The following is a 72,089-nucleotide window of genomic DNA, read 5'->3' as shown; positions in this document are numbered from 1 at the left end:
TTAATTAATTTAATGATAGTATAGTGTTAGGTTTAATTGTAACTTAGGTTAGGATTTATTTTACAGGTAATTTTGTTATTATTTTAACTAGGTAACTATTAAATAGTTCTTAACTATTTAATAGCTATTGTACCTGGTTAAAATAATTACAAAGTTGCCTGTAAAATAAATATTAATCCTAAAATAGCTACAATGTAATTATAATTTATATTGTAGCTATATTAGGATTTATTTTACAGGTAAGTATTTAGCTTTAAATAGGAATAATTTATTTAATAAGAGTTAATTAATTTTGTTAGATAAAAATTATATTTAATTTAGGGGGGTGTTAGTGTTAGGGTTAGACTTAGCTTTAGGGGTTAATACATTTATTATAGTAGCGGTGAGCTCCGGTCAGCAGATTAGGGGTTAATGTTTGAAGTTAGGTGTCGGCGATGTTAGGGAGGGCAGATTAGGGGTTAATAAAATATATTATAGGGTTAGTGAGGCGGATTAGGGGTTAATAACTTTATTATAGTAGCGCTCAGGTCCGCTCGGCAGATTAGGGGTTAATAAGTGTAGTTAGGTGGAGGCGACGTTGTGGGGGGCAGATTAGGGGTTAATAAATATAATATAGGGGTCGGCGGTGTTAGGGGCAGCAGATTAGGGGTACATAAGGATAATGTAAGTAGCGGCGGTTTACGGAGCGGCAGATTAGGGGTTAAAAATAATATGCAGGGGTCAGCGATAGCGGGGGCGGCAGATTAGGGGTTAATAAGTGTAAGGTTAGGGGTGTTTAGACTCGGGGTACATGTTAGGGTGTTAGGTGCAGACATAGGAAGTGTTTCCCCATAGCAAACAATGCGGCTGCGTTAAGAGCTGAACGCGGCTTTTTGCAGGTGTTAGGTTTTTTTCAGCTCAAACAGCCCCATTGTTTCCTATGGGGGAATCGTGCACGAGCACGTTTTTGAGGCTGGCCGCTTGCGTAAGCAACTCTGGTATCGAGAGTTGAAGCTGCGTTAAAAATGCTCTACGCTCCTTTTTTGGAGCCTAACGCAGCCTTTTTGTGGACTCTCAATACCAGAGTTATTTTTATGGTGCGGCCAGAAAAAAGCCAGCATTTGCTACGCGGGTCATTACCGACAAAACTCCAAATATAGGCCTTAATTCTCTCTGGCTTTGCACAAGCTGTTTATTTAACTCTTGTCTCTTTGCTAGTAAATCTAAGTTATGCTTATCTAAAGTGGCTATGTCTTGGGCAAACTCACCAATTTTATTTTCGGCTATTTTTAAATTCTCTTCGCATCTGCGTGAGGAGCGAACACTACTTTCTAGCCCCTGCATTTGCAATTCTTTCAATATGAGATAAAGCGACATTTCATCAACAATGCATATTACAAGGGGCCAAGATTTTAGTATTAGTTTGTCTCGCTTTTGGAAATTTTTGCATTGATTAATTTTCAATAATTCTTGAAATAATTCACTTTTTTCATTCCACCTTTCATCATCAATAGCAACATTTTTAGCCTTATTTTCAAGCACATCCATGTGATCCTTTAATTCACCCATAATATTAAACCTCTCTTTAAAGTGGCCTATAATGTTCATCTTAAGGGTTATTGTCGGGGAATACATTTCAACACTTTGTACAGATTCACTTTGGTTACAGACATTATTATATTGGCTTAGTATTTAGTTAAATTAAAATGCTAATACAATTTTGGCCAATAAGAATTAAAAAAAACAAAAAAATATTATATTTTCAAAAATATTAATATTAATCTTGAAATATGAAAATCAATATTTAAATTTTACAAAAAAAAATATCGCCTAGATTTAGAGTTCTGTGTTAGCCGTCAAAACCAGCGTTAGGGGGTCCTAACGCTGGTTTTGGCCGCCCGCTGGTATTTAGAGTCAGTCAGGAAAGGCTCTAATGCTCACTTTCCAGCCGTGACTTTTCCATACCGCAGATCCCCCTACGCCAATTGCGTATCCTATCTTTTCAATGGGATCTTTCTAACGCCGGTATTTAGAGTCTTGGCTGAAGTGAGCGTTAGAAATCTAACGACAAAACTCCGGACGCAGAGAAAAGCCAGGAGTTAAGAGTTTTCTGGGCTAACGCCGGTTCATGAAGCTCTTAACTACTGTGCTCTAAAGTACACTAACACCCATAAACTACCTATGTACCCCTAAACCGAGGCCCCCCCACATCGCCGCCACTCTATTTAATTTTTTTAACCCCTAATCTGCCGACCGCACACCGCCGCCACCTACATTATCCCTATGTACCCCTAATCTGCTGCCCCTAACACCGCCAACACCTACATAATATTTATTAACCCCTAATCTGCCCCCCCAATGTCGCCGCTACCTACCTACAATTATTAACCCCTAATTTGCCGACTGGACCTCACCGCTACTATAATAAATGTATTAACCCCTAATCCGCCTCACTCCCGCCTCAAAAACCCTATAATAAATAGTATTAACCCCTAATCTGCCCTCCCTAACATCGCCGACACCTAACTTCAAGTATTAACCCCTAATCTGCCGACCGGACCTTGCCGCTACTCTAATAAATGTATTAACCCCTAAAGCTAAGTCTAACCCTAACACTAACACCCCCTAAATTAAATATAATTTAAATCTAACAAAATAAAATAAATCTTATTAAATAAATTATTCCTATTTAAAGCTAAATTCTTACCTGTAAAATAAACCCTAATATAGCTACAATATAAATAATAATTATATTGTAGCTATTTTAGGATTAATATTTATATTTATATACAGGCAACTTTGTATTTATTATAACCAGGTACAATAGCTATTAAATAGGTAATAACTATTTAATAGCTACCTAGATAAAATAATTACAAAATTACCTGTAAAATAAATCTTAACCTAAGTTACAATTAAACCTAACACTACACTATCAATAAATAAATTAAATAAACTATCTACAATTATCTACAATTATATCAACTAAACTAAATTACAAAAACAAACAAACACTAAATTACAAAAAAAACAATCACTAAATTACAAAAAATAAAAAATATTACAAGAATTTTAAACTAATTACACCTACTCTAAGCCCCCTAAAAAAATAACAAAGTCCCCCAAAATAAAAAAAATGCCCTACCCTATTCTAAAATAAAAATTGTAAAGCTCTTTTACTTTACCAGTCCTTAAAAGGGCCTTTTGCGGGGCATACCCCAAAGAATTCTGCTCTTTTGCTTGTAAAAAAAACATACAATACCCCCCAACATTACAACCCACCACCCACATACCCTTAATCTAACCCAAACCCCTTTAAATAAACCTAACACTAAGCCCCTGAAGATCTTCCTACCTTGTCTTCACCATGCCGGGTATCACCGATCCGTCCAGAAGAGGGTCCGAAGTCTTCCTCCTATCCGGCAAGAAGAGCTCCTCCAAAGGGTCCAAAGTCTTCATCCTATCCGGGCAGAAGAGGACATCCGGACCGGCAGACATCTTCATCCAAGCGGCATCTTCTATCTTCTTCCATCCGGCGCGGAACGGGACCATCTTCAAGCAGCCGACTCAGAGCCATCCTTCTTCACCGACGGACTAACCATGAATGAAGGTTCCTTTAAATGACATCATCCAAGATGGCGTCCCTCGAATTCCGATTGGCTGATAGGATTCTATCAGCCAATCGGAATTAAGGTAGGAAAAATCTGATTGGCTGATTGAATCAGCCAATCAGATTCAAGTTCAATCGGATTGGCTGATCCAATCAGCCAATCAGATTGAGCTTGCATTCTATTGGCTGTTCCGATCAGGGGATCATTTAACAGGTAGTTGTTAAAAGCTACAATTCCTTGAAGATGTTTGTATTTTCAAACATTCTCACAGCCGGACCGGCTACTCACCTTGGGCAGGAAGGCCATATATGGGCATGTACTTTTGAGGCTCCATCATGCTCATATTACTTTGAAATGGTTCACTAATTTTATTTATACAACAGTCTAACCCTTTGTTCTTTCTGAAATAATTATGCAGGTAATTCCTTTGATGAAGGAGAGAAGGGGATTTTGCCCACACAGTGATCTATGAAACAATTTAAGGATTATAATATCTTCATCCTGGATTCAATTTCTTTCTTCAGCCATCCACTCAACATCACATACATGCTTTGAGATCAGCAAATATATGTGGTTTTCACACAATTATATCTACATTGGATTATTATCCCATACAGATTAATATTTCATATCTGTATGTTTCTTTTTTTTAAGTGTATAAAACACATAGGATATTATTTGTAATGCCAATTATTTGTGTACTTACTAGATGCCTGAAATGAAAGAAATAATTGTTAGAAATGTTAAACATTCATATATCTATTTGCAATATTTATCAATCTCAGCAAATATTTATCTAATCTGAATGTTATTTGTCTCTGCCTGGCCACTTTCATTGTCTAGAATTTGTGGATTCAAACACAGCATGGACACATGGCTGTGTAAGATGTGTACACAGCTCACAGGGGATCATTTAACAGGTAGTTGTTAAAAGCTACAATTCCTTGAAGATTCTCACAGACGGGCCGGCTACTCACCTTGGGCAGGAAGCCCATATATGGGCATGTACTTTTGAGGCTCAATCATGCTCATATTACTTTGAAATGGTTCACTAATTTTATTTATACAACAGTCTAACCCTTTGTTCTTTCTTTCTGAAATAATTATGCAAGTAATTCCTTTGATGAGGGACAGAATGGGGTTTGGCCCACACAGTGATCCTTTTGAGTTTTTGGGACATCCTGTCTGCATTGAGCCTTGAGATGTGTATTTAAATTATTTGGGTTTTAAGTACAATTTCTGACATCAGAATTGTAACCTTATAGTAATGATAAAAACATGGTTTCATATATAAACAAATTATTTTGTCTTAATATATATATATATATATATATATATGTTAGTACATATATATATATATATATATATATATAATATATATATATATATATATATATATATATATGTTATTTACCTGTACCCTGACATTACATTGCATTTTGTATTCTCTCTATTCTAAAATAAAGCATTGCTTTTGAAAGGGGAAGGGACAGGGAAGTTCCCTGGTTTGAACAGGAGAGTTCCAAGGGTATATCTGAAGCTTTCAAAAGGAGTATTGCCCCCTTTAATTAAAACACAATACTTTATTCAATCATTTTAAAAGGCAGGAGTTCACAGCACAAAGTGAAAATAAAGTGTAGCACTAAACCAGGCTTGCATATTTTGGTAGTTTGCTGTACTCATAGCCTATCATGCAAGTATGCTAGAACATTATTTAAAACAGTAAAATGCATTGGTGGGAAATAAAATACTATAGCTTATATACAGACCAAAACAATGGTTTAAGATATGGCAAACAAAAACCAAATTAGTACAATTTCAAATTCACTTGAATTATACAATGAATACAAAAATAACAAACTATGGATACTCCACTTTGTGTGTTGATGACCGCAACCTTCCTCGGTTTCTCCTGAAAAAAATGTCCAAAGTACTTTAAAGGATGTGTGGTGACCCAGATCCTTGGGGCTCCCCAAAACAGAATTTCCTTCTTGTGTAAGGAACCACACAAGGTCCACCCTCTGCTAATGACTGTTAGTTGGAGGGTTCCCAAGCATAGGTATATTTCATATTGGAGAAGTGGCCGATGGCAAGGGAAGGATGTAGTGGAACAGACAAGTTCGGCAAGAGGCAGGCAATGTTGCACAAAAGAGTAATACAAGAGCGTAGTCGAGACAGTCAGGAAGTCGATACACAGTGTGACAACGAGGTGCAGAATCAGCAGTAAAGAGTAGTCAAGTTCAGGCAAAAAATGGTCAGAGAAATAATTCAGCAATGCACACCATAGGAGCAAGTCCAACAAAGAGGCATGGAGGACAGGAAGTGCTAAGTATTTATAGCAGTAGTTGATTGCAGATTTACTGCAGCTGGCAGGCAGGTGGAGCTAAAGAGTAAATAGCAAAACAAAAGAACAGGTTAGAAGAATAGGGCAGAGTCTAGGACAAACCTATGGCTCTGAGGTAACTCACTGCAACACAAACCAATAGTTCTGTGTTCAATTCCCACTTAAGCAGTGACATTTGGAAAAAGGGAGCAACAGGTTAATGTTCTTAATCCTTTATAGGTAGCATAAGATCCAGCTCTCTTTGTAATATGTTTTAATTAAAAAGAGCTTCTATATGCTCTTAATAATATAAAAGCAAATAAAAGATGCTCAACAGATTTCAACGTATCAGAACATCTTTCTCAAGAGCAATCATAATTTTTTTAAAAAATAGCTCTTTTTTGAACATGTTACGAATATTGCTCTTGAGAAAGATGCTTTGATACATTGGAACACGTTGAGCATCTTATTTGCTTTTATATTATTAAGAGCATATTAAAGCTGTTTTTAATTACAAATTGTTACAAAGAGAGCTGGATCTTCTTTTATCTTACCAATAAAGGACTAAGAATGCTACTTCTGCTACCTCATTCCAAGACGAAGTGAATCTTGTGTTGGTTACATCATGCCTACAGAAAAGCATTAGTAATTATCAAGACACAATGGAAGGCGTGTTTCAGATGATACACAAAATCAGTTTGAAATGAGCTACATACAGGATAGATGAATAGAAACAAACATAGTTGCAAAGTTCCATAGAAATACAAAGATATGTAGGCAAAGTCTATTTTTTTACTGCTAAACATATAGCCCACCACATGGAATACTTGTATTTATGCAAATATACAGGAAACAAAAAACACATGACAATATAAAGAATATTTTTTTAACATTAAAGTTTTGTTTTCATGTGTAAATTGTTAATGAATCCAACCATAAATTATCAACAAATGTTTGAAGAAGGGCATAGTTTCATGAACATGAAAATCTTAATTTATTTAAAGGAATAATCCTACTCCCAGTAATTAATTAAATTGTAGCTAGAATATAGACCATGTGGAATTCTAGTCCTAAGTTTGAATATCCAGTGCATTTCCAGTTTGGGCAATAGTTGATCACGATCCCCTCACCATTTGGGCATCAAAACCTTCTCAATGACACACTATTTGAAGGTGTCCAAACTACCTCTATGATCCCTCACAAAGTCCTAGATTACAAGTCATGCTGTATGGTGCGATATGGTCTTTGCATGCGGAATGGTCACCTACTTGATATTAGAAGTCGCACGGTAGACCTGTATTTATGTGTTTTCCAAAACAAAAAAGTTTCACAAAACACATCAAAAATATTTTACAAAGTACATTAACACCCATAAACTACATTATTAACCCCTAAACCGCCATCCCCAAAATCACAACTAATAAATAAAGTTGTTAACCCCTAAACCGCCATCCCCCACATCATAACTAATAAATAAAGCTGGTAGCCCCTAAACCGCCATCCCCCGCATCGCAACTAATAAATAAAACTGTTAAAGAGACAGTCTACACCAGAATATTTATTGTTTTAAAAGATAGATAATCGCTTTATTACCCATTCCCTAGTTTTGCATAACCAACACAGTTATAATAATACACATTTTACCTCTGTGATTACCTTGTATCTAAGCCTCTGCAAACTGCCCCCTTATTTTAGTTCTTTTGACAGACTTTCACTTTAGCCAATCAGTGTTGGCTCCTAGGAACTTCACGTGCATGAGCACAGTGGTATCTATATGAAACACATAAACTAACACCCTCTAGTGGTGAAAAACTGTCAAAATGCCTTGAGCTAAGAGGCGGCCTTCAAGGGCTTAGAAATTAGCATATGAACCTCCTAGATTTAGCTTTTAACAAAGAATACAAAGAGAACAAAGCAAAATTGGTGATAGAAGTAAATTGAAAAATTGTTCAAAATTACATGCTCTATCTGAATAATGAAATTTTGTTTTGGACTAGACTGTCCTTAAACCATCATCCGCCCACATCACAGCTAATAAATAAAGCTTTTAACCCCTTAACCGCCACCCTTGCATCACAACTAATAAATAAACCTATCAACCCCTAAACCGCCATCCCCCCACATTGCAACTAATAAATAAATAAATTAAAAAACTCCTAATCTAAAAATAAACTACCAATAGCCCTCCATGCGGCTGTCTTTGAGGCCTAGGCTGCCGAGTTCACCCGCACCAGTATAGAAGAAAGAGTCATTTGAGACAAAACTAAGCTGGTATACAACATCTAAATCTTCAACATGGAAGACGTTTCCAAGATATTGCATACCATATTTACGAATCTAGAGACATTGCTCCTATGAAAGTTGGACTCTTTACCTCAGAACACTCGTAATGACCATGCCATACCCTTGGGGGTAGCAAGAGGCACGAACTACACTAGCCCTACTCCGCAGTCTCCTGACTATACACTTACCACAGATGATCCAGCAGATATACCATTAGTACTCTATAAAACAGGATAATTCCCTTTCCCCATTTACCTGCTTGGAGAGAGAAGTAGTCAAAGCCCAGAAGCGGGATCTCGCTCCTCTATGTGACCATTGGTGGAACCCGCTGAAGGTAGACGGGGCAGAGACAGAAAAAGGAACGGACACTTGCTGTAGAATACGGGAGAAGGATCAAGATACATCGCCCACTAGATCACTACAGAAGAGGGAGGCATATGTGGGCAAGTTTGGAGAGACGCACCATCGTGATGTTCAGATTGTGTTGGAAGCCGGCTCAGATGTATATTGGTCAGGTCACATATGGCCATTCGGTACCGTGAGTTTAGGAACTCGAGACTTAAAATCTGATACAATCTGGGGACATTCATACACTATTTGATTTACGCTCTGCAATCAATGTATACAACTATATTTAATTTTGGAGGGTTTTATAGTTACTCTATTTGTGTTTTATTTTGATCAGGTCCGACAGACCTCGCTGAATACGGCGAGCAATACGCTCTCCGTATTCAGCATTGCTCTTGAGAGCTGCTGGTGCAACGCCACCCCCTGCAGACTCGCGGCCAAAAGGCCGCCAGCAGGGGGGTGTCAATCAACCCGATCTTACTCGATCGGGTTGATTTCCTGCGATGTCTGTCCGCCTGCTCAGAGCAGGCGGACAGGTTATGAAGCAGCGGCCTTTGTGACAGCTGCTTCATAACTGCTGTTTCTGGCGAGCCTGAAGACTCGCCAGAAACAGGGGCCATCAAGCTCCATACGGAGCTTGTTAAATAGAGCCCATAGTGTTTGCCCTGAAAAGCGGTATTAATGATAGTTGGAACAATACTTGTATAAGTTTACATATTACCCTTATACATGAAGCTCTCCAGAGTTCTTTATACTCCCCATATTCCAGTCTCCCTTTGGAGACATTGCCTTATAGACCTTGTTCCATGGGACCTTAGGCCTAGATACCCATTTCACAAGGTGCATCATTTACATAATGGGACAATAACCCTACCTAGAGATCAAGGGAGAGAGATATAACCTAATTTATATTTAAAATGCAACCATAATTTCTTCCTAGTTTCTAGATTTTATGAGAGTCACATTATCACTCCTAAGTTGCTCTTGTACATAGTATTGAGTGTTTGGATAGTTATCAACAGCTACCATTTTCTATTAAAGCACGTGTTTATTACTATCTTACAGATATGGACAAGGTTGCCTGTCATTAGTATGTCCTTTATTAAGAGCAAACAGAGTAAAGTTTTTGATCTCCTTTCATAACTTTGATATGGATGACAACTGTATCTGCATCTGGTATCATATAATTTGAAAATGCTGGTCTCTATAAGTGACCACCTCCCTCTATATTGTTGCCTCTATCTTATATAGATGTAATATAAAGAATGACGTCAACCCTGCTAAGCATTGAGCATAATTTAGGGGAGAGTTCCATTGCTTTAGCTACTATCATTTAATAATTTGACATAAAACCTTCTAAAAGATAGATGTATATATACAACCCTCGTGGGTTTGCAACTTTTTAGGACTCCACCTTCGCTAAAGTTATACTCTTATCATACCAACTAAAGATTAGGATAATCTTATATAGAATTAATAGACCTAAAGATAGCATATCATTAATAAATTACCTATCCTCTAAATCAGTTGAATCACCTGCCGTCTGGGTATAGGGCCCGTACCTAGGCGATAAGGTCTAATTCTATAGGATTGATGAGAACAAACTTCTTTTTTACTATACTACTGGTATGGATACCTATTAGCTATATAAATACTTTATGATGGACACCAATAACCCTGTATCTATTGCTATTATAGAGTCTCTTCATGATTATGGTGTAACACAATAAGATAAATAATACTGTTTGCAAAGCCCTGCCAAGATATATCATAACCTTTTATTATTATTATTTAGAAGATGGACTCCCATTATTTAGAACCCAGACTATTTTCATCCTAGCAAGACACTCTGGTGTATGCCGTTAACTCTGTGTGTGTCCCCCATTTAATTTAGTTTACTTAGTAAACTTGAGAAAGCATATCTCATGACCTATATCCTTGAATCACTACAATAAATAGATAAGTTACTACAGAGATAACCAAATGCAAATTTACCCCTAACTTCCTTACGAATGATAATAATATTCCTAATGATACATATTACTGATTTCCGTGGTCCAAAATTGACCGTCGAGCATACTGGGATATAAAAAAAAACTACCAATAGCCCTTCAAATGATCTTTTGCAGGGCATTGCCCCAAAGCTAACAGCTCGTTTACTTTAAAAAAAAAAACCCACACCAATTACCCCCTAACATTACAACCCCTAACCCCCCCAAAATAAGAAAACGTAACTTAATAAAAACCCTAATATAATCATTGTCCCGAAAAGGGCATTTGGATGGGTATTGTCGTTAAAAGGGCATTCATTTTTTTTGAGCCCTAATCTTAAAAAAAACACCCCCCAAAAAAAACAACCTAACACTAATCCCCAAATTAGTACTCACCAATGATGAAGAGCGTCACTCCATCATTATCCCGGTGTTGAAACATCTTCATCCATTGGCGGAGCATCTTCTCCAATCTTCATCCAAGACACGGTGATGCGATGACGATTTTGCAATCGCAGGTGTTAGGTTTTTTCCAACATTTTTTCTCCATTGTTCTCTATGGAGAAATACGTGCACGAGCACGCCAAGTTGGAACTTGGTGTACCGCAGCATTATGCATGCAAAAAGAATGCTTTCTTGAAACTTGTAATGGCGGCGCAATAGAAATTGCGTTAAAGCCACATTGTGTGCGGTGTGTTCGCAACAGATTTACCACACAACTTGTAATCTGGGCAAAAATGTTGTACCTTTCCCCTTATCTAGCTTCCAATTAATTATTGCAATGTTCTGCACAAAGCAGAATATGTTCTATGTATTTATAAATAGATGTTCCTATATATATCTCTATATATCTATACCTATATATATATATATATAATTTTATTTACAATGTGTACAAATGAGGGACTGCATTCTTTGGATTTAGAAAAAAATCTTTTTGTTTTATTGAAACATGGTGACGTTTTGGGGTACGCAGACCCCTTCATTAGACCATACAGTGAATTCAAACAACAGTGCAGCGGCTAAACCCCACCCCCAATCAAATCAAGAGCTGAAAATGTTAGTACTGAAATATAGCCAAATGGTAAAGGGACAGTCTAGTCAAAATTAAACTTTCATGATTCAGACAGGGCATGCGATTTTAAACAACTTTCAAAATGACTTTTATCCTTAAATTTGCCTTGTACTCTTGGTGGTATTTTTGAAAAGTTAAACCTAGGTAGGCTCAAACTAATTTCTAAACTGTTAAAAAACGCCTCCTAGCTCAGAGCATTTTGAAAGTTCTTCACAGTTAGACAGTACTAGTTCATGTGTGTCAAATTAGATAACATTGTTCTCACTCCCGTGGAGTTATTTAGGAGTCATCACTGATTGGCTAAACTGTATGTCTGTCAAAAGCACTGAGATAGGGGGGCAGTCTGCAGAGGCTTAGATACAAGCTAATCAAAGAGGTAAAACATATATTAATATAACAGTGCTGGTTATGCAAACCTGGGGGATGGGTAATAAAGGGATTATCTATCTTTTTAAACAATAACAATTCTGGTGTAGACTGTCCCTTTAATGTTGTGTAAAAGATGGAAAAATAGGTTTTTAAGAGGGAAGAGATGTTGAAATAAAAAAGTATTATAATCCAATAACAAAAATGTATGAATTAAGTTTTGGATTGCCCTTTTCAAATTCTGGGCCAGATTACAAGTGGCGCTATTTAGCGCTTTCACTTGAGTGATAACACGGCCAGAAGTAAAGATTTTGCACGCATATGTTGAAAGTTAAACTTTTACATGCAAGTGTATATATATTCACATAGCTATATAGGTATAGATATATATTTTACATTAATACTATCAAATATATATAGAAATATATATTTAAAAATAAAAAGTAAAACACTTTCCTATGTGAAGAAAATTGGAATATAAAATATGTGTAACGTACTTCGGATTTCGTGCTGTAGGTGTAACATGGTGTTGGGTTAGTGCACATAAAGAATTAGTTAACTTAAGGTGTGTTATATAAATATTAAATATAAAATATTGTAAAAATTATTCATAATAATTATAGTTACTGTAAAATATATGTATATATTCTATGGATTTGTTTAGAAATTTTATTCCAAGTTGTTTTTATTGGTATATTTTCAAAAATACAAAATCCGTTCAGAAATACAAAACACAATTGGCATTAACAAAATAAAACAATCAAAATGTCAAGTTAAAGTAACAGTCTCTTAAAACATGTGAATTAGAAATTAAAATAACAAAAGCATAGACAAATAGAAAAACAACTGTCTACCATGTCATATCAAAGTTTCAATCCAATATTACATAATATGTATGAAAGAATGTACCATCAATCAATGAAAATTCTCTATCTGAGCGGGTAAGTATGGGAAGGTAAGGGGAATCTCATTAGTGGATGAGTGACTAAAGAGAGCTTTCTGAAGCTATATATTGTGTCCACATATTTTGTGCATTAATATAATGATCCCTAGTGTCCAATCTAAAAGCTTTATATTCCTCTAGTTCTATAAGGTCGCTAACTTTGTTTCTCCACATTGTGATATTGGGGGGGTTTTTGGATTTCCAGTTCTTTGCAATAAGTGCTTTAGCACTATTTGTGAATATGCGAAGCAAAATGACATGGGACTTGGAGGGGAGTTTGATGTGTTTATTTAGAAGAAATATTAGGGGATCGAAGGGGAGAATGAATTGGAAAATTTTCTCAATCTCACCAAGAAGGGTTCTCCAGAACCAAGTGATGCTGTTGCACCACCACCACATGTGGCCCATGCCACTCTCCGCGTGTCCACAGCACCAGCATCTATTCCCGGTTGTGGGGTATAATTTGTATAATCGTCTAGGTGTAAGATACCAGTTATGAAGGATTTTATAATTCATCTCTAGAAGGGCTGCCGATGAAGAGGATGACATAGTATTTATAAATATAGATGATGCAACTTGGGGAAGAATTATAACTCCTAACTCCCTTTCCCATGATTCAATAGCACCAGGTAAGTACCCCGGGGGAGGTTGGGTTAAAATAGAATAAATTTTAGATAAGGTATGCCTTAAAGGGGTAGGAGATGTTATCAACGTTTCTAATTTAGTCATAGGTCTAAGCATGTTATTACTGGATTTATGAGTTGTAATATAATTATGAAGTCTTCTATAGTTAAACCAGTTGTTGGCCCAAGTGAAGTTCCGCTCCTGAAGTGTGATGTGTGGGAGTATGTGTTCATTCTCTGAGAGGTGGTGTATCGCAATGTCGGAATGTTGGTGAGGGTCGGAGGGATCAGTCCCCAAGTCAGCCAGAGAAAAATCAGTATTATGTGTCAGGGAAGTGAGTGGGGAGGGGTTGGATGAAAGGTAAGGGTTAGTTTTATTCGTTTTCCCCCACTGTAATAAGGTCTCTTTAGTTATTGGATTGTCTATGTTGTGGATTATGTTTTCAAAACGGGGGGACCAGCATACAGAGCGGAGATTCAGGTCTTTATATGGATATTCCTCCAGGTGAACCCACCGTTTTTGAGATCCATGTATCCTCCAGTCGAGGATCCTTTGGATATAGATGGCAGATCTGTATAATTCTAAATTGGGGACCCCTAGACCACCATGTATTCGGGGGGATATCATTATCTTATTATTAATTCTAGAATGTCTGCCTCCCCAAATGAAGGAGTTGAATAGTCTTTGAATATTCGTCAGGTATCGGGGTGGGAGAGGGATCGGGAGAGCTTGCAGTACATAAAGGAGTCTGGGGAAGGCCGTCATTTTTATCGAGTTGATTCTACCCATCCAAGACAGGTGTCTAGAGTGCCATGAGGAAAGTTCACGTTCTAAAGATGTCTTAAGAGGGATATAATTATAGCGATATGTTGAATCTAAGTCTTCAGTAAGATTAATACCTAAATATCTCAATGAAGTTTTGCACCGTCGGAAGGGACAGGTGAGTTCGATTTGTTGGGCAAGAGTGTCTGGTAGCGAAATCCCTAGATACTCAGACTTAGACTGGTTAATGGTAAAGTTGGTTAGTTCGTGAAAAAGTGACAATTCATCTAGGAGTATGGGTATTGACTTATCCGGGGATGTGAGGGAAAACAGCACGTTGTCTGCGAAGAGGGATAATTTATAAGTCTCTCCCCCAACTGATATACCCTTAATGTTTGGGTTTTGTCTGACTCTGGCAGCAAAAGTCTCCAAGAGACATATAAATAGTAAAGGGGACAAAGGGCACCCCTGCCTGGTGCCGTTAGTTATTGGGAAGGGGCGGGACAGGATGCCATTCAGGGAGATTCGGGCGCTGGGGTTATTATATAAAGCAAAAATTCTATGGAGCATAAGCTCGCCGAGGCCCATGGATTTCAGTGCGGCCCTAAGGAAGGACCATCGAACTCGGTCAAAGGCCTTCTCCGCATCGGTTGACAACCAGACTGCGGGAAGGCCCTGTCTTTTGGAGTGGATAAGTAGATGGAGGTTTCGGACTGTGTTGTCCTTAGCCTCCCTAAGTGGGACGAAGCCAACTTGGTCTTGATGGATGAGTTGAGGGAGATATTGGTTTAGTCTAATAGCTAACATTTTAGCGAATATTTTTATATCTGCGTTTAGCAGAGAGATTGGCCTATAGTTAGGGATATGATCTAGGGGCTTGTTTGGTTTCGGTATTATTGAAATATGAGCTTGGAGGGATTGGGGATTTGTTTAGAAATTTTAAGTACATCTATAATAATGATTGACATTAATTATTAATCATTTTCTATATTTTATACTTAATAAATACATAATGCACCTTACTATAACTCATGCAGGGTTAGCGCACATGAAGAATTATTGTACTCCTGTCGGGCTTATGTGCACAAAACCCGTCAGGAGTACACTTATTCTTCATGTGCACTAACCCGACATGAGTTATATTGAGGTGCGTTATGTATTTATTAAATATAAAATATTGAAAATGATTAATAATTAATTTAAATAACTATTATAGAGTTAAACATAATTTTCTATAGATTTTAGGAAGGCTGATACATTTTTGAACATTTCTGAATAATAGGCCTATCTATCTTTTTTATATGTAGACCGGTGTCATTATAAAAAGAGTTTTAATGTTTGTTATATGTCCGTGCTTTATTATTTTTAGAATGATATATTATTAAATAGTATGTATCTATATATATATTTGTTTCACAGTATATCCAGTATATCCTAATCTGCGTAAGTATAGCGCAGAACTGTTCTTTGATCCACTTCACAAGACTTAAGCTGTTTATGTCTGGGTTTGCGGGTGGCAGCAGTATTGGTTAATGCATCAACGCCACTGTAGACAGCATCGGCTGTCAGAGAGAGCCCACTTGGCTGCTAGTCATAATGATAATTATCGCTGTACTGTACATTTGGGAGAAATATTCATATGTGAGTACACTGAAGAATATTTCCCAAAACTGTGATCTAAAAATCTTTCACCTCTATTAACATATAAGTTATATATAATAACTTTGTTATCCATTGGAGTCACGCTTGTAGTGCTTGCACTTTATTATATTTGACACTGGGATTATATTTTAAAACATATACAGTGATCTATATGTCTTCTTTTTGTTAAAGGGACACTAAACCCCGAAAAAAAAATTCATGGTTCAGGTAGAGAATTCAATTTTAAACAACAATCCAATTTACTTCTATTATCTAATTTGTTTAATTCTTTAGATAGCCTTTGTTGAAAAAATACCAATGTACATGGGTGAGCCAACCACATGAGGCATCTATGTGCAGCCACCAATTAGCTGCTTCTGAGCCTATCTAGATATGCTTTTCTGCAAAGAATATCAAGAGAATGAAGAAAAGTAGATAATAGAAGTAAATTAGAAAGTTGTTTAAAATTGCATGCTCGTTCTAAATCATGAAAAAAAAAAAAAAAATAAGTTTCATGTCCCTTTAAGTTTTATTATTGTTGCATTTTTATTAGATACTGTGAGTTGGCCAACTTGCTTTTAAAGTAAGTTTGTATATTTTAATTAACTATTTTGCAAAAAGTGTATCAATTAATTAAATATGGTTTAATTTTGTTACAATATTTCATATTTTATTCATATGTGCTGATACCAATTGATATTATTTTTCCTTTATATCTCCATTAATGGTTTAAGCAACACAAGTGCTTCCTTATACAATTTCCTTTAATTATCAGTTTGCAGATGGGCTGCATTTCATAATGCCAGGCAATTCAGAAATAAATTTTGAATTGGATATATCTTTCATCAGATCCATTGGGGCATATGTATCAAGCTCCGAATGGAGCTTGATGCCCCGTGTTTCTGGTGAGCCTGCAGGCTCGCCAGAAACAGCAGTTATGAAGCAGCGGTCACAAAGAAAACGTGCTTGTGCACGATTCCCCCATAGGAAACAATGGGGCAGTTTGAGCTATTGGCTGATTGGAACAGCCAATAGAATGTGAGCTCAATCTGATTGGCTGGTTGGATCAGCCAATCTGATTGAACTTGAATCTGATTGGCTGATTCAATCAGCCAATCAGATTTTTCCTAGCTTAATTCCGATTGGCTGATAGAATCCTATCAGCCAATCGGAATTCGAGGGACGCCATCTTGGATGACGTCACTTAAAGTAACCTTCATTCGTCTGGAGTCGCCGGAAGAAGAGGATGGATCCGCGTCGGCTGCTTCAAGATGGTCCCGCTCCGCGCCGGATGGATGAAGATAGAAGACGCCACCTGGATGAACATGTCTACCGGTCCGGATTTTTAAGGGGGGTTTGGGTGGGTTAGATTAGGGGTATGTGGGTGGTGGGTTGTAATGTTGGGGGGGGGTATTGTATGTTTATTTAAATTCAAAAGAGCTGTTTTTTTGGGGGGCATGCCCCGCAAAAGGCCCTTTTAAGGGCTGGTAAGGTAAAAGAGCTGTTAAATTTTTATTTTAGAATAGGGTAGGGCATTTTTTTATTTTGGGGAGCTTTGTTATTTTTTTAGGGGGCTTAGAGTAGGTGTAATTAGTTTAAAATTCTTGTAATCTTTTTTTATTTTTTTGTAATTTAGTGTTTGTTTTTTTTTGTAATTTAGTTTAGTTGATTTAATTGTAGATAATTGTAGATAGTTTAGTTAATTAATTTATTGATAGTGTAGTGTTAGGTTTAATTGTAACTTAGGTTAGGATTTATTTTACAGGTAATTTTGTAATTATTTTAACTAGGTAGCTATTAAATAGTTATTAACTATTTAATAGCTATTGTACCTAGTTAAAATAAATACAAAGTTGCCTGTAAAATAAATATAAATCCTAAAATAGCTACAATATAATTATTCGTTATATTGTAGCTATATTAGGGTTTATTTTACAGGTAAGTATTTAGCTTTAAATAGGATTAATTTATTTAATAAGATTTAATTTATTTAGTTAGATGTAAATTATATTTAACTTAGGAGGGTGTTAGTGTTAGGGTTAGACTTAGCTTTAGGGGTTAATACATTTATTAGAGTAGCGGCAAGGTCCGGTCGGCATATTAGGGGTTAATACTTGAAGTTAGGTGTCGGCGATGTTAGGGAGGGCAGATTAGGGGTTAATACTATTTATTATAGGGTTTTTGAGTCGGGAGTGAGGCGGTTTAGGGGTTAATACATTTATTATAGTGGCTGCGAGGTCCGGTCAGCAGATTAGGGGTTAATAAGTGTAGGTAGGTAGCGGCGACGTTGGGGGGGCAGATTAGGGGGTAATAAATATAATATAGGGGTCGGCGATGTTAGGGGCAGCAGATTAGGGGTACATAGGGATAATGTAGGTTGCGGCGGTATGCGGTCGGCAGATTAGGGGTTAATTTTTTTTATTAGACTGGCGGCGATGTGGGGGGACCTCAGTTTAGGGGTACATAGGTAGTTTATGGGTGTTAGTGTACTTTAGAGCACAGTAGTTAAAAGCTTTATCAGCCGGCGTTAGCCCATAAAGTTCTAACTCTCACTTCAGCCAAGACTCTAAATACCAGCGTTCGAAAGATCCAATTGAAAAGATAGGATACGCAATTGATGTAAGGGGGTATGGAAAAGTCGCGGCTGGAAAGTGAGCGTTAGACCCTTACCTACAAGACTCTAAATACCAGCGGGCGGCCAAAACCAGCATTAGGACCCCCTAACGCTGGTTTGGACGGCTAACGCAGAACTCTAAATCTAGGCATTTGCTTTTTTATTTTAATTTAATCTTAGGTTTTTTTTATGTACTGTTATTGTTACTGTACTGTTTTTTTTTTATTTTGAGTAAGGGTAGTTTTTTTTATTTTCAGTAATGTTAGGGTTTTTAAAGTAATTTTTTTTAATTTTTGTAAATGTTTAATATTTTTTAATGTAGTTAGTGTTTTTTTATTTTATGTTAGTGTATTGTAATTGGGGTTAACTTAGGGGGTGTTAGGTTAGGGGGCTTAGTTATTAGTTTAATAATTTGTGTTGTGGGGGGTTGGCAGTTTAGGGGATAATATATTAATTAGGTAGTTTGCGTTGTGGGGGTGGCGGTTTAGGGGTTAATAGGTTAATTGGGTAGTTTGCATTGTGGGGGTTGCGGTTTAGGGGTCAATAGGTTAATTAGGTAGTTTGCATTGTGGTAGTGCAGTTTAGGGGTTAATAGTTCAATTAGGTAGTTTGCATTGTGGGGGTGGCAGATTAGGGGTTAATAGTGTAATTAGGTACTTTGCGTTGTGGGTGGATGGCGGATTAGGGGTTAATAACTTTATTAGGTACTTTGTGATGTGGGAGTTGGTGGATTAGGGGTAAATTTCATTTATTAGTTATTGGGGTGGGGGAATGGCGGATTAGGGGTGGATAGTTCACATGCATGGTGTTTTGTTAAGGCGTCTAGGCAATTACGGCAGTTTCACAGTCAGCGCAAGGTTTGCTGCCCCTGACTATCGCCTAGATTTAGAGTTCTGCATTAGCCGTCCAAACCAGCGTTAGGGGGTCCTAACGCTGGTTTTTACTGCCCGCTGGTATTTACAGTCAGTCATGAAAGGGTCTAACGCTCACTTTCCAGCCGCGACTTTTCCATACCGCTAATCCCCCTACACCAATTGCGTATCCTATCTTTTCAATGGGATCTTTCTAACGCCGGTATTTAGAGTCTTGGCTGAAGTGAGCGTTAGAAATCTAACGACAAGAATCCAGCCGCAGAGAAAAGCCAGGAGTTAAGAGCTTTCTGGGCTAACGCTGGTTCATAAAGCTCTTAACTACTGTGCTCTAAAGTACACTAACACCCATAAACTACCTATGTACCCCTAAACCGAGGCCCCCCCACATCGCCGCCACTCTATTAATTTTTTTAACGCCAAATCTGCCGACCGCACACCGCCGCCACCTACGTTATCCCTATGTACCCCTAATCTGCTGCCCCTAATATCGCCAACCCCTACATAATATTTATTAACCCCTAATCTGCCCCCCCAACGTCGCCGCTACCTACCTACAATTATTAACCCCTAATCTGCCGACCGGACCTCACCGCTACTATAATAAAGTTATTAACCCCTAATCCGCCTCACTCCCGCCTCAAAAACCCTATAATAAATAGTATTAACCCCTAATCTGCCCTCCCTAACATCGCCGACACCTAACTTCAAGTATTAACCCCTAATCTGTTGACCGGACCTCGCCGCTACTCTAATAAATGTATTAACCCCTAAAGCTAAGTCTAACTCTAACCCTAACACCCCCAAAGTTAAATATAATTTAAATCTAACGAAATAAGATAAATCTTATTAAATAAACTATTCCTATTTAAAGCTAAATACTTACCTGTAAAATAAACCCTAATATAGCTACAATATAAATAATAATTATATTGTAGTTATTTTAGGATTAATATTTATTTTGCAGGCAACTTTGTATTTATTTTAACCAGGTACAATAGCTATTAAATAGTTAATAACTATTTAATAGCTACCTAGTTAAAATAATTACAAAATTACCTGTAAAATAAATCCTAACCTAAGTTACAATTAAACCTAAGACTACACTATCAATAAATTAATTAACTAAACTATCTACAATTATCTACAATTAAATCAACTAAACTAAATTACAAAAAAACCCCCACTAAATTACAAAAAATAAAAAAGATTACAAGAATTTTAAACTAATTACACCTACTCTAAGCCCCCTAAAAAAATAACAAAGCCCCCCAAAATAAAAAAATGCCCTACCCTATTCTAAAATAAAAATTTAACAGCTCTTTTATCCATCTTTCATCCAAGATGGCGTCCCTTGAATTCTGATTGGCTGATAGGATTCTATCAGCCAATCGGAATTAAACTAGGAAAAATCTGATTGGCTGATTGAATCAGCCAATCAGATTCAAGTTCAATCAGATTGGCTGATCCAATCAGCCAATTAGATTGAGCTCGCATTCTATTGGCTGTTCCAATCAGCCAATAGCTCAAACTGCCCCATTGTTTCCTATGGGGGAATCGTGCACAAGCACGTTTTTGAAGCTGGCCGCGTCCGTAAGCAACGCTATTATTGAGAGTTGAAGTGGCGGTAAATATGCCTGTACGCTCCCTTTTTGGAGCCTAACGCAGCCCTTCAGAGAACTCTAAATACCAGCGTTGTTTAAAAGGTGCGGTTGAATCAGCCAATCAGATTCAAGTTCAATCCGATTGGCTGATCCAATCAGCCAATCAGATTGAGCTCGCATTCTATTGGCTGTTCTGATCAGCCAATAGAATGCAAGCTCAATCTGATTGGCTGATCCAATCAGCCAATCGGATTGAACTTGAATCTGATTGGCTGATTCAATCAGCCAATCAGATTTTTCCTAGCTTAATTCCGATTGGCTGATAGAATCCTATAAGCCAATCGGAATTTGAGGGACGCCATCTTGGATAACGTCCCTTAAAGGAACCTTCATTCGTCGTTAGTCCATCGGTGAAGAAGGATGGCTCCGCGTCGGCTGCTTGAAGATGGTCGGAACAGCCAATAGAATGCAAGCTCAATCTGATTGGCTGATTGGATCAGCCAATCCGATTGAACTTGAATCTGATTGGCTGATTCAATCAGCCAATCAGATTTTTCCTACCTTAATTCCGATTGGCTGATAGAATCCTATCAGCCAATCGGAATTCGAGGGACGCCATCTTGGATGATGTTATTTAAAGGAACCTTCATTCGTCGTTAGTCCGTCGGTGAAGAAGGATGGCAACGAGTCGGCTGCTTGAAGATGGTCCCGTTCCGCGCCGGATGGAAGAAGATAGAAGATGCCGCTTGGATGAAGATGTCTGCCCTCTTCTGCCCGGATAGGATGAAGACTTTGGACCCTCTGGAGGAGCTCTTCTTGCCGGATAGGAGGAAGACTTCGGACCCTCTTCTGGACGGATCAGTGATACCCGGCGTGGTGAAGACAAGGTAGGAAGATCTTTAGGGGCTTAGTGTTAGGTTTATTTAAGGGGGGTTTGGGTTAGATTAGGGGTATGTGGGTGGTGGGTTGTAATGTTGGGGGGGGGGGGTATTGTATGTTTTTTTTTACAGGCAAAAGAGCAGAATTCTTTGGGGCATGCCCCACAAAAGGCCCTTTTAAGGGCTGGTAAGGTAAAAGAGCTTTACAATTTTTATTTTAGAATAGGGTAGGGCATTTTTTTATTTTGGGGGGCTTTGTTATTTTTTTAGGGGGCTTAGGGTAGGTGTAATTAGTTTAAAATTCTTGTAATCTTTTTTTATTTTTTGTAATTTAGTGTGTTTTTTTTTTTGGTAATTTAGTGTTTGTTTGTTTTTGTAATTTAGTTTAGTTAATATAATTGTAGATAATTGTAGATAGTTTATTTAATGATAGTGTAGTGTTAGGTTTAATTGTAACTTAGGTTAGGATTTATTTTACAGGTAATTTTGTAATTATTTTATCTAGGTAGCTATTAAATAGTTATTAACTATTTAATAGCTATTGTACCTGGTTAAAATAAATACAAAGTTGCCTGTAAAATAAATATTAATCCTAAAATAGCTACAATATAATTATTATTTATATTGTAGCTATATTAGGGTTTATTTTACAGGTAAGTATTTATCTTTAAATAGGATTAATTTATTTAATAAGAATTATTTTATTTCGTTAGAATAAAATTATATTTAACTTAGGGGGTGTTAGTGTTAGGGTTATACTTAGCTTTAGGGGTTAATACATTTATTAGAGTAGTGGTGAGGTTCGGTCGGCAGATTAGGGGTTAATAATTGTAGGTAGGTGGCAGCGACGTTGGGGGCAGCAGATTAGGGGTTAATAAATATAATATAGGGGTCGGCGGGGGTTAGGGGCAGCAGATTAGGTGTACATAGGGATAACGTAGGTTGCGGCGGTATACGGAGCGGCAGATTAGGGGTTAATAATAAAATGCAGGGGTCAGCGATAGCGGGGACGGCAGATTAGGGGTTAATAAGTGCAAGGTTAGGGGTGTTTAGACTCGAGGTAAATGTTAGGGTGTTAGGTGCAGACATAGGAAGTGTTTTCCCATAGGAAACAATGGGGCTGCTTTAGGAGCTGAACGCTGCTTTTTTGCAGGTGTTAGGTTTTTTTTGAGCCCAAACTGCCCCATTGTTTCCTATGGGGGAATCGTGCACGAGCACATTTTTGAAGCTGGTCGCGTCCGTAAGCACCGCTGGTATTGAGAGTTGCAGTGGCGGTAAATTATGCTCTACGCTCCCTTTTTGGAGCCTAATGCAGCCCTTCAGAGAACTCTAAATACCAGCGGTATTTAAAAGGTGCGGGGGAAAAAATACACGCGTAGCTAACGCACCCCTTTGGCCGCAAAACTCTAAATCTAGCCGTATGTGTGGTGAGGTGAATATGAAGTAAAATGTCTCCTTTCTCGCTGCGTAAGTCCTTGCGCTGAATATGTGATACCGACTTGCTATGCTGGTTCTATGTTAGTATATGGGAGTAAAAACAGCAAGCGATGGGTCAAATATATGCGCTGATCTTATATGCAGCGCCGTATATGTGATGGCTCGATCCGACTAAAAATAGGTGACGCATCGCTTTGTGCCCGACACCACATATGTGATTGGGCCCTGGGATTTTAATGTTTTCACTAGGTTTAGAATGCTAACAGCTTTAGGAGAATGATCCGTATATTCAAAAACTGATGGTGGAATATGATTAAATAGTGGCAGGATAAATTGTATTTCTGCTTTTTTTACATTCTTATAATGCAGGGAAATAGGAAATTCAAGTCTCTGTTCAGTATTTGATTAGGTAGAAAGGACTAATATCTGCAAACATGAATAAATGAAATGCAGTAAGATCTTTAGTAATTGAATTGCCATGCAAAATATCTTTTTCTATGGCAGAGGACGTGATAAATTCTGGAGTTCTCACATTCAGATAATACATCTTTCTTAAAGGGACATTAAACACTAAATACATCCTAGATAGAATGATGCATTCAAAGAAAAGATTAGTCCATGACTAACATGTAGATGTATTTTTTAAAGTTTCATTAGTTGTTTAAAAAGTGACAAAATAAGTGTAAAGTTTTAGTGTCTATAAAACACTGGGAGCTGCCATGTTGTAACTTGTGTTACCTTCTCTGCTGTGGCCAATTAGGGTCAGTTATAAATAGGTCACTAGAGTGTGCAGCCAATGGTTGTGCTGGATTTAACAGTGTTCTTCACTTTCATTTCTAACAGGAACTGAAAAGCTCACAATTTCAGAATGGAATTACAGGCAAAGAGGACAAAATAAATAATGAAAGTGTATTGCAGAGTATATATACAATTTATCATTTTATATTACCATCTCAAAGTGTTTAATGTCCCTTTAAGGTTACAATATTTTCATTTAGGGTACAGGTGGGGCATGGTGCTTATTTGTCCAAGTAAGAGTTTAATACAAGAGCTTAGAAACATCTGTCTCTTCATACTTTGACATTGTATAACAGGCACTTTGGGGCAGAATCAGTATATTTAGGGCACTCTGAAAATGGGGTCATTGAGAGACATAAATAAGTGCTCACATTTTTGTATTACGAATAAGCCCGCAATTAATTTTTTGTTGTTGCTTTTTTTAAATAACATTTAAAATGCTTCGTAGTAAAGCAAATGTAAATGAAAAGAGAAATCCAAAGAAAAACAATGAAGGCAGGCGCTAAAGGGTAAGCAGAATCCATCCCATCAAAGGCAACACCATATGAATATTTTTTAAATCTGTATCCAGGGACAAAAAATGCAATAAAACAGCAAAATGAAGGAACGCATACATTACTGAAATAGGAAATAAAAATAATATAAATCCTTAAGTGTCTTGAAGAATGCATCTGCTATATCTAGAATGTCATTAGTATGGCACAGGTCTTAAACAAGAATTGCGCAGGCGTACATTCAATTGCTCAATTTGCCGTCATTTGAATTATTAAATAGAAATTAAACATTCAGTAGATTCCAATAGGATGGTCTCTTTGCCAGTCCACATTATAAACAGATCACCTATATAGGGCTAGAGCTATAGCGAAAACTCTGCTAGGATTTACATTTTTGTGCTAGCCAACTTGAGCTGGTATTAAAAGTTGAAAGAAAACAGTTTTTCTCCAGCGGTAACCCAATTGCGTTTAAAGTCAAAATGAGAAAATTGCATTTTCGCATTCCCCCATAGAAGTCAATGGAGAAAAAAAAGTGGAAAAAAAACCTTACACCCACTCTCGTGCAAACACTATATAGCATTTTCACAATTGCTCTATATACATACAAATACATCTTTAGCAATGAATCTCTATGTATCTATTCGTTAAAGCTGCTTTTTTTTTCTAACACCTGAGATCTCATATCTTTGAAGTGTTTTGTGGCTTTTTTTTGTTTCGGAAAACTGATAAATAGACATGTGCGACTCGTTTCGTACCGAATTCAAATTCGTCCGAATTTTGTAGAATTCGTAGTTTCGGGCCGAATCGAATATCCGAATGAAATGGTTTCCGAAGAAAACTAATCCGAATGAATTTGTTCCGAAATCTTCGAATCGTTCGGACGTATTCGTTGTGATTCGGATGTGTGTGGCGCATTGATTTTTTTATTTACAATTTTACATGTGACGCAGTTTGATTTTTATTTACACGTGACGTATCGTTACGTAACTACTAATCCGAATGCATTTGTTCCGAAAAATTCGATTCATTCCGATATATTCGTTTTCATTCGGACGTGCGCGTGGCGCATTTTTCAAATGATTTCTTCAAATAAATCTTATTATTAAATCCAAAGAACCACAAAATAGTTAGAAGAAAGTGAGATCTGAATGATTATGTAATTATTTATTGAACAAATGAAAATATAAAATATTTATTTTGGTTTTTGGACTATCATTGTATACTACGTAGTAATAACGAGTGACAACGAATCGATTCGAATTGATTAGTTTATTAAAATGAGTGTAGTATCATATATCTTCTTGTCCAATCAGATCATTCATTTTTTGTGGGGGGTTGGATTCTGTCACAGTGATAGTTTTCTGGTCCAATAATTAATATTATTATAATTTTGTGGGTTGGATTACTGTCACACGCAGTGCAATGTGCTAGCTTTTCCTCAAGGGCTGTGCTTATCTGTGCTGTGTGTTAATCAGAAGGCAGACATTATCAGACTTCCATTCTGGTGTCAGCATTGCAGCAGAAGACAATCCCTGAACTTGTTGTGAAGTTGAACAATTACAGAAGAAGAGAAGAAGGCACAGTGTCCTAGAGATTAACTGGTCTGCGTATTTGTGCTTATTATATTATTATTTTTGGCTGAAATTGTGACTCAAGGTAGAGGAGAAAGTTTAACAACAGTCAAATATATTATATTTCCTTATCTTATAGTTCTTTCATTAATATTTGATTGTTATTATTTAAAACTTCTCACTAGAGTACTAGTTAGTTAGTATAGTTAGTTAAAATAAATATTCTAATTGTGTACTATTCTATTGATTGTGTTGTGTGACTTTTTGTAGTTCTTCTATCTGTAATGAGCTGAGCTGAGCTCACTGCAATTATTTTGTTTTTTTTGTTTAAGACAGAGATTTTGTTATTTGCTGTGTGTGTGTGTGTGTGTGTGCTGTCTTAAACTTTAAAGTTAGATAACAGGCACACAGGTTGGTTGCTGAATGATGATAGCATTTTTTTTTTATTTTTGAACACATCAGCAAAAGACACAGACATCACCCTTATTTACTCTTTGTGGATAAATCTATTATTTGTTTTGTGTGTGTGTGTGTGTATGTATACTTTTCATTTGTAGTTTGATATCCCCACACAGAATTTCATAACAATTTTTTGTTTGTTTAACTGTAGTATAATTTATTTTCTGCGCTGTAAACGTATATAACATTACAGGCACATTTTTTATTTTTGCATAGGATTTTTTTTGGTGTGTGTGTATGTATACTAGTCATCATTTTTTATATATATCCACACACAATTTAATTTCATTATTTTTGTCTGTTTAATTTATCAGAGTTCTATCTTTATTTGCTTTGCTGTCTTCTCATATTACATTACAGCAGGCACACTTGTCCTTTAGTTCTTTTTTTTTTTTTGTTTTGGAACACATCAGCATCATCAGAACTAGACACATTATCCAATCTGTATTATTGGCTAAATCTATACTAATAAAATAATTCGTATTATTTATTTTTTCAATTTTTATTTTTTAAATATATATAGACAACTACCTATTTATAATGGATAGTCCTCCCCCACCTCATGTTCCTCAAACAACCAGTAGCAGTGTCACAGTAACCACCAGTGACACTACATGTGTACCGTTACTGTCTGTGTCAAATCCTTCCACAGAATCCACATCCTCATTGCCAGGCACAGACATTTCTCAACCACCCTCCACACGTGAAACCTCATTTAGGTCTCACAATAGACCTGATACTGCAAAGGAGAGGCAAATGAAGCAGCCTCAGGTAAAGCTTACTGGTTCAAGCAGAGCTAGCAGCAGCAGTAGTCAAAGCACTCGTAGACTCACTAGCGGTAGTACTAGTAGTCATCTGAGTCCACCCTCTAAATTTCAAAGGGCTGTAAGTAAAAATTCAAGCTCACAATCCTCTAGCAGGGTTGATAGGTCCTCCTCTGAGACCAGGAAGCAGTCCGCATTTCGTCGGTGTCTTAATTTTCCTGATCTTCCCCCCAAAACAACTAGTACAATCACTAGTGCCAGTTGTGTCACCACCTCTGCTATGTCCAGTTCTAGTACCGTGTTGCCAACTAAAATGTTTTACAGTAGAAGCCAAGCAGTACCAATGCAGGCTTTTTCCAGTGAACATTCATTTAAGCAGCCCAAACGTGAAGTATTTGAGTATGAGGAAGACAAAATTTCTCATGCTGATGCTGCTGCCACCACCACTGCTACTGCCAGTGCCAACATTACTGATAGCCCATCTGCTTTTGATATATGTGAAGAGGGCACCAGTAGTCACCAGGGAAAAGAGGGCTCCCCAACATATGTCGCTAGTGATAAATCCATGTTTACTGACATGGATGAATCAGCATCATCTCATAATTTTGAACCAGATGATCAAATTCACTATTCACCTACCCATCATTCACAGTATTCTATAGATCTGTATTCCTCTCCGTCTCCAACATCGTCACCACGAGTGTCACTGAGCTCTCCAATAGCTTCTGTTGAGTCTCCCAGCCAGATTGTAGTTAGTGCACCCGCCACTACTGGTAGGCCACTAACCTCCTCCATTCCCGCCATCCCTTCAATGTTTAGGCCTCCTCCTGTTACATCACAGAGAGAAGGCCATGAAATAACAAAAAGAAAAGAAGTTGCTACAGCATGTGCGGCCAAAGAAACTGTCACAAAAGATTCTTCACTGCACAGTGGCAAAGGTACCCGTCGTGCACAAGTGTGGCAGCATTTTGAGGCTATTGGTGATGGTCGCCAAGCCAAATGCAAATTGTGTGGTAGGGAAGTCAGCCGGGGTAGAGTGTTGGGGCATCTGACCAATTCAGGAATGAACCAACACCTTCGCACCCATCACAAGCCAGTGGTGTTAAGGGAAGAAAGTGGTGTCTCTGCTCCAGCCAGCACTACTAGGGCAACTACTACTAGCAGTGTCACAGTCACCACCAGTAGGAATCACAAGGGGCATGGTGATCATGCCTCTTCTGGTGCAGCTGCTATCAGTGCCAGCCAACATCCCATGAAATCCACCCAGCCCACAATGGAGCAATTTGGTGTACATTCCAGTCGCATGTCAAGACAGCAGGTGCGAAAAATTACATGCCTCATTGGCCAGCTCATAGCGGTTGGAGGGGTTCCTTTAAATATGGTGGAAGGGGACCCCTTTAAACAACTTATGGAGGCAGTTGTACCCCATTATAAAGTTCCTTCTCGTACCACATTCAGTAGATCTGTAATTCCCTCACTTTACAGATCATGCGTTGTTGTTTTGAAGGAGGAGCTGGTAAAGGCTGCTGGACAGTCAGTGCACTTCACCACTGACCTATGGAGTGCTCCTAGTGGCCAACATGCCTTCCTGTCTTTGACGGCACATTGGTGGCTGCCAAATGTGTCACCACCAGTTATATCAGCCAAAAGTTCAGGCTCAAAAACCGCAGACTCAGTGACTGGTGCAGTAGCCAAGGGGTACCGCTCCTTTCTCCTGCATGCTGAGGTGATGGATCATCAGCACACCTCACAGAACATCCGACATGTACTGAGTAATATGGTGGCTCAGTGGCTAGGAGAGCAGGCAGGGACAAAGGTACAAATAGGTTTTGTTGTCACCGATGCGGCAGCCAATATGCTAAAGGCGCTACGGGATGGCAGGTTTGTGGGTGTATGCTGTTCGGCACATGTACTGCATCTTGTTGTTAAGTTTGCCCTCGATCACGATACTGGAAGGTTGGCAACACTTTTTGAGTGTTGCCGAAAAATAGCTGGCCACTTCCATCATAGTGTCAAAGATAGCCATCTCCTTAGGCAGGAACAGAAAAATTTTGAACTTGCAGAGCACCGGCTCAAACAAGATGTGAGTACTAGATGGAACTCCACATTAGATATGCTGGAGCGTATATTTGAACAGCAAAAGGCAATCCATGCAATGGCATACAAACATTCCATTGGCATTGACAGACCACTGGGCAGGGATGACTGGGCCATGATTGAACAGGTAGTGGCAGTCCTCACACCTTTTTGGGCGGTGACAGAAAATTTAAGTCAAGAGAACGCTAGCCTGGCACAAGTCATTCCCCTCTTCACTCACCTCTCTAACCTATTAGATAATTTCCTTACTAATAGGGAAGTATTGCCTGGTGATAATCTTCATGATGATGTTGCTGCCCTTGTAAGGAGGTTGAAGGAGCAACTGACTCGGCACGTAAAAGAGTGCATCGACAGTAGCCCTCACTATATGCTAGCCACACTTTGTGATCCTAGAGTAAAGGGAAAGATAGCACTCCGTACAAATACCTTGACCTCATGGCGGGACAAATTGATACAGAGGGTGCGTGATAGACAAAAAAAAATGTCACCTGTAGAGGAAGATGAAGAGATGACAGAGTCTGATAGTGAGACTCTGTCACCCAAAAGCTCTAGCACTGCTGCTTGTCCTCGTCCCACCACAGCAGCTACTTTTTGGGCTGATACACTGGGCACATTGGTTGGAGACATTAGAGATCCCCCAATGAAAGAGAGCAATGCTGCCGACACGGTTAAGCTTTACCTATCTCAACCTCCCCTGCCCCCCAGTACTGATCCCTTGACATTTTGGGATGAAAAGAGGTATTTGTGGCCTGTCCTGTCTGTGGTAGCCCAAGAGCTACTTTCCTGTCCCCCAACCAGCGTCCACAGTGAACGTGTATTTTCAATCACAGGAAATACACTTTCACCTCATCGTGCACAGTTGTCCCCCCATCTCCTGGAGCAGATGACATTTTTAAAAATAAATCTTCCAAAGCTGGGTTACCCAGCTCTCAGCTTTGATTCAGATTAAAAAGTGGATCATATAATCTCCTGCTGACCCACTTGTGCAGTGTGCCAGTCAGTACTGTACTGGGAATTAAAATCATCCCTGGAAAATTGGGCGAACAGCCCTATTTTCCGTCCACTCAGTATAATGCACACATGCAATTTTTCACAAAGGTGAGATTACTGTGATACTCCTTCCCCACAATATTTTTTTTCCAAATTATAGTATATAATTTTTTAATTAATTTTTTCAACATATTCTTGCTATATGCACTGTAAAGCCCAATTACATCCATTAATCAGCACTTTAAATTCTAGCTTTTCTAGCCATATCTGCTCCCGCCCAACAATACATTTACTGGTATCCCGTTAGGCTAATCCGGCTTTGCTGGTTGTCATTACATGACAAATCAATCATCATGGCTCCTAAAGCAAAAGATCTCTTATTCGGATGATATTTTTTAGTTAGCTAGAGGTCATCAATAAAGTAACTTCCCAAATTCCAAATTTTACTTCCCAAGGTTTTGATGGTTGATTTTATTACAATTTCAACTTTCTATTGACTTTCTTTATATTTTTCATTATTTTTTTAGATATTGATTTAGCCGCCCTAAACAAGCTTTCTCAAGCATTTGTACTAGTGTATCCTTTTTTTATTTTAAATCGTTTATAATTAATAAGTGCACCTTCATCCTAATTTTACAATTGTTAACACATATTTACACGTTACACGAAAAGTTTCTGTTGTAAGTATTGTCACAAATTAGTTACAGTTCAAGTTAAGCCACAATTTTTTTTATTAGTTAGTGGGAGTTTTGGAGACTGTTATCCAAAATTATTGTCTTAATGTTTAAGAAAAAAAACATTGAATTACAACTAAGAATAATATTTTTGTGCAGTAAGAAAAAATATTAGTGATCCAAAAAAATATAAATTGAACAATCAGCCAGCAGCTACCATACGCAAAAAAATACGGTTAATCTCTAGGACAGTGTTGTCATTCTGGAAGTCCGCTCCTCATAAGAAAAAAAAACAATAATAGTAATGCTTTGCACAGAGGCACAAACAAGTGAGTGACTTTTAAATTTACCACTTAATCCACACATTCCATAATTTATTTACATTTATTAATAAAATATTCTGTGTTTCTTTCTCATGTTTTTCATAGAATTCTAAAGAAAAACTGTAGACTTGACTTTGAGGGAGGAGACAGACCTTAAAAAAGAGGATGCTACAAGGAGTTCACGGGTAAGAATTATCAATACATGTTTACTTCAAAATAATTTTTATTAAACCGGCATGGAGTGCTGCTCATAAAGACGGTTTTTAATGTAACTTTCAATTTTTAAACTTTGTAAAATAATATAAGTATCACAAGTGTGAGTCATAAAATTAAGTTATATAATAAAGTTCTATCTATGTTTCAGGTCAGGAAACATTGTGTAGATTCAGATATATTGCATCCAATATGGATTCGTGCATTTGATCAATTGCTTGCCTCTGATCTCTGTTGACACGGGCTAATGCCCTGTCTATGTGTCTATGGACATCTTTTTTCATATTGTTGACTGCTTTTGTTAATTTTTTTGTTGCCAGTAAATTTTCCAGAAGTAATTCTTCCGTCCGGCTATACCGATGTTGTTCTTCCAGTTGAGGAGCTTGAGTCTGGGCTGTCTGCTCATCCACAATGGGGGCATGGTCTTCTGTTGATGTTTGGTCAACGATGACAGATGACGATGGTGAAAAGCATGTTGCTTGAATATTTTCAACAGGACTTCCCTCTACACAAAGAACAGGTGAATGCAGTTGACTGCTATGGCTTCCACCTGCAGAAATGCCGCATAGTTCTGAAATCGATGAAACAGTAATCAAATATTATTTTGTTGTATGAAAACCAATGTATTTGTAGACATGTTGTACAGACATAGAAAGACTCTCGCTAAAATATTTCTTCCATAATATCTAAGAAAAATACAGCAACAGACTATCCACAAACTTTTATTATACATTATTCGCTCAAATATATTTTAATATCCAGGATGGACCGATTTTATCTCTCTGTCAAATCTAAATAAAAGTTATATTCAATTAAAGGGATACTAACCCCACATCTTTTCTTTCATGATTATGATAGAACATGCAATTTTAAGCCACTTTCTAATTTACTCCTATTATTATCAATTTTCTTTGTTCTCATGTTATCTTGATTAGAAAAAGCATTAATAAAAGGTTAGGACCCGGACCATTTTTAGTTCAGCACCTTGGTAGAGCTTGCTGATTGGTTTGCTACATTTAGCCACAAATCAGAAAGTGCTACCCAGGTGCTGAACAATAAATGGTCCGGCTCTAAAGCTTACAGTACTGCTTTTTCAAATCAAGATAGCATGAGAACAAAGACAAATTGATAGTAGGAGTAAATTAGAAAGGTGCTTAAAATCTCATGCTCTATCTGAATCATGAAAGAATTCTTTTTTATTTAGTATCCCTTTAATAAATTTATTTGTATAAAAATTGCGTTATAAATCATTTGTAGCTGATTATTTTTGATATAGTAAAGGCTTAATTACATAAAATGTCAATATAATTTTTGCCTGTCTTGTTTGTTTACATTTTCAGTTTGTTATAACTTACGTGGAGGAGTAGTGGGCATCTCTCCACTTCCGAAGGCTGCTACTGGTGGGATCCGAATCCGAGTTACTAACGCTGTTAAATCTAGAATAAAATCAGCACAAGCCAAGGTATACTAAATTATAGATAAGTTTGTGTGAAGACATCAATATTTATTTGGAATTTTAAATTTTTATTTAAAAATTGTAAAGCATTAAAAAAAAATTTTTTTAATGAAAAGGTGAATAGTGTGCCATACATTTAGCAGAGAATGGTCAGCTGATAGTCGCAACAAGTGGATGGCCGGCAGAATCCTTATCAGGCTGATGAAAGTCATTATATTAAAATCGCGATACAATGGATAATTAAACAAATATTTGACTTTCAATATTTTGAAAGAGCAGGAAATATAAAGCAGCATTATAAATGTATAGTCCTATCATAACATTTGTTTTGTTGTCTTCTTATTATTGTTATTTTATAAATAAAGAATGTAAGCAAGCACTATGCCACTATGCATGGGTTGGAAAGAAAAAAAAAAAAAAAACGGGGACCAGGCTTACATTATTGCTTTCTAAAACAAAGATAATATTAGAAAACAAAGAAAAATTGATTATCAGATACTGTAATTAAGTAGGTTCATTTGCGGTTCTAGCAGATTCTAGTATGAAATCATGAAAGAAAAATGTTTGGTTCATTATATCTTGAAGCACAACACTTGATCATGGAAAGTAACTTTCCAATAAAAAGGTAACAGGGCTAGTGAACTGGGACAGGATACATTTTGAATGTAATACTCTGTGCGAAAAATCGAATCTTCAATACATCTATTTTTTTCTAAAACCTATGTTTGTATTTCTTATTTAGGTACTTACCAGAACTAGGCTGAGGCGTGCTTGGGGCTGATCGCCCTGCAGATTTTTTTCGGTGATCTGGAAAACATCAAGGATAAGAGACAGGTAAGTGTAACACTTGTATTAGTGAACAATAGTTATTAGTGATGGGCTAGGGAACTGGGACAGGGTACTACTATTTGAATGTAATACTCTGGGAGTAGAAATCTATTCTTCAATCCATTTTTTTTATTCTACAACCTACTTTGTATTACTTATTTAGATACTTACCAGAACTAGGCTGATCAGTGCTTGGGGCTGATGATCGCCCTGCAGATTTTTTTCGGTGATCTGGAAAACATCAAGGATAAGAGACAGGTAAGTGTAACACGTGTATTAGTGAACAATAGTTATTAGTGATGGGCTAGGGAACTGGGACAGGGTACTACTATTTGAATGTAATACTCTGGGAGTAGAAATCTATTCTTCAATCCATTTTTTTTATTCTACAACCTACTTTGTATTACTTATTTAGATACTTACCAGAACTAGGCTGATCAGTGCTTGGGGCTGATGATCGCCCTGCAGATTTTTTTCGGTGATCTGGAAAACATCAAGGATAAGAGACAGGTAAGTGTAACACGTGTATTAGTGAACAATAGTTATTAGTGATGGGCTAGGGAACTGGGACAGGGTACTACTATTTGAATGTAATACTCTGGGAGTAGAAATCTAATCTTCAATCCATTTTTTTTATTCTAAAACCTACTTTGTATTCCTTATTTAGGTACTTACCAGAACTTGGCTGAGACGTGCTTGGGGCTGATGATCGGCCTGCAGAGTATTTTCGTTGATCTGGAAAACATCAAGGATAAGAGACAGGTAAGTCTAACACGTGTATTAGTGGACAAAAGTTGTTAGTGATGAGTGAATCATAATGTAAATATAAACCTATACAGGCCAGGTAGTGAAATATATATAGAAAATATTGTCAACAGACCCTAATAGGCATTTAAGGTCATGGTCGATTTTTTATATTTTAAATTTTTGAAGTCACATTACAGAAAAAAGGATGCAAAGGCCACAGCGTATAAAATTCAGGTATTGGTGAGGTAGGGAAAGAAAAAAAAAAGGGCCTTGGGAGGGAAAGAGAAGAAAGATGACATGAGGAAAAAGGATATAGAGGAACAACAAATGAAGGGGCATAGGGGAGTGAGGGGAACACAAAAGAAGGGCCATGGTGAGGGAGAAGGATGATATATATATATAATTATTATTTATATAGCGCCTTTCTCACAGTGGTACTCAAAGTCTTGAAGGTCATTTTCAGCGCTCGCTCTCAAAATTTAAAAAAATCGGCTGTTGGATAGTTATAGTTGTTACTTATTATTAAGAAATGTAATGGTACTCATTTGAGCGACATCAAAAGGATTAAGGGCTGAGTTGGCCCTGCTGGGATTTGAACATTTGTATCTTTGAACAGGCTTTTGTAGTCATGGCATTTTGACAATCAAGCTACCTCACCAGACTTATAAAAAGTGTGATTTTGATTCTCTCATATACAACTATGCCAGATGCATTCATATTCCATCTTTCACATTCACAATTCACATACACAAGCAATGTATGTGGATGATGGAAATTGAGTTTTGAAATATGTTTATGTAACTATATATGCTGCCTAGAATGCAACTCCTGTCATACATGATTTTTTGGCCTTACAGATATGGGTCTTTCTTTATTTGTTTAAAAAAAAAAAAAAAGGGAAATTGTAATAGCTAAAGGATAAATCGATTGTCTTGTATTCCACTTTATTCCATTTTTTTTTTGTTTTTATTTCCACACCCATGCAAAGTAATCAAAGTAATCGTATATATAATTTTACTCACCATCTCTCTTTTCCCTGACAGATTTGTCTCTCCTACTTGAGCTTCCTTCTCCAGTGACACTTCCTTCTCCAGTGACAACAGCCTCTTCAAGAAGCTTGTCCCGCATCTCCATCTCCCAACTGTTAAAACGCACTCTCTTTGTGGAGTGCATCAATGACATTTTCTTTTTTACAATGGCCCTGCAATCATAATACCTATAAATAAAATAAAAACATATTTTTGGTTATTGATAAACTATACTGACTTTATTTGAAAATAAGGATTTATTACATTTTGCATCAGATACATCCAAAGAATACCAGCGGAGCTATTGGAAAGGAATGACAGTGCCTGACCTTTACCACTGATTTTTTTTGTTGTAAAAAGTTATATTATAGAGATGGATAGATTAATAGAAATATATATATATAAATTCACAGGTTATTGTTGTTTTATATGAATGTAAAATTTAGTTATGTAACAAATAAATTGGGTTTTTTTTGGTAAAGTTAGTACAGTAGTCTTTGCTTATCTGTTATACATTGAAATGGACTATAAAGTGAAAATAAAGTTTTCTGATTCTGAATCAGCTAGATCAGAATCAGATAATTGGAAAGTTAAGGGGACATGAAAAGAAAACAAAATATTTTGCCTGATTCAGATAGAGGATATCATTTTCCAAACATTTAGCATTTACTTTGATTTTCTAATTAATTTCATTCTCTTGGTATCATTTATTGAAGGAGCAGCAATGCACGAATAATTTCTAACAAATCACCTGGTTGAGCCAATCAAAATTGAAATATATGTATATGCACTGTGCAGCCACCAATCAACAGCGAGAAAATAGCTTCTCTGCTGCTCCAAAGCTTCCCTAGAAAAAACATTTCAACAAATGATAAGAGATGGAAGATAATCAAATAATATACGTTATTTTGAAAGTTATTTAATTAAAATTTTATTATCTATATGAATCATGGAAGAAAGTTCAAGAAACATTGATTCATGTCGTTTTAAATATATACATTTAATAATTTAATTCATTTATATACATTTTATTTACAGTCTTTTTATGTAATAACTTCGTGAGCATGTGCAGAAGCTCACAGGGTATACATATAGGGCATATTTATCAAGGTCTGGCGGACCTGATCCAACATAGCGGATCAGGTCCGACAGACCTCGCTGAATACGGCAAGCAATACGCTCGACCTATTCAGCATTGCACCAGCAGCTCACAAGAGCCGCTGGTGCAACGCCGCCCCCTGCATACTCGCGGACTATAGGACGCCAGTAGGGGGGTGTTAATCAACTCGATCGGGTTGTGTTGTTGCGAGTTTTGTCCGCCTGCTCAGAGCAGGCGGACAGGTTATGGAGCAGCGGTCTTTGTGACCGCTGCTCATAACTGCTGTTTCTGGTGAGCCTGCAGGCTCGCCAGAAACACGGGGCATCAAGCTCCATTCGGAGTTTGATACAACATATGCCCCATAGTCTGTGATTGAATGATATCTGTCACATATACAGGTGACCATAAACAAATATAATTGGTATAAAAATAATTGTATAGATTTTAATGAAGTGTTAGAATTGCATTGTATTTTTATTAGCTATAGCTACTTCTTAATTATGTTATTTATTAAACAGCATGAGCGGTCCTTTAACAATAAGATATTTATATTATAAGGACAGGTATGTTTAGCTGATGCTGTCATGCACATACTAGAGAGTGAGACTGCAGCATGAGCGGTCCTCTAACAATAAGATATTTATATTATAAGGACAGGTATGTTTGTCTGATGCAGTCATGCACATAACAAGAGAGTGAGACTGCAGCATGAGAAAAACATACCTGGACTTAAAAAATAATACAACCAACGCTGAATGTGCAGTGGAGAATATAGAAAACTGCACGAGAAAAGCATGAGGACGGCGCTGCTCAAAGTGAATTTGATAATACATTGATAAGTATAATTTTTTTTATAAATGAATATTTAAAGGCACACTGAAGACAAATTTTTAATTTCAAGATTCGGGTAGAGCATAGAATTTTAATAAAATGTAATACTATTATTTTTTTTTATTAATATTTAGTCAGTCTCCTTGGAGCTTGATTTGAAAAAGAAGGAATGTAAATAATTGTAAAGCTTAAAGGGACATGAAAGCCAATTTTTTTATTTCTTAATTTAGAAAGAGCATGTCATTTTAAACAACTTTCTAATTTACTTCTATTATCTAATTTGCTTCATTCTCTTGATATCACTTGCTGAAAAGCAGATCTAGATATGTTCAGTAGCTGCTGATTGGTTGCTGCACCTAAAGGCCTTGTGTGATTGGCTCACACATGTGCATTGCTATTTATTCAACAAAGGATATCTAAAGAATTTAGCAAATTAGATAATAGAAGTAAATTGGAAAGTTATTTAAAATTGCATGCCCTATCTGAATCATGAAAGTTTAATTTTAAATAGACTGTCCCTTTAAGAAATGGAACAATTTTTGGTTCAGCATCTTGGATAGCGATTGCTGATTGGTGGCAACATTTAGCCAACAATCATCAAGCAGTACCCAGGTACTGACCCAAGGATGGGCTGGCTCATAGGCTTACATTCATTCTTTTTCCAATAAAGAGATAGTTACCAAGGGGTTAATTTATCAAGCTCAATACGGGGCTTCATGCCCCTGAGGCTCGCAGGAAAAGTTATGAAGCAGCTGTCATTTATCGATGTGCGGCGGACATGATACGCTACATCGTATCATTTCCCCTCGCACATTAATACATTGACCCCCAAGAGAACACAGAAAATTTGATAATAGGAGTAAATTAGAAACTTGATAGAAATAAATATTGATGCTCTATCGGAATCGAGAAATAAATAATTTTGGTTAAGTGTCCCTTTAAGTTTGAATCTGCCTTTGTGCCCCATAAAGGGGATTAAAGTTTATCCCTTGCCTTTATTTATAAATCATGAGAAGTAAAATATATATAATCCAAAAAAAGAATATATTTGGTATTTTTTGGGCAAAGTTTCCATATTTAATTCTGTATATATTATAAAAAAGGCCTTAAATGGATAATTAATAAAATAGTAAACACAAAAATTTTATTTCAAGATAGAGATGAAAATTTAAACAATTATATAATTTAAGAGTAAGTCATTAATTCTTCATTCACATGGAATCTTTATTTGAAAGCAGGAATGAGCATTTTTTAGGTGCAGAATTGGTTTAATAAATGTTGCCAGTTGCCACCAATCTCAAAAGCTCGCCAGGGGGTACTAAAACAAAAAATGGGACGGCTATGTCCTGTCCTTAAATTATCAAGCTACAATTTCAAATAAAGATAAGAGAAAAAAGACTAATTAATAATAAAATAGGAGTCATTAGAAAGTTGATTAACAAATAAATGCTCTAGCAGAATCATGAAATATATTTTCAGAGTTTACTATCCCTGGCTTTAAGCTTGACTTACATTCCTGCTTTTTCAAATAAAGATGCCATGACAATGAAAAATAATAATAAATTGAATGTATTTCTTTAGTTTACACATTTTGGCCTGTGTAGTATGTACACACAGGCTAACTAGAGTTAGTTTATTTTTACTATAAAAGAAAATTGTTTTTGAAAACTTACCGGTGCTTGACACAGGCGGCTGTACGCTCCACTCCCCCAACTGCGAAGACAGCATCGCAAACAGTGTCCCATGCCGCTTGCTTGGCCGACGAGGAAACACTTGATGAAAATAAAATGTGCCTGACTTTGAGCACAGCTGACACTAGGCACCAATTTTCATCGGCTGTAAAAATTGGCCCTCTGTGCCTTGGTGATGTGGCAGCACGCTCTTCAATAGCATCAGACTCAGAGGAACTTGTTGTAAGTGGCCTCCTCCGCTTACTAATATGTTTTTTGGCACTGGTGTGCTCACCATGCCTCTCCTTGTCCCTACCTAGCCTAGTAGTACTAGTACTACCAACTAGGTCCTTAAACTGCCTAATCCTATCCCTATGATGAATCCGACGCCTAGATTCCTTACCTCTATCACTATCCCTATTACCTTCTCCACGGTCCCTATACCTACCTCTAGTACTACTCTCCCTAGCTACACTGTCGCTATCTCTAATGTCCCCCCTATCACCTCCATGAACAATAGCAATTTCAGACATTCTCTCCAACAACCTGCTCTCTGTCTTCAGTCTTCAACTCACAAAAAAATTTAAGAATAAGATATGTTACATGGGTGTGGCTATAGTGTGCAGACTGCAGGAGTGATGCAAGCATAATTAGGCTGCATGATTGGCTGCACACTGCACACTGCACACACAGTATAAATAATTAATTATAAAGATAGTGTTTAAAAACTTTAAAATAAAATAAATGACATATTACAATTACAAATACATTTATTATTGTTGTTAATATATTACAGTCATTTAAAAGTGGAATACAATATACATTTAATTTAGGAATAATATTTGATATGATTAAATAATATCAAATCGATTAGAAAAACAAATCGAATGTATCAGAAATAATCGAACCGTATCGTATACGAAATTACAAAACGTCAGAAATTAATATTCGGACCGAATTTAAATTCGGAACGAAATTACGTATCGGTCCGAAATTACATATCTGACCGAAATTACGTATCGGTCTGAAATTCGAATTGCGGTTACGAATGCATCCGAAAGAACGAATTAACGAAACTACGAACGGTACCGAAACGAATAAGAAGGCATTACCGAATTGATTTGACCGAACCGAGCCGAAAAAAAAAAAAAAAGAATCGAAACGAAACGAAACGAAACAGATTTTTAGACCGCGCACATGTCTACTGATAAACACAGCTCTGAGATCACAGTAATGATTTACATGTAAATCACGAATGCACTGGCGCAATCACAATTTTGTTCAACTTGTAATATCAGCGCACTTCAAACTGCTCGCGAAAAGACAATATTGCTTGTGCAAACACATTTGCGCCTCACTTGTAATCTAGCCCATAGTAGGAAAATATGATTATATGCTTATGCCATGATGAAATTAATTTCTTAACACTATATGCATAAATTAATAAATGAGTGTAAGATTACTGCCCCCTATATATGACATATACCCTGTATGCAGATTGTCAGTATGTCAAACAGGCACTTATGTAATCTGGCTATTAGAATCAATGGTTAAGAAGTGAAAGAAGATAATCCTTAATTTAAAGTGAACAATAGAAGTATCAGTGAATGCAGCATGCAATGGAAGACACTTCAACAAAAGGCTGGATACTAGCTGTCCAAGACAGAATCCAGCAATTGAATCAGTAATAATACAGTCCAGTGAACAGCAAACTGTATTGAAAGAATGCTAGGGACTGTCAGGTTAGAGCAGTCTGGTTAACCAAGCTAAATAAAATATATGGAAAAAATAGTAACTGGAACAAGAGATACTGCAAGTCTGGAGTAATTTGGTAACACAAGTCAAACATATGGCAAAACAAGGAACCTGAAATAAGACCTACTGCAAGTTATGGGCAAAAAACTGTTGCAGATAACTAAAAGCATGATTTGGCAAGAAAATCAGGATGATGCACATATTTTCCAACAGGAATAGACTTTCTGTAGCAGTTTCCAGTAAACATTGTCTGGAAGACCAAAAGGGTCATACCCCTGAATTTTGGCAATAACAAGTTAAATTGTAGCAGTAGTAATAATCAGGATGAAGCAAGCAGAGCCATACACGTGTATTCAAGAATAGGCAGAGTCATGAGTAAAAGGAAGGGAAATAGGTAGAAGGAGGTCATACACAGGTATTCAGCAAGTAAGTATAAAACAGTTATTGATATCAGGTCAGAGCAGTGTATTCAGGCATAGGCAAAGTTGTAGAAATAAAAATGCAGGTCAAAAGACAGCAAGTGGTCATTCACAGACATCAGCAAACATGATTAACACACTCAAAGCACAGACACAAAGACTCAATACATACAGTAGTTCTGAGCAGTGTGATACAGAAACCTTTGCGATCGACCTCAAGTAAAGATTATGCCCAACACAAATCTAAAACCCAGCAACACCTGAACAGTGCTGTAAATTGAAAAACACAGATTGATATAGATAATCTCTCCAGTACCATTTATGTTTGAAACAAGGACATCAATTACATTTGTATGTCATTTACATCTAATAACTGTTTATTATTGTGATACCTATTTTTAAAACACTGACTATTTAGTCAGATTTATTGATGTGTGTCTAGCTGCCAGTCATCATTTCTGTAAATCAAGCACTGAAATAAAAGCGGATTGGAAACATAAAAGGAATTTCTCTATGGCAAAAATTAATAAAATCAGAATAGGATTTATTGAACAAACATTCTTATTAACTCCAATTATAAACTGCACACACATACATAGTTTATATATAAACACACATTATATATACAGGTGGCCCTTGTTTTACAACGGTTCAATTTACACCGTTTCAGAATAACAACCTTTTTTTTCCAGTCATGTGACTGCTATTGAAAAGCATTGAGAAGCAGTGCATTTATTAAAATAGCCAGTAGGTGGAGTTGTCCGCTTGTGTTGCAGCAAAGCCAAGCAAGCTGAAATTAATCAGACCTGAGCTATCGAGCAGATTTCAAAGGAACAAGATCTTCTTGTCTATAAATCAGTCCAGATTGGAATGCATAAAAAGAACTGTTTGCTGAAAAATGCAACTGAAGTCTGTGTTGTGTGATTATTTTATTAGGTTTATAATGCTGTTTAGCAAATGTTTTTGTCCATTTAACTTAGTTTAATTATATATTCTGTGTTGTGTGATTATTTTATTAGGTTTATAATGCTGTTTAGCATTTAAAGTCTTCATTTCAAAGCTTTAAAAATAATGTATTAGGTGCTACTTATGACAATTTTGAGAGGGGCCTGGAACCTATCTCCCTCACTTCCCATTGACTTACATTATAAACTGGGTTTCAATTTACAACGGTTTCGATTTACAACCATTCCTTCTGGAACCTAACCCCGGCGTAAACTGAGGGCTACCTGTATAATATATATTATGTTTTGCAGTCACTTCGAAATTTTCTTGTTTTCGAAAAGGAAAAAAGGAAAGCAAATTTTTCTCCATTAAAATAACATCAAATTGATCAGAAACACAATTTAGACATGGTTAATGTTGTAAATAACTATTGGCTAGATTACGAGGTTTGCGTTAAGAGGGGTGTGGTGCTAACTTGCACGTTATTGTCACCGCTCACTTACCTACAGCGCTGGTATTACAGGTTTTCCTAAACTCTGCGTTATTAGGCAAGAAGTGAGCGTAGAGCAAAATTGAGCTCCATACCGCACTCCAATACCAGCGCTGCTTAAGTCAGCGGTGAGCTGGTTGTACGTGCTCGTGCATGATTTCCCCATAGACATCAATGGGGAGAGCCAGCTGAAATAAAGCCTAACACCTGCAAAAAAGCAGCGTAAAGCTCCGTAACGCAGCCCCATTGATTCCTATGGGGAAACTAAATTTATGTTTACACCTAGCACTCTAACATAAACCCCGAGTCTAAACACCCCTAATCTTACACTTATTAACCCCTAATCTGCCATCCCAACATCGCCGACACCTACATTATATTTATTAACCCCTAATCTGCCACTCCCGACATCACGACACCTACATTATACTTATGAACCCCTAATCTGCTGCCCCAACATCGCCAACACCTACATTATATTTATTAACCCCTAATCTGCTGCCCCCAACATCGCCGACAAATACATAATGTTATTAACCCCTAATCTGCTGGATGGATGAAGATAGAAGATGCCGTCTGGATGAAGACTTCTGCTCGTCTGGAAGACCACTTCTGCCTGCTTGTATGAAGACTTCTCCCGCCTTCGTTGAGGACTTCTTGCCGCTTCGCTGAGGACTTCTCCCGGCTTTGTTGCGGATGGATGTCAGCTCTTCAGAACTGTAAGTGGATCTTCAGGGGTTAGTGTTAGGTTTTTTTAAGGGTTTATTTGGTGGGTTTTATTTTTAGGTTAGGGTTTGGGCAGCAATAGAGCTAAATGCCCTTTTAAGGGCAATGCCCTTCCAAATGCCCTTTTCAGGGCAATGGGGAACTTAGTTTTTTTTAGTTAGCTTTTTATTTAGGGGGTTGGTTGTGTGGGTGGTGGGTTTTACTGTTGGGTTGGTTGTTTGTATTTTTTTTTACAGGTAAAATAGCTGATTTCTTTGGGGCAATGCCCCGCAAAAGGCCCTTTTAAGAGCTATTGGTAGTTTAGTTTAGGCTAGGGTTTTTCTTATTTTGAGGGGGCTTTTTTTATTTTGATAGGGCTATTAGATTAGGTGTAATTAGTTTAAATATCTGATAATTTGTTTTTTATTTTGTGCAATTTAGTGCTTGTTTTTGTTATTTAGGTAATTGTATTTAATTTAGGTAATTTATTTAATTGTAGTGTAAGGTTAGGTGTTAGTGTAACTCAATTTAGGTTTTATTTTACAGGTAAATTAGTATTTATTTTAGCTAGGTAGTTAGTAAATAGTTAATAACTATTTAGTAACTATTCTACCTAGTTAAAATAAATACAAACTTGCCTGTAAAATAAAAATAAACCCTAAGATAGATACAATGTAACTATTAGTTATAGTGTAGCTAGCTTAGGGTTTATGTTACAGGTAAATATTAATTTTTAAATAGGAATTATTTAGGTAATGATAGGAATTTTTATTTATATTTCTTTTTATTATATTTAAGTTAGGGGGTGTTAGGGTTAGACTTAGGTTTAAGGGTTAATAAATTTAGTATAGTGGTGGCGAAATAATATTTAACTAGTGTTTGTGATGCGGGAGTGTGACGATTTAGGGGTTAACATGTTTATTATAGTGGCGGCGATGTCCGGAGCTGCAGATTAGGGGTTAATAATTTTTTTTAGTATTTGCGATGCGGGAGGGCCTCAATTTAGGGGTTAATAGGTAGTTTATGGGTGTTGGTGTACTTTTTAACACTTTAGTTATGAGTTTTATGCTACAGCTACTGACTTTAGAATGCGTTACGAATCTTGCGAAATAGGCTGTACTGATCACTTTTTGGCCTCCAAAAAAAAGCTTGTAATATTGGCGCTATGGAAGTCCCATTGAACAAAGACTTTACGCAAATTGCGTAAGTTAATTTGCGTTATGGCCAAAAAAGTGTGCGGGACAACTGTACCTACAAGACTCGTAATAGCAGCAGTAGTGAAAAAGCAGCGTTATGAGCCTTAACGCTGCTTTTTTACTCATAGCGCAAAACTCGTAATCTAGCCGTATTGTAGATGGAAATTTTTCATGGAATATCTACATAGGCGTACAAAGGCCCATTATCAGCAACCATATTTCCTGTGTTCCAATGGCACGCTGTGTTTGCTAATCCAAGTTTATCATTAGAAAACCCTTTTGCGATTATGTTAGCACATGGAAAATAAGGAAATATAATTGTGATCCCAACGTTTTGAATGCCAGTGTACATGTACAGTATATACTGTATGTACACACATACACATACACACACAGATGCAAAACATGCATGCATGACATGACATGGGTATAAATACACAAACACATGACTGATAGCTGTAGAGAAACAAGCATGAATATGTTTTAGCAAAAAAAAAATATTATTTTCTCAATTTTTGTAGAGACACAGGCACAGAGTATAATCAGACTACATTGCATCATGTATGTGGGGAAACATAACTTACAGGCCTTTTGAGGTTGGTTGATAATACATCACCCGTTACTGATTTTCTTTCATATTTTAATATATTAAATCTGACATTTTACGGTTAAGTCATTGTGGACTGATACATATTACAGACATATATTAATTTGTTTTTTTTGTACTTTACTTATGGCTAGATTACGAGTCTTGCGTTAGGGTTAAAAAGCAGCGTTGAGAGGTTCCAACGCTCCTTTTTAACGCCCGCTGGTATTACGAGTCTGGCAGGTACAGGTGTACCGCTCACTTTTTTTCTGCGACTCGAGCATACCGTAAATCCCCTTACGTCAATTGCGTATCTTATCTTTTCCATGGGATTTGCCTAACGCCGGTATTACGAGTCTTGGAAAAAGTGAGCGGTAGACCCTCTCCTGTCAAGACTCCTACTGCATTTAAAAGTCAGTAGTTAAGAGTTTTATGGGCTAACGCCGTAACATAAAACTCTTAACTAAAGTGCTAAAAAGTACACTAACACCCATAAACTACCTATTAACCCCTAAACCGAGGCCCCCCCACACATCGCAAACAGTTGAATAAAATTTTTAAACCCTAATCTGCCGACCGGACATCGCCGCCACTGTAATAAATATATTATCCCCAAACACTAGTTTAATTTTATTAACCCCAATCTGCCGTCCCTAACATCGCCGACACCTACCTACATTTAATAACCCCTAATCTGCCGACCACGTCGCTGCAACTATATTAAATGTATTAACCCCTAAACCTAAGTCTAACCCTAACCCCCCCTAACTCAAATATAATTTAAAATAATCGAAAAAACATTACTACAATTAAATAAATTATTCCTATTTAAAACTAAATACTTACCTATAAAATAAACCCTAATCTAGCTACAATATAACTAATAATTACATTGTAGCTATCTCAGGGTTTATTTTTATTTTACAGGCAACTTTGTATTTATTTTAACTAGCTACAATAGTTATTAAATAGTGATTAACTATTTAATAACTTCCTAGTTAAAATAAGTACAAATTTACTTGTAAAATAAACCCTAACCTAAGTTACAATTACACCTAACACTACACTATCATTAAATGAATTACCTAAACTAACTACAATTAATTACAATTAAATTAAATAAACTAAAGTACAAAAAAACTAAATTACAGAAAATAATAAAATAATTACAAGAATTTTAAACTTATTACACCTGATCTAATCCCCCTTATAAAATAAAAAAGCCCCCCAAAATAATAAAAATCCCTACCCTATACTAAATTACAAATAGCCCTTAAAAGGGCTTTTGCTCTTTTACCTGTAAAAAAAAAAAAAATACAATACCCCCCCAACATTAAAACCCACCACACACCCAACCCTACTCTAAAACCCAGACAAACCCCCCTTAATAAAACCTAACACTACCCCCTTGAAGATCACCCTACCTTGAGACGTCTTCACCCATCCAGCAGAAGTGGTCCTCCAGACGGCCAGAAGTCTTCATCCAGACGGCATCTTCTATCTTCATCCATCCGGAGCGGAGTGGGTCCATCCAGGACCGGTGCTAGGATTTTTGGTTACACAGGGAAGATAGATTTTGCCGCCCCCCCCCCCCCCAAAAAAAAATGTTTTTACAAAAGCTAATTATACAACATGATATTGCTAGACAGCATTTCACGGAGCCACACAACTGCACATCATGTCACACGTGTTACACCTATATAGTATGATTTAACTAGGAAGTGGAGTGCAATATGTATAGACAAGCAGCACAACACTGCACTGCACCACATGACGACAGATTGACACACTGTGAACAACTAAACAACATGTGGTCTATACATAGCACATTTGTACAACAAGGTAACAGCTACACAAATAGGAGCAGAATTACATACATGTTTACATAGCTGTACAATATGGCACTGCAAGCAAGGTGAGTTGCACAACTAAACAGCATGCCACAACTACACACCTTGCACAGCTGTATAGCATGACCAGTGGTGGCTGGCTGGGGACATTTTGAGTTAATGGGGCACCTAGACTCCTAAAGGACTTAACCCTGAATGTTATATCCTACCCCATACCTCCAATATGCACTACACCAAAAATAAACACACATACCATTGTACATGTGCACACACGAACACACACATAGGCATAAACATACACAAGAACATGAACAAACATTATCACACGCAGACAGAAAAATAAACACACTCAGATTCTTATTCTCACACAGACATACACATGCACACAACCATACATGTTCACACACAGACATACACATGCACACAACCATACATGTTCACACACAGACATACACATGCACACAACCATACATGTTCACACACAGACATACACATGCACACAACCATACATGTTCACACACAGACATACACATGCACACAGCCTTACATGTTCACACACAGACATACACATGCACACAACCATACATGTTCACACACAGACATACACATGCACACAACCATACATGTTCACACACAGACATACACATGCACACAACCATACATGTTCACACACAGACATACACATGCACACAACCATACATTATCACACACAGACATACACATGCACACAACCATACATGTTCACACATAGACATACACATGCACAAAACCATACATGTTCACACACAGACATACACATGCACAAAACCATACATGTTCACACACAGACATACACATGCACACAACCATACATGTTCACACACAGACATACACATGCAAAAAAACATACATGTTCACACACCGACATACACATGCACACAACCATACATGTTCACACACAGACATACACATGCACACAACCCTACATGTTCACACACAGACGTACACATGCACACAACCCTACATGTTCACACACAGACATACACATGCACACAACCATACATGTTCACACACAGACATACACATGCACACAACCATACATGTTCACACACAGACATACACATGCACACAACCCTACATGTTCACACACAGACATACACATGCACACAACCAAACATGTTCACACACAGACATACACATGCACACAACCCTACATGTTCACACACAGACATACACATGCACACAACCATACATGTTCACACACAGACATACACATGCACACAACCATACATGTTCACACACAGACATACACATGCACACAGCCCTACATGTTCACACACAGACATACACATGCACACAACCATACATGTTCACACACAGACGTACACATGCACACAACCCTACATGTTCACACACAGACATACACATGCACACAACCAAACATGTTCACACACAGACATACACATGCACACAATCCTACATGTTCACACACAGACATACACATGCACACAACCCTACATGTTCACACACAGACATACACATGCACACAACCCTACATGTTCACACACAGACATACACATGCACACAACCCTACATGTTCACACACAGACATACACATGCACACAACCCTACATGTTCACACACAGACATACACATGCACACAACCCTACATGTTCACACACAGACATACACATGCACACAACCCTACATGTTCACACACAGACATAGTCACTCACACACACACACACACACACGTGCAGGTGCAGGTGATTTGGGCATATGTAGTACAATGGCTTTCAGTGTTTTTTAAAGAATTACTGAATGTGTTACAATAAGGAATTTGGATTCTTATTCAAGCTATTATTTTTTATTTATTTATTTTTAGAAAAAGGGGCCTAGCAAAGAAAATATGTCCCTCTTTAAAGCCAGCTTCTAATAAGTTTGTGTCACTGGGAGCCTTACAGGGGCTGTAACTTTGAAAGCATAGTGTTTTGAAGAATTGGGCAATAAGCGGAGGGAGAATTCCTTACACTGCAGTAAACACTATTTACTTTCTCCATGCAACCTATATAAAGCAGTCAGTGACTGCGTAATGCAAACTCATATCCTTTATTTGAAAAATGGACACTGCACCGAAAACGCAACAACTTCAGCAAAGCCATGTGCAGACAATGCAACAACTTCAGCAAAGCAATATATTTCTCAAACAAACTTACAGGACATCTGGTTGATAGTGTTCTGGGAGATCACCGCATTCTCCTAGAAGTGTGGGATCATCTGCACTCCACAGAACGCAAAGTGACAAAAGCGGCCATTTCCTGCCTTCCTTTCCTCGGCCAACTTGCTCAGTGTTGGCCAATTAATTACTGTACTGTCAGTGGGGGAGTTTTTGCAGTACTGACTGTGCAGTCTCTTGAAACCCTTGTGTGGAGCGGGGAACCAACCTGGTTAACACTGCTGGAGCCTGGAGGCCTGCGGCTGCGTGTGGGCATGCGTGGGGGTGAGTGTACTGGAGGGGGCAGTGTGTTGGTTGGTCGCGACGGGACCATGGGGGTGTGCCATATGATGCGCTGCGCTGCATGCACGCCGGGCTGAGCCAAAAGCAAAATAAACAGGATTCAGGAACATAAAGTTAAGGGAACATTACATAAAGTTAAAAAAAAAAATCAGGCTGCTCTAAATTGCGCCCCCTTGCTTGTAGCTTAGGTTAGGATTTATTTTACAGGTATATTTGTATTTATTTTATCTAGGTAGTTATTAAATAGTTAATAACTATTTAATAGCTATTCTACCTAGTTAAAATAAATACAAAGTTGCCTGTAAAATAAAAATAAACCCTGAGATAGCTACAATGTAATTATTAATTATATTGTAGCTAGCTTAGGGTTTATTTTATAGGTAAGTATTTAGTTTTAAATAGGAATAATTTAGTTAATAATAGTAATTTTATTTAGATGTATTTAAATTATATTTAAGTTAGGGGGTGTTAGGGTTAGGGTTAGACTTAGATTTAGGGGTTAATATATTTATTATAGTGGCGGCAACATTGGTGGCGGCAGATTAGGGGTTAATAAGTGTAGTTAGGTGGCGACTACATTGGGGGCAGCAGAGTAGGGGTTAATAAATAAAAAGTAGGTGGCGGCGATGTTGGGGGCAGCAGATTTGGGGTTCATAGGGATAATGTAAGTGGCAGCGGTGTCCGGATCGGCAGATTAGGGGTTAATAATATAATGCAAGTGTCGGCGATGTTTGGGGGTTAATAAGTGTAAGATTAGGGGTGTTTAGACTCGGGGTTCATGTTAGGGTGTAGGTGTAGACATAAAATGTATTTCCCCATAGGAATCAATGGGGCTGCGTTAGAAGCTGAACGCTGCTTTTTTGCAGATGTTAGACTTTTTTTCAGCCGGCTCTCCTCCATTGATTCCTATGGGGAAATCGTGCACGAGCACGTTTAGCCAGCTCACTGCTACCGTAAGCAGCGCTGGTATTGAGGTGAGATGTGGAACTAAATTGTGCTCTACGCTCACTTTTTTGCGGCTAACACCGGGTTTGTAAAAACCCGTAATACGAGCGTTGTCTGTAGGTGAGCAGTGAGGGAAAACTGCTCGTTAGCACCGCACACCATTACCGACAAAAACTCATAATCTAGGCGATAGTATTTTCAATAGTTTTTTAGCATTTCTATAATCTGAAGCAAGTTGCAAAACAAATTCCAGTTGTATTTATATGCACTACTATGCATTTCAAATATAAGATTCTGCTGTCTATCCGTCTGATTGACACTGGAAAGAGCAGGATCAATATCAGTTTAGAATGTGAAGAGTAAGAGCTAAATGTGAAATAGTAACCATCATGATGGGCAGAAAATGATTCAAGAAAATATAAACATGCACAGTAATGCACAGTAATGCACAGTAATGAACTGGGGAGGAGCATAAACAACACATTACTACATTGCCAAGCCACAGCCTTTTTTTTTATTTTTTTAATAATAACAAGTGTATGTAAATGTAACTTTACTTAGTCTCCGCTCTATAAATCAAAACACAAATATAAAGTAATCAGTCATCAGTTCCATATTTAACTCATACTAGAGCAGGGTTTTACTGAGAGCTGCAGAGAGAGACACAATTTAAGTTACTTGTGTAGTGTTGTAGAAATCTATTATTGCTGACTCCCTTCTTCAGTAAATCACAGCATCAACACTGAGCATCAAGCAGCTCCTTCACCTCTGAGACACATAAATCCTATTAACCCAATAGCTGCTAGAAAGGCTAATATGCACTGTAAAGCAATTCATAGCAGTCCTCTTTGGAAGTCAATGGGTTAAAAGTATGTTTTACTTGGAGCGGTCTAGGAGGACAAGTGATTTCTACCCCTACCATAAAAGTGCAGAAGACAGGAGGACATTTTTTTCTGTTGGGGCAAAGCAAGTTCAGCAGTCCGCCCCACAGGTCTCTCCTAACTAGAAGCAATGCCTGACCACTTTTGGGGGTATCAGACCAATGAGACAGTTAAGGTGAACATGGGGGCCAGATGCCATACAGTGGGGCACATGGAACGCCTACCTGAAATCCTAAACAGCTGTGTTCTTGACCCTAGTCAGCATGGACTCACAGTAAGACACAGTAACGGGGGCAGGGGCACAGGGAAGGAGCACATATGGAGAGGGTGCTGCACTGGGTGTCAAATTACAGTGCATAGAGAAGGGCACATTGCATCATAACCGCAGAGTTGTTTTTTTTTTTTAATCTCTAATGATAAATGTAGGCAACTCTTTGACTTTGATTGTAGACATTGAAAATACCTTTACATGCACACCTTTTTAAAAATGCTTTATTGTGTAAATAAAATACTTTTTGTTACCTTATTTTCCAATGCCCATTGATCATTTAGCAGCAGCAGTAACAGATAAAGAACACACAATGGAACATAAACTAAAATAAGTCCCTTCAGGAGAAGAAGAGTGAAAACTACTACACCCCCTATAGCCAGTTAGCAGATGATTTAACTATTAGAGGGGCCAACAGATGCACTGGCGATTATTTTCCCCAAATACTGCTCAGCACTGCTTCATGTGGGAGGAGTGCGGCTCAGTCTCAGTCAATTAGAATATTGCTTCTGACTGGTTTCACATTAAGTATCTCTTTTAAATAAGGGTGGTTTAGAGATTTAAAGGGACATAAAACCCATATGCTAAATTCATTAAACGTGATGCAGAATAACTGTAAAGAGCTAGCAATGTCACCTGAACATCTCTATATAAAAAAGGTAGATATTTTACCTCAAAATGTCTTCAGCTCAAAATAGTAATTGCTCTGTAGATACTTAAAGTTACAGTTTACTTGAAATTGTTTAAAAAGATAGATAATAACTTTATTACCAATTCTCCAGTTTTTCATAACAAACACTGTTATAATAATACACGTTTTACATCTGTGATTACCTTGTATCTAATACTCTGCAGATTGCCCCCTTATGTTAGTTCTTTTGACAGACATGCAGTGAGCACAATGTTATCTATATGGCACACATGAACAAGCAGTGTCTAACTGTGAAAAACTGTCAAAATGCATAAGAGGTGATCTTCAATGACTTAGGTTTATCTTTTAACAAATAATACCAAGAAAACAAAGCAAATTTGATGATAAAAGACAATTGGAAAGTTGTTTAATATTGCATGACCTACTGTATCTGAATCATGAAAGTTACATTTTGACTTGACTGTCACTTTAACCTTAAGCTACTGTCAATTGATTGTTGGGAAAAAACATAGCCAATCAGCTTCAACAGTGCTGATGTCACACTTTGCTTTGCTTTGCTGTGGTCACATTAGATTTCACTGACATCTCGCAAAATTTAATAGTAAACTTCCTTAAATTGAGGAGGGAAATAACATGACTGTGTCTGCACATGCCAGATGCTTACTCCCTTGCAAGTCCTGGGACTAGCATCCTGATTGGCTGCTTAAAGGGACAGTATACTGTAAAAGTTTTTCCCTTAATGTGTTTACAATTGCTTTTTTTACCCACTGCAGAGTAAAAAATGTTTGAAAATTAGCTTTTTAAGGCTTATTTGTGTAAAGCTCTGATTTTGTGTTTTGAAGCCAGAACCTAATAAAATGGGTTGAGCTTGTAGGTATAATCAAATCTCATTACTGTATCACATTGTGCAAATATACCTGCTTCTTTATCTTATATCTGTCCTTAAAACAATCACCAGTACTTTGAGAGAACAATGGAAAATCAACATTTTATTACCTTATCTCTGCTATATCGCACTGGGAGTGTAATTTCTTCTGCTGGCTGTGTTTACAAAGCTTATCTATAGCTGGTACGCGCGGCCACAAACTTTCAGAATAGGTGGGGATACTACATGCTAAATCAACAATTTAAAATGCCAATATAAGGGTAAAGGAGCTACCTGTAAACAATTTAATACACTCCAGCAGATAAAGTGGATCATTGGGAACAAATTAAAGGGGAGAAAATTTTTGAGTAAACTGTCCCTTTAAAGTCTATTTACAATGGGATGTGGCTGCTGAGGAAATATTGAGGTAAAGTATCTTCCTTTTTTATATAAAGATGTTACGGTGCTATTTCCTAGTCGGCTTTTTATAGGTATGCTGCATTACTTTCAAGTGCTTCAACATTTAGATATCCTGTCAATTTAATGGACACCACAACATTTAGGGTCAGATTACAATTGGAGCGATATTTAGCGCTCCCACTCGCGTGCTAACTTTGCTAAAAGTAAGCTTTTTGTGCGCATCGGGTAGTGCTCGTATTACAATGTAAAAGTAAAAGGTTTTTGCTCACTCGCCTGCTAGCCCGATGAGTGCAAAGAGCTGAAATTAGAATATTGCGATCACGTTAACGTATTCCCCCATAAAGGTCAATGGAGCAAAAAACTCTACCTGTGCGCAAACCTGATTGCATATGCTCAATGGCACTAACCTAACATGAATATAGTAATATTTCAGATTCCAGTGTTCTTCACATAGCAGAATATGTTCTATTTATTCATAAATACATATTTCTACATAGATCTGATGTTATTTTGGTACAATATAGTGTATATCTTTATATATATATATACTGTATATATAAGTATAGATATATAAAGATATATATATAGGAATATCTATTTAAAAATACAAATAACATATTCTGCTAGGTGCAGTACATTGGAATATAAAATATTTACAGTAAATACACAGTATAATACTTTATTAAAAAATGAATATTGCATAAGGTGTTTTATATGGTTTCATCTAATTAACTTCAAATGGGTCCAATGCACTTCCATGTGTGTCTATGTATGCGTGCATATGCATTTATGTGTTTATATTTGTATATTTGTATATAGGTCTCTAAATACATATATACACATATAAATGCATAAATACATACTGTATGTACACACATATGAGGAAGGGGAGTGTGTCCCTGAAACGTCACGCTTAATAAATTACACTATTGAAAAGGACCAGTGAGTGCTTCCATCTTATTGCTGCTGCTGCTGCTGCTGCTGCTGCTATATATATATATCTATGTATATATACGTATACATCTTCAGACATGTGTACGTATGTATCTCAATGTTAAAGCCCTTTGCCTGCCATTTTTATTCTCTAACGCCTGAGATCTCATATCTTTGAGCCCTTATAACTTTTTTGTGCAATTTTTTTAAAAATATTTTTTTATGAGATAGTGTTATTATAAGTGTAACTGTACTTTGTTATGTATTTTGATGTGTTTTGTGACACTTTTTGTTAACCAGAGCTCTGAGGATGCGGTAACCATTCTAGCATAAATTTCGATTACTCTCATGCTTTCAAGATTACTTTCAACTTGTAATAGGAATGCTACGACATGCACAAAAACCTATTTTTGCTGGTACATAACTTTTAGTGCTCCACTTGTACCCTGGCCCTTAATATTTTAGTTAGCTGCTTCTACCATGTATTGTGACATTTCCAACTGCTCTACAATTTGTATTTCTGTGCAATGATTAAAAAATGCCTTTATGAGATTATATTGCTGTAATATCCTTTACAAAAACTGTATGCCACTCAGAGCAACTATTCACAAGGATTGCTGTGTGCAATTAAAAATCAACTGTGTGCTGCGTAAAAAATCTGCACAGTTTATTGAGAATGGTGTTTGTTACCCTTTTTCTCCTAACACCAGTAACACAGGGAACAGTTTAATGTGTAGCTTGTCTACACCATGCTGCAAACACTGTATATGACAAGGCTCTCCTGGGAGTGAGTAAAATGTTTTCTAGGCACCTGCAACAGCTCTGCTTCCAGCTCTATGCAGTGTGATGTCAAGCAGTACTGTCCCCCAAACAGCTCAATTATTTGGGCAGCAACTGTATTAATCCACCTTTAGAGAACCAAGTGGATAGAGTATGTTAAAGAGGCGGGGCTTGGAGCTACATGATGGATCTTGACAGAAAGGGATACAGGGGCTGGTGAAGCTACATAATCTGAAACTACACTGGCAGAAGGTTGATCAGTGAGCTCCAGGGGGTACTAGGTAAGCAGCAGTGGGTGTTAACCCTTCTGTTTCTGGAGGGAAGTGAGGGGCCTTAGGTTTAAGGGGATGCATTGTTCCCACCGTGTGTGGAGACGTAAAGCTCTGTTGCTTTAACCTGATATTAGCTGTGGCACTTTTGCTTTGAGCTAGCTATATGCTTCCACATAGCAACTAGAAATTGTGCAATAACAAAATATGTTCTAATAGCACGCAATGATGTGTGAGTTGTAAAGCTCGTCTGTCGCAAGGGTCTCATGCACCTACACTGGCGTGTGATGCACAACGTGGACGGCTTGTCATTGTTTTTCCATGTGCGGAGCTGGTGTTGATATGGATGAACGTTTGCAGAAAACGCTGCGCTCAACTCTACAGCTGCTCTGTTGGCATGTGGAGCTGTCCGCGTCTGTAGTGGTGCTGATCCGCGTCTGTAGTGGAGCTGTCCGCGTCTGTAGTGGTGCTGATCTGTGCCGTTCCGCTTCATGGATTCTGCAGATAAATTGATAAAACCTCTCTTTTACTTGCAGAGGTATTGGGTGATTGCTTTGTGATATATTTCTATTTTGTTGGATACAGTGAGTATTTGTATTAGATTAAAATGTAATGCATTTTTATTAAATCCATCATTTGTGTGTGGTGAATAACTGAGATTTATTTAGAGGAAAGAAACTACGATGCTAACTTGCTTTGTGACAGTGACATTGAAACTAAAGCTCTGTAATCTCTCCAGGTTATCAGCCATGACTGACCTGCAGATATCTGCCTCACTTCATATTGTATCACAATCTGCAATAGTAAAATGACTGTTAACCATTTGTATGAATGTAAGAAAGAACAGGGTCTGTTAGTGGTTACATGCAGGGCTGTTTTAAGGGGCGGGCAAAATAGGCAGCTACCTGGGTGCCACTGTACTACCTGACATAACACTGCATAGAGCTGGCAGCAGATCTGATGCAGGTGCAGAGGGCGCAGTGCCTGGCAAACATTTTACTCACATCCGGCAGAGCACTATAGTGTTTGCAGAATGGTGTAGACCAGCTGCACATTGGCCTGTTTGCTGTGTTACTGGAGCTAGGAGGGAAAGGGTTACAAACGCCATTCCATAAGATGTGCGTATATTAAAGCAGCGCACAGTTGATTTTTAATTGCGCACAGCAAGTGGTGTGCAGGGGATCTATGAGAGCAGCTGCTCTGAGTAGTTGCATGCAGCCTTTGTAAGGGATATTTCAGCAATATAATTCCATAAAGGCATTTTCTTTATTGTACAGGAAAAAGGGTAAATTTCACGATGCATATTCGAAGCAGCTTAACAAAATACTAATTGTTGTAGAGTCCATTAACTCTCTAAAAATAGATACTGTGATACCAATCAGAAGCCCTATGCTAATTGCCTGAAATTGAACCGTATTCCTTCCATATGAAGCAGTGCAGAGCAGTCTTTGGGGGAAATAATAACCGGTACATCTGTTTGCACCTCTCCTAGCTAAAATCGGATGCTTACTCGCTTTGGGGGTGTAGTCCTTTTCACTACCCACTCCCTGAAGGGACTTGCTTTATTGTCTGTTCCATTGTCTGTTATTAAGGTCTATAGGCAACTAAGGTAACTAAATAGTATTAAACAAGAAAGCATTTTTGAAAAAGGTTATACATTTTAAAGTATTTTCATTGTACAGGTTTCTTTAGAAAACTATGTGACATTGATGCAAAGTGCCCTTATCTGTGTACTGTAATCTGGCACACTGTGCAGCATCTACCCTCTCCTATGTGCTCCTCCCCTGTGCCCCTGTGACTTACCGTGTCTTACTGTGAGCCAAGGCTGACTAGGGACAATAGCGCAGTGCTGCTAGCTGTTTAGGATTTTAGGTAGAAAATGTGTCCCACTGCATAATATCTGGCCCCCATGTTAACATCAACGGTCTCACTGGTCTGATACCCACAAAGGTGGGCTGGCATTTCTTCTAGTTAGGAAAATATGTGGAGTTGATTGCTGAGCTTCTCTCCTTTAGACATTTGCCACAACAGAAAAGAACTTCGTCCTCTCTTCTGCACCTACATGCTAGGGGTAGAAATCACGTATTGTCCTCCAAGACAGCTCCAAGTAAAACAGTTATGTAACTAATTGACCACGAGAGAGAATTGCAGTGAATTCCTTTACAGTGCATAGCAGCCTTTCTGGCAGCTATTGGGTTAATTGGATTTATGCGTCTCAGAGGTTGAAATAGCTGCTTGGTGCTCAGTGCTGATGCTGTGATTTACAAAAGAAGTGAGTCTGCGATTTCTACTATGCTAAAGTAAATGGAATTGTATCCCTTAATCAACAGCACTCAGTGAATCCCTGCACTAGTATGATCTAAATATGGAACTGATCACTTTATATTTGTGTTTTGATATTTGAACAGAGAATGAGGAAAGTTACATTTGCGTATATTAAGTTGTTGATAAACAAAATGCTGTGACTTGGCAATTCTTGTAATGTAGTCTGGTGATTTGTTTGTGCTCATTCCTAGTTCAACTGTGCGTGTTTTATATCTTCTTAAAGAATGCTCTGCCCATCATGATGGTTAGTATTTCACATTTAGCTCATACTCTTCACATTCTGCACTGATATTGATACTCTTCTTTCCAGTATCAATGTGTATGGTTACACAGCAGCATCTTGTATTTGAAATTCACCATAGTGCAAATAAATACCACTAAAATTTTTGCTTCAGTTTACAAAAATGCTTAAAGGGACATGATAGTTGAACAAATTAGAGCATGTCATTTTAAAGGGACACCCAGGTTAAATTAAATTTTCATGATTCAGATACAGCATGTAATTTTAAACAGCTTTCCAATTTACTTCCATTAAAAAAAAATGTGCCCAGTCTTTTATGTTTACACTTTTTGAGTCACCAGATCCTACTGAGCATGTGCAAGAATTCACAGGCTATACGTATATGCATTTGTGATTGGCTGATTGCTATCACATGGTACAAGGGGAGTGGAAATATACATAACTTTGAACTTCAAATGAGTAGAAGATTTTTTTATAACAATTTTCAAAGTTATGTATATTTCCACTCCCCTTGTACCATGTGATAGCAATTAGCCAATCACAAATGCATATATGTATAGTCTGTGAATTCTTGCACATGCTCAGTAGGATCTGGTGACTCAAAAAGTGTAAATATAAAATACTGTGCACATTTTTTTAATGGAAGTAAATTGGAAAGTTGTTTAAAAACAAAATTTTTGCTTACCTGATAAATTTATTTCTCTTGTGGTGTATCCAGTCCACGGATTCATCCATTACTTGTGGGATATTCTCCTTCCCAACAGCAAGCTGCAAGAGGATCACCCACAGCAGAGCTGTCTATATAGCTCCTCCCCTAACTGCCACCTCCAGTCATTCGACCGAAGACAAGCAAGAGAAAGGAGAAACTATAGGGTGCAGTGGTGACTGTAGTTTAAAAATAAAAAACACCTGCCTTAAAATGATAGGGCGGGCCGTGGACTGGATACACCACAAGAGAAATACATTTTTCAGGTAAGCATACATTTTGTTTTCTCTTATAAGGTGTATCCAGTCCACGGATTCATCCATTACTTGTGGGATACCAATACCAAAGCTATAGGACACGGATGAAGGGAGGGACAAGGCAGGCACTTAAACAAAAGGCACCACTGCCTGTAAGACCTTTCTCCCAAAAATAGCCTCTGAAGAAGCAAAAGTATCAAATTTGTAGAATTTAGAAAAAGTATGAAGCGAAGACCAAGTCGCCGCCTTACAAATCTGTTCAACAGAAGCCTAATTTTTAAAAGCCCATGTGGAAGCCACCGCTCTAGTGGAATGAGCTGTAAATTCTTTCAGGAGGCTGCTGGTCAGCAGTCTCATAAGCTAAGCGAATTATACTTCTTAACCAAAAGGAAAGAGAAGTTGCTGAAGCCTTTTGGCCTTTCCTCTGTCCAGAGTAGACAACAAACAATGCAGATGTTTGACGAAAATCTTTAGTAGCTTGTAAATAAAACTTTAAAGCATGAACCACGTCAAGATTGTGTAATAGACGTTCCTTCTTTGAAGAAGGATTAGGACACAGTAACAGAACAACAATCTCCTGATTGATATTCTTATTAGATACCACCTTAGGAAGAAACCCAGGTTTGGTACGCAAAACTACCTTATCTGCATGGAAGATCAGATAAGGGGAATCACACTGCAAGGCAGATAACTCTGAAACTCTTCGAGCCGAAGAGATAGCTACCAAAAACAGAACTTTCCAAGATAAAAGTTTGATATCTATGGAATGCAGAGGTTCAAACGGAACCCCTTGAAGAACTTTAAGAACTAAATTTAAACTCCATGGCGGAGCAACAGGTTTAAACACAGGCTTGATTCTAACTAAAGCCTGACAAAACGCCTGAACGTCTGGAACATCCACCAGACGCTTGTGCAAAAGAATAGACAGAGCAGAAATCTGTCCCTTTAAGGAACTAGCTGACAATCCCTTCTCCAATCCTTCTTGGAGAAAAGATAATATCCTGGGAATCCTGACTTTACTCCATGAGTAACCCTTGGATTCACACCAATGAAGATATTTACACCATATCTTATGATAGATTTTCCTGGTGACAGGCTTTCGAGCCTAAATTAAGGTATCAATGACCGATTCGGAGAAACCACGTTTTGATAAAATCAAGCGTTCAATCTCCAAGCAGTCAGACGCAGAGAAATTAGATTTGGATGGTTGAAAGGACCCTGAAGTAGAAGGTCCTGTCTCAGCGGTAGAGTCCATGGTGGAAGGGATGACATGTCCACCAGATCTGCATACCAAGTCCTGCGTGGCCACGCAGGTGTTATCAAAATCACCGAAGCTCTCTCCTGCTTGATCTTGGCAATCAGACGAGGGAGCAGAGGAAATGGTGGAAACACATAAGCCAAGTTGAAAGACCAAGGCGGTGCTAGAGCATCTATCAGTGCTGCCTTGGGATCCCTGGACCTGGATCCGTAACAAGGAAGCTTGGCGTTCTGACGAGATGCCATGAGATCCAGTTCTGGTTTGCCCCAAAGTTGAATCAACTGTGCAAACACCTCCGGATGGAGTTCCCATTCCCCCGGATGAAAAGTCTGTCGACTTAGAAAATCCGCCTCCCAGTTCTCTACTCCTGGGATATGGATAGCTGATAGATGGCAAGAGTGAACCTCTGCCAATAGAATTATTTTTGAAACCTCCAACATTGCTAGGGAACTCCTTGTTCCCCCTTGATGGTTGATGTAGGCTACAGTTGTGATGTTGTCTGACTGAAATCTGATGAACCTGACCGCAGCTAGCTGAGGCCAAGCCTGAAGAGCATTGAATATCGCTCTTAGTTCCAGAATGTTTATCGGAAGGAGTGTCTCCTCCTGAGTCCACAATCCCTGAGCCTTCAGGGAGTTCCAGACTGCACCCCAGCCCAGAAGGCTGGCATCTGTCGTTACTATTGTCCAATCTGGCTTGCGGAAGGTCATACCCTTGGACAGATGGACCCGAGATAACCACCAGAGAAGAGAATCCCTGGTCTCTTGATCCAGATTTAGTAGAGGGGACAAATCTGTGTAATCCCCATTCCACTGACTGAGCATACAGAGTTGCAGCGGTCTGAGATGTAGGCGGGCAAACGGCACTATGTCCATTGCCACTACCATTAAGCCGATTACTTCCATACACTGAGCCACTGAAGGGCGAGAAGTAGAATAAAGAACACGGCAGGAATTTAGAAGTTTTGACAACCTGGCCTCTGTCAGGTAAATCTTCATTTCTACAGAATCTATCAGAGTTCCTAGGAAGGAAACTCTTGTGAGATGGCATAGAGAACTTTTTTCTTCGTTCACTTTCCACCCATGCAACCTCAGAAATGCCAGAACAATGTCTGTATGGGACCTGGAGATTTGAAAATTTGACGCCTGTATTAGAATGTCGTCTAGGTCAGGGGCTACTGCTATACCCCGTGGCCTTAGGACTGCTAGGAGTGACCCCAGAACCTTCGTAAAGATTCTTGGTACTGTACCTAACCCAAAAGGAAGAGCCACACACTGGTAATGCCTGTCTAGGAAGGCGAACCTGAGAAACCGATGATGATCTCTGTGTATCGGAATGTGCAGATAAGCATCCTTTAAGTCCACGGTAGTCATATATTGACCCTCCTGGATCATAGGTAGGATGGTTCGAATAGTCTCCATCTTGAAGGATGGGACCCTGAGAAATTTGTTTAGGATCTTGAGATCTAAGATTGGTCTGAAGGTTCCCTCCTTCTTGGGAACCACAAACAGATTTGAATAGAAGCCTTGCCCCTGTTCCTCCTTTGGAACTGGATGGATCACTCCCATAACTAGGAGGTCTTGAACACAATGTAAGAATGCCTCTCTCTTTATCTGGTTTGCAGATAATTGTGAGAGATGAAATCTTCCTTTTGGGGGAAGAAGCTTTGAAGTTCCGAAGATATCCCTGGGACTCAATTTCCAACGCCCAGGGATCCTGGACATCTCTTGCCCAAGCCTGGGCGAAGAGAGAAAGTCTGCCCCCTACTAGATCCGTTACCAGATCGGGGGCTGATCTTTCATGCTGTCTTAGAGGCAGCAGCAGGTTTTTTGGCCTGCTTTCCTTTGTTCCAAGACTGGTTAGGTCTCCAGACCGGTTTGGACTGGGCAAAATTTCCCTCTTGTCTTGTATTAGAGGAAGTTGAAGCTGCGCCACTCTAGAAGTTTCAAAAGGCACGAAAATTAGGCTGTTTGGTCCTTAATTTGTTGGACCTATCCTGAGGAAGGGCGTGACCTTTTCCTCCAGTAATATCAGAAATGATCTCCTTCAGTCCAGGCCCGAATAGGGTCTGCCCCTTGAAGGGAATGTTGAGAAGCTTAGACTTTGAAGTAACGTCAGCTGACCAGGATTTAAGCCATAGCGCCCTACGTGCCTGAATAGCAAAACCTGAGTTCTTAGCCGTTAGTTTGGTTAAATGAACAACGGCGTCAGAAACAAATTAATTGGCTTGTCAAGGATATCATCCAATGGTGTTTCTACCTGTAGAGCCTCTTCTAAAGACTCAAACCAGAAGGCCACAGCAGCAGTGACAGGGGCAATGCATGCAAGGGGCTGGAGAATAAAACCTTGTTGAATAAAAATTTTCTTAAGTTAACCCTCTAATTTTTTGTCCATTGGTTTTAGAAAAGCACAACTGTCCTCGACAGGGATAGTTGTACACTTCGCTAGAGTAGAGACTGCTCCCTCCACCTTAGGGACCGTTTGCCACAAGTCCCGTGTAGCGGCATCTATGGGAAACATCTTTTTAAAAACAGGAGGGGGAGAGAACGGTACACCTGGTCTATCCCATTCCTTAGTAATAATTTCTGAAAACCTCTTAGGTATTGGAAAAACATCAGTGTAAACAGGCACTGCGTAGTATTTATCCAATTTACACAATTTCTCTGGGTCTACAATGGCGTCACAGTCATCCAGAGTTGCTAAAACCTCCCTGAGCAACATGCGGAGGTATTCAAGCTTAAATTTAAATGTAGACATATCAGAATCAGGTTGAAGTGTCTTCCCTGAATCAGAAAAATCACCCACAGATAGAAGCTCTCCTTCTTCGGCTTCTGCACATTGTAAGGGCATATCGGACATAGCTACTAAAGCGTCAGAGAGCTCTGTATTTTATCTAGTGGAGCTGTCTCGCTTTCCTTGTAACCCTGGCAGTTTGGACAATACTTCTGTAAGAGTATGATTCATAACTGCCGCCATGTCTTGTAAAGTATACGCAATGGGCGCTAGATGTACTTGGCACCTCTTGAGCGGGAGTTAAAGAAAAAATTGATCATTTGTGACACTTTAAACAGCTGGGTATACGAATACCATACTGAACTTGCCTATACGTTTAAAGATACGGACACTTATGCATAATTGTATGTATGGGGCAGCATATGTAAACACTATTTAAAGTGTCACAAATGATCAATGTTTTCACAACCTGAATATTTTATGCTATAGGGGAGACGTCCCTCTAATTTGATGTTTTTATTGTAACTAGTATATTGTTTATATGCATTTTATTATTTTATAAAATATATTTCCTACCCACAGTGACTATATAAATTCTTTCTTTATATCTTTCCAGAGTGTCAGATAATATGGCAATATAGATTCGCACACTATATAGTTTTAGCTTTTTGTGGAAACTTTTATTCCAATCTAAATATTTCACCTTGTAATTCACAACATATATTTCACATATTTATGACTCCTTTATTGATAAAATATCATTTATACTTTTAGTATACCTTCAGCTATTAGTAGCGCACCTATCACCCCCAATCACTAACTCTAGTCGGCATAACTTCCCCCTTGTCAATTTCCTCTGGTGATTTTAAAGCCAGAATATGGTATTTATAACTTATAGTAAGATCACATTCTAAGAGGGGGTTCCACATTGGCTTCTAAACATAATGAACAAGAAGTTTCCTCTATGTCAGACATGTTTAACAGACTAGTAATGAGACCAGCAAGCTTTGAAAACACTTTAATTCATGTGAAAAAGCAGAATATAAAAAACGGTACTGTGCCTTTAAGGGAAAAAAACAAACACAAAAACTGCAAAACAGTGAAAAAAGCAGTTAACTCTATGAAATTTTTACAGTGTATATAATAGACTAAAATACCATTGCACCCACTTGCAAATGGATGATTAACCCCTCAGGTTAAAAAACGAAGCAAAAAAAAACGGTAAAAACAGTTATAACAGTCACAAGCAAACTGCCACAGCTTTACTGTGGCTCCTACCTTCCCATAAAATGACTTTTTTTAGGCACAAAAACCCTTTACAGAGGTCCAATATGTCAGGGGACTCCTTCAGGGAAGCTGGATGTCTCAAATGTAAGAAATAACTGTGCAATTAGAGCGTGAAAATAGGCCCCTCCCACCATGCACTCAATGTCAGAGGGCCTTAAAAAACTATTCCTAGGAGTAAAATAACAGCCATGTGGAAAACTAGGCCCCAAATAAAGATTTATCACATCAGTAAAAAACGTTCCTTATATATATATATATATATATATATATATATATATATATATATATATATAATGTTTTACATACTAAGCCATAATAGAAAGTAATATGAAAATTACCCTTTACTGCAAGCATGATGCCTGTCGTTATTAAATCACTGCAATCAGGCTTACCTTAACTATATCAGGCACTGTCAGCATTTTCTATTTCTTATCATCCTCTAGAAAAAAATATACTGAACATACCTCAGGGCAGTTAATTCTGCAGACCGTTCTCCCAGCTGAAGTTTCCCTATATTCTTCAGTTATGTGTGAGAACAGCAGTGGACCTTAGTTACAACCTGCTAAGATCATCAAAAACCTCAGGCAAATTCTTCTTCTAATTTCTGCCTGAGGTAAAAAAACAGTACAACGCCAGCACCGTTTAAAAATAACAAAGTTTTGATTGAAGATAAACTACACTAATTCACCACATCTCTCTAGCTGCTTCCCTTGTCGAGAGCTGCAAGAGAATGACTGGAGGTGGCAGTTAGGGTAGGAGCTATATAGACAGCTCTGCTGTGGGTGATCCTCTTGCAGCTTCCTGTTGGGAAGGAGAATATCCCACAAGTAATGGATGAATCCGTGGACTGGATACACCTTACAAGAGAAATTACATGCTGAATTATCTGAATCATGAAAATGTAATTTAACCTGAGTGTCCCTTCTAAAAGGACCAGTCAACACATTAGATTTGCATAATCAACAAATGCAAGATAACAAGACAATGCAATAGCACTTAGTCTGAACTTCAAATGAGTAGTAGATTTTTTTTATAACAATTTTCAGACTAAGTGCTATTGCATTGTCTTGTTATCTTGCATTTGTTGATTATGCAAAGCTAATGTGTTGACTGGTCCTTTTAGAAGGGACACTCAGGTTAAATTAAATTTTCATGATTCAGATAATACAGCATGTAATTTTAAACAACTTTCCAATTTACTTCTATTAAAAATATGTGCACAGTATTTTATATTTACACTTTTTGAGTCACCAGATCCTACTGAGCATGTGCAAGAATTCCCAGACTATACATATATGCATTTGTGATTGGCTGATTGCTATCACATGGTACAAGGGGAGTGGAAATATACATAACTTTGAAAATTGTTATAAAAAAAACTACTACTCATTTGAAGTTCAGACTAAGTGCTATTGCATTGTCTTGTTATCTTGCATTTGTTGATTATGCAAATCTAATGTGTTGACTGGTCCTTTAAGACTATCAACCCTGTACTACTGTGTGTTTAAACCCTGTAAAGGTGAAAAACACTCAGTAGAAGTACTGCTCGGAACCTGCTGGTCCAAAGTGGAAACCACCACTGATCCAATCAGCGGCACTAGTTACACAGCTTAGTTGTGTGACTATCGGTTTCCTGTAATGTAGGGTCAATAGTCTTAAAATGACATGCTCTAACAAATAGGAGCATGTTATTGTTTTACTATTTTGGGCCTTAAAATACAAAATTGTAAACTCAGGAGTAAAATTTCAACACCGCTTGTTAGTTCAGAGCATATACAGCACTTGTCTATATAAATTCTCCTTCCTGAGGTGTACAAAGCCCTATAAGAGTTTGATGCCGGGGGAAACAGCTATTAAAAAACTTGAATCTGAGAGCTCAGTTATAACTCTCTTTAATATTCTACATGTCAAAATTGCTACAAATTGCTACATTTTGGACTATATCCTTTCTTTTTAATACACAATGATATATTGTTGCACTTTTTCATATATTGTATTTCTTTGTTTCTTGTAGAATATATCACTGTAGAGTGATAATAACACATTGCTTTGCACTTTGTGTGTATATGTGTTAGCATTCATATATGTACATGTGTGGATGTATTGTATATGTGTGTGCATGTGTGCTCACACACATACACACATACACACACACATATATATATATATATATATATATATATATATATATATATATATATATATATATATATATATATATATATGTATTTGTGTGTGTATATTTGTGTAACTTTGTATATTTGTATGCAAGTGTATATGTATATACGTGTGTGTATGTGCAGTTTAGAATTTGGGGGGTGCGTTTTGGAATTCTGCCCTGGAACTCAGACTATATATAAATATTGACATTGCAGAATTAAACAATTTCCATCTGATTCCTGTACAGTGTACCTGCTGTAAGTGAGATACGTTGTGGGCCTGCTAATAACTCTTCTGCTAAGTACTATGTCGCAGATGTGCAGAATGATGCACTCATTAAAGTGAAGCACTCTACATTTTTTTTTAGCATTAGTGCTATGATGTCTATTACTGCTAAGAGTCAGAAGTCTATGACGTCTTTAAACCAATATGTAGATAAAAAATATAAAACCATCTTGACACTAAAAACATGTTAATACTTTTTTAAAATATATTTTAAGAAATGGTATTTAATATGCATTGAAAAAACACACACCTAGATTAAGAGTTTTGCGTTAGGAGGGGTGCGGTGCTAACGAGCAGTTTAAGCTCACCGCTCACTTACAGACAGCGCTGGTATTATGGGTTTTTAGAAACCCGGCGTTAGCCGCAAGTGAGCGAAGAGCAAAATTTTGCTCTATATCTCACCTCAATACCAGCGCTGCTTACGTTAGCGGTGAGCTGTTAAAGCGTCCTCGTGCACGATTTCCCCATAAGAATCAAGAGCCGGCTGAAAAAAACCTAACACCTTCAATAAAGCAGCATAAAGCTCCTAACGCAGCCCCATTGATTCCTATAGGGAAATAAAAGTTATGTCTACACCTAACATGAACCCCGAGTCATGTTAATCTGCCGCCCCCGACATCGCCGACACCTGCATTATATTATTAACCCCTAATCTGCCGCTCCGGACACTGCCGCCACCTACATTATACTTATTAACCCCCAATCTGCTGCCCCAACATCGCTGAACCCTACATTATATTTATTAACCCCTAATCTGCCGCCCCAATGTCACCGCAACCTAACTACATTTATTAACCCCTAAACTGCTGCCCACAACGTCGCCACCACTATAATAAAGTTATTAACCCCTAAACCTAAGTCTAACCCTAACCCCCCAACTTAAATATAATTACAATAAATCTAAATAAAATTACTACAATTAACTAAATAATTCCTATTTAAAACTAAATACTTACCTATAAAATAAACCCTAAGCTAGCTACACTATAACTAATAGTTACATTGTAGCTAGCTTAGGGTTTATTTTTATTTTACAGGCAACTTTGTATTTATTTTAACTAGGTACAATAGTTATTAAATAGTTATTAACTATTTAATAACTACCTAGTTAAAATAAATACAAAGTTACATGTAAAATAAAATCTAACCTAAGTTACACTAACACCTAACACTACACTATAATTAAATAAATTAAATACAATTAATTACAATTAAATAAAATTATCTAAAGTATGAAAAAAACAAACACTAAATTACACTAAAATAATTACAAGATTTTTAAACTAATTACACCTACTCTAATCCCCCTAACAAAATAAAACAGGCCCCCAAAATAAAAAAAGCCCTACCCTACACTAAATTACAAATAGCCCTTAAAAGGATTGCCCCAAAGTAATCAGCTCTTTTACCTGTAAAAAAAAAGTACAAATTCCCCCCAACTTTAAAACCCACCACCCACACAACCAACTCTACTCTAAAACCTACTCAATCCCCCCTTAAAAAAACCTAACACTAACCCCTTGAAGATCACCCTACCGTGAGATGTCTTCAACCAACCGGGCAGAAGTGGTCCTCCAGACGGGCAGAAGTCTTCATCTAACCGGGCAGAAGTGGTCCAGACGGGCAGAAGTCTTCATCCAGACGGCATCTTCTATCTTCATCCATCCGGCGCGAAGCGGGTCCATCTTCAAGACATCCGACGCGGAGCATCCTCTTCATCTGGAGTCTTCTTCAACAATGATGGTTCCTTTAAGTGACGTCATCCAAGATGGCGTCCCTTCAATTCCGATTGGCTGATAGAATTCTATCAGCCAATTGGAATTAAGGTAGGAAAAATCCTATTGGCTGATCCAATCAGCCAATAGGATTGAGCTCGCATTCTATTTGCTGTTCCAATCAGCCAATAGAATGCAAACTCAATCCTATTGGCTGATTGCATCAGCCAATAGGATTTTTCCTACCTTAATTCTGATTGGCTAATAGAATTCTATCAGCCAATCGGAATTGAAGGGACACCATCTTGGATGACGTCACTTAAAGGAACTGTCATTGTTGAAGAAGACTCCGGATGAAGAGGATGCTCTGTGTCGGATGTCTTGAAGATAGAGCCGCTCCGCACTGGATGGATGAAGATAGAAGATGCCGTCTGGATGAAGACTTCTGCCCATCTGAAGGACCACTTCTGCCCATCTGGAGGACCACTTCTGCCGGCTTTGTTGAGGACTTCGGCTCGGTTGGGTGAAGACTTCTCAAGGTAGGGTGATCTTCAAGGGGTTAGTGTTTAGGTTTTTTTAAGGGGGGATTGGATGGGTTTTAGAGTAGGGTTGGTTGTGTGGGTGGTGGGTTTTAATGTTGGGGGGGTTTGTAATTTTTTTTTATAGGTAAAAGAGCTGATTACTTTGGGGCAATGCCCCACAAAAGGCCCTTTTAAGGGCTATTTGTAATTTAGTGTAGGGTAGGGCTTTTTTATTTTGTTAGGGGGATTAGATTAGGTGTAATTAGTTTAAAAATCTTGTAATTTGTTTATTATTTTCTGTAATTTAGTGGGGGGGGGGGGGGGTTCGTACTTTAGATATTTTTTTTTAAATTGTAATTAATTGTATTCAGTTTAGGTAATTAATTTAATTGTAGTGTAGTGTTAGGTGTAATTGTAACTTAGGTTAGGTTTTATTTTACCTAGGTAGTTATTAAATAGTTAATAACTATTTAATAACTATTGTACCTAGTTAAAATAAATACAAAGTTGCCTGTAAAATAAAAATAAACCCTAAGCTAGCTACAATGTAACTATTAGTTATAGTGTAGCTAGCTTAGGGTTTATTTTATAGGTAAGTATTTAGTTTTAAATAGGAATTATTTAGTTAATAAGATAGGGAGATCTTCAGGGGCTTAGTGTTAGGTTTATTTAAGGGGGTTTTGGGTTAGATTAGTGGTATGTGGGTGGTGGGTTGTAATGTTGGGGGGGTATTGTAGGTTTTTTTTTACAGGCAAAAGAGCTGAATTCTTTGGGGCATGCCCCGCAAAGGGCCCTTTTCAGGGCTGGTAAGGTAAAAGAGCTTTTCTATTTTAATTTTAGAATAGGGTAGGGCATTTTTTATTTTGGGGGTCTTTGTTATTTTATTAGGGGGCTTAGAGTAGGTGTAATTAGTTTAAAATTGTTGTAATATTTTTCTAATGTTTGTAAATATTTTTTTATTTTTTGTAACTTAGTTCTTTTTTATTTTTTGTACTTTAGTTAGTTTATTTAATTTGTAAGTATTTGTATTTAATTTATTGATAGTGTAGTGTTAGGTTTAATTGTAGATCATTGTAGGTATTTTATTTAATTTATTTATTGATAGAGTAGTGTTAGGTTTAATTGTAACTTAGGTTAGGATTTATTTTACAGGTAATTTTGTAATTATTTTAACTAGGTAACTATTAAATAGTTATTAACTATTTAATAGCTATTGTACCTGGTTAAAATAATTACAAAGTTGCCTGTAAAATAAATATTAATCCTAAAATAGCTACAATATAATTACAATTTATATTGTAGCTATATTAGGGTTTATTTTACAGGTAAGTATTTAGATTTAAATAGGAATAATTTATTTAATAAGAGTTAATTTATTTCGTTAGATAAAAATTATATTTAAGTTAGGGGGGTGTTAGGGTTAGAGTTAGACTTAGCTTTAGGGGTTAATACATTTATTATAGTAGCAGTGAGATCCGGTCGGCAGATTAGGGGTTAATTATTGTAGGTAGGTGGAGGCGACGTTATGGGGGGCAGATTAGGGGTTAATAAATATAATATAGGGGTCAGCGGTGTTAGGGGCAGCAGATTAGGGGTACATAGGGATAACGTAGCTGGCGGCGGTGTACGGAGCGGCAGATTAGGGGTTAATAATAATATGCAGGGGTCAGCGATAGCGGGGGCAGCAGATTAGGGGTTAATAAGTGTAAGGTTAGGGGTGTTTAGACTCGGGGTTCATGTTAGGGTGTTAGGTGCAGACTTAGGAAGTGTTTCCCCATAGGAAACAATGTAGCTGCGTTAGGAGCTGAACGCTGCTTTTTTGCAGGTGTTAGGTTTTTTTCAGCTCAAACTGCCCCATTGTTTCCTATGGGGGAATCGTGCACGAGCACGTTTTTGAAGCTGGCCGTGTCCGTAAGCAACGCTGGTATCTAGAGTTGCAGTGGCGGTAAATATGCTATACGCTCCTTTTTTGGAGCCTAACGCAGCCCTTCTGTGAACTCTAAATACCAGCGGTATTTAAAAGGTGCGGGAGAAAAAAGCATGCGTAGCTAACGCACCCCTTTGGCCGCAGAACTCTAAATCTAGCCGTTAGGGAATTGTAGTAATTTTATTTAGATTTATTTAAATTATATTTAAGTTAGGGGGGTTAGGGTTATGGTTATACTAGGCTTAGGGGTTAATAACTTTATTATAGTGGTGGCGACGTTGGGGACGGCAGATTAGGGGTTAATAAATATAGGTAGGTGTCGGAGATGTTAGGGCCGGCAGATAAGGGGTTAATAATATTTAACTAGTGTTTGCGATGCGGGAGTGCAGCGGTTTAGGGGTTAATATTTTTATTATAGTGGCAGCGATGTCCAGTTCGGCAGATTAGGGGTTAAGAAATTTATTTTAGTGTTTGCGATGTGGGGGGGCCTCGGTTTAGGGGTTAATATGTAGTTTATGGGTGTTAGTGTACTTTTTAGCACTTTAGTTAAGAGTTTTATGCTACAGCATTGTAGTGTAAAACTCTTAACTACTGACTTTAAAATGCAGTACCAGGCTTGACAGGAGAGGGTGTACAGCTCACTTTTTGGAAGACTCGTAATACCGGCGCTATGCAAGTCCCATTGAAAATATAGGATACGCAATTGACAAAAGTGGATTTGCGGTATTTCCGAGTCTGGCCAAAAATGTGAGCGGTACACCTGTACCTGCAGGACTCGTAATACCAGCGGGCGTTAAAAAGCAGCGTTGGGACCGGCAACTCTGCTTT

The 72,089-nt window shown here is 37.7% G+C and overlaps 2 long non-coding RNA genes across 2 annotated transcripts; one reads left to right on the top strand and one right to left on the bottom strand.

Moving 5' to 3' along the window:
- The first annotated feature begins 32,093 nt into the window (after positions 1-32,093).
- LOC128651861 (uncharacterized) lies at positions 32,094-34,011 on the top strand. Its single transcript, XR_008401199.1, has 3 exons — positions 32,094-32,251; positions 33,072-33,193; positions 33,930-34,011. It is a non-coding gene; the product is annotated as an uncharacterized LOC128651861 (long non-coding RNA).
- On the bottom strand, positions 33,098-34,240 carry LOC128651862 (uncharacterized). Its single transcript, XR_008401200.1, has 3 exons — positions 34,187-34,240; positions 33,938-33,994; positions 33,098-33,167 (listed from the first exon to the last, which is right to left on the bottom strand). It is a non-coding gene; the product is annotated as an uncharacterized LOC128651862 (long non-coding RNA).
- Positions 34,241-72,089: the final 37,849 nt, after the last annotated feature.

Source organism: Bombina bombina, chromosome 3 (assembly GCF_027579735.1).
Source record: "Bombina bombina isolate aBomBom1 chromosome 3, aBomBom1.pri, whole genome shotgun sequence".
In the NCBI taxonomy this organism is placed as follows: Eukaryota; Metazoa; Chordata; class Amphibia; order Anura; family Bombinatoridae; genus Bombina; species Bombina bombina.
This window is presented reverse-complemented; position numbering and strand designations above follow the sequence as displayed.